The 72089-nt window shown below is 39.8% G+C and overlaps 2 protein-coding genes and 3 long non-coding RNA genes across 7 annotated transcripts in view; 3 read left to right on the forward strand and 2 right to left on the reverse strand.

Annotated features, from left to right (window-relative positions):
* Positions 1-14523: 14523 nt before the first annotated feature.
* On the reverse strand, positions 14524-16339 carry LOC126588717 (uncharacterized). Its single transcript, XR_007611586.1, has 3 exons — positions 16207-16339; positions 15404-15470; positions 14524-14575 (listed from the first exon to the last, which is right to left on the reverse strand). It is a non-coding gene; the product is annotated as an uncharacterized LOC126588717 (long non-coding RNA).
* An 8916-nt stretch (positions 16340-25255) lies between these two features.
* LOC126627882 (ribonucleoside-diphosphate reductase large subunit-like) lies at positions 25256-30161 on the forward strand. Its single transcript, XM_050297457.1, has 16 exons — positions 25256-25734; positions 26129-26190; positions 26276-26363; positions 26481-26744; positions 26856-27096; positions 27178-27254; positions 27362-27532; positions 27627-27719; positions 27826-27975; positions 28072-28323; positions 28410-28529; positions 28824-29026; positions 29151-29300; positions 29396-29543; positions 29652-29735; positions 29834-30161. The coding sequence occupies exons 1-16, from the start codon at positions 25507-25509 to the stop codon at positions 29930-29932; spliced, it is 2430 nt and encodes an 809-aa protein (XP_050153414.1). The 5' UTR covers positions 25256-25506; the 3' UTR covers positions 29933-30161.
* On the reverse strand, positions 30062-30376 carry LOC126627892 (uncharacterized). The gene is made up of 2 exons (XR_007625162.1): positions 30293-30376; positions 30062-30180 (listed from the first exon to the last, which is right to left on the reverse strand). It is a non-coding gene; the product is annotated as an uncharacterized LOC126627892 (long non-coding RNA).
* A 9412-nt stretch (positions 30377-39788) lies between these two features.
* LOC126633359 (uncharacterized) lies at positions 39789-40990 on the forward strand. Its single transcript, XR_007627038.1, has 2 exons — positions 39789-40562; positions 40748-40990. It is a non-coding gene; the product is annotated as an uncharacterized LOC126633359 (long non-coding RNA).
* Positions 40991-69685: 28695 nt separating this feature from the next.
* The window catches only part of LOC126633329 (uncharacterized), a 4210-nt gene continuing 1806 nt past the window's right edge, over positions 69686-72089 (forward strand). The window contains exons 1-3 of one of the 3 annotated variants that reach the window (XM_050303927.1): positions 69686-70232; positions 70460-71354; positions 71850-72089. The exon at positions 71850-72089 is cut by the window's right edge and continues 233 nt beyond it. In XM_050303927.1, coding sequence (XP_050159884.1) covers positions 70047-70232; positions 70460-71354; positions 71850-71920 — 1152 coding nt within the window. In that variant the 5' untranslated portion in view covers positions 69686-70046 and the 3' untranslated portion in view covers positions 71921-72089. Of the gene's footprint in view, positions 71355-71849 lie in introns of all 3 variants that reach the window. The other 2 variants (XM_050303912.1, XM_050303921.1) reach the window with 2 other exon arrangements.

Genomic DNA, 72089 nt, shown 5'->3' on the forward strand with positions numbered 1-72089 from the left:
AAGAAGTGGGCAGACTTCTTTTTGATCGAGCGGTAGGACGAATATTCCTTAGTGAAAACCAAGGAAAGTTCGTTGAAGTTCTGGATTGAACGTGGTGGCAGGGTGTGGAACCAGTCTTATGCCTCACCTTGGAGCATTATGGTAAAGATCTTGCACATGAGAGCGTCATTGTTGGCGTAGAGGGTCATGGCACTTCGATAATGCATCAAGTGCCTGTCCGAATTTTCATCTCCCCTGAACGAGGTGAAATGTGGCGGGTTGAACTTCTATGGTGGCTCGTCTGCTTGATCTCGTCTGTAAATGGTGACCTACTTAGGTTGGCCACATCTCTACAGAGGGCATCATTGGTAATGTCAATACGCTGAAATCCGTGTAGCTGCTCTGCTACTTCCCCTTAGATTTGCGCCTAGTGGGACAGCGGAGCCTCCAACTGCCCCCAGTGTTGACCTACTGGTCCATGTTGCTCTTCAGGATGTCCTACTCGCCTGTGTTGTGGTTACGGTGCATGTGGTTCACCCTGTGCTGCTCGTCGCCGCTCTGGGCGGGGGCTGCTAGTGGAACTTGAGCTAGACTGCTCACGTGCTCTTTTCTGGGCATCATGCTGCCTACTCTGTTGCCTCGTAGGAGGATCTCGTTGTGGGCCTAGCCTTGTGTGGACGTTTCTATTGGAATGTCCTGAGTGCTCGTCGAAGTACGGACCCAACCTCAAATGCACACTAACTTGTGAGCCTAGTCAGGAATGAACGCTTCTTTACGTATCTAGGCGGGAGAAGACGTTTCCCCGAGGGCCCAAATAAGAGTGCACATTACCGAACGCACGGTTCGTCGCGGGCTAAGCGACTATTTACCGGGACGTCACTGGAATGAATCACGTTTTTCCGCCCTTATTTTCTATTTCGGGATACCTCGTCTAGGGCGCGCTACATCTTGATGCGCTCGAGGAGCTGGTTCACCAAGGTGGTCTGCTACGCGATAACGTTAGTCAAATTGGAAAAGTCTGGAAAATGGGCATCTCCATGTATGGTGAAAGTATAATGGATTGCAGGTGCAAAACTTGAGCCCAAAACGGGCATTCCTGCAGAAAAGTGGGGTGTAAGTAACCCTGAATGGATCGCAGGACCTGTGGTCAGAATCTGGATCACTAGAGGTGGCCATGGAATGAATTGGGCCGCAGGGCGCATTGGACTGGAATCTGCTCGCTTTGGGCCTGCTTGGCCGTTGGCTCTCTTGGCTGTTGGGCTGCCACATCTTGGCTTGCTGGTTGGGTGGCTTTGGTTAGGCTAGTTGAGCTGCCTGGCTGGCAGCAGCTGCCATGTTCTAAGCTCGGGTTTGGGCCTGCTATGTAGTTAGGCATGCCGTTGTAATGGGTTGGGCCTCTTGGCTTGGGCCTGTTGTAACAGCTGCCAAGTTTTGGGCCTCCTGCCTATAGGCTTGGAAATGGACCTGGGCTTCCTGCCTAAGGTTTGGCCGGGTGTGGCATTGTAAGGGTAGCGACGGTGTGAGTGGTGTCGTGGCCTATTGGCCTTGCTGTGGCTATTAGGTCACGGTGGTGATGGTGGTGGGGCGGCTCCGCGATGGTGGGGCTCCTCATGTCGTCGCATTGAGCCTTGAGGACCTCCGTTATGGGGCTATCTCCTTGTCTCCACTCTCCGGTCCAAATCCTTGCACGTACGGGGTTCCATTCATCGTAGTATATGAATTTCCTACCATTGTATCCATTCTCCAGGGATTGATCAAGAAACTTTTCTAGGAAAAATTAATTGATACGACGTGTGAAAAATTCAACGTAACAGAAAATTCAAGAAACAAATACGATAGGCTTCTTTGAGTGTTTTGAATCAGCTCTTAATGAAAGCACCAATTTGTCGATGCAAATTTCCGCCATCTTCAGTCTTAACGAAAATGCACCCATAAAACAATCAACACCTTTGATCAGAGACCTAAGCTTCACGTGCCCACGAGGTGGGGGGGATTAGGTTAACGGATCTGTGATGCCTAAGTTAGTTTCTCTGTAGGCTTTTTTAGGGTTGCAAAAGCTCTGAAAATTTGGTAGAATATGGGGTATTTAGAGGGATAGGGCCGGCCATAGTGTTTAATGGAGAGATATTCTCTAAATATTCCCATGATATTAAATAGGAAATAATATATTGAGATAATGGTGTAATTATCCCTAATTGATTTAAATTAGGATTACTTACTTGATTAGAGTCAATTTTCAATTGGAAATGTATTAAAGATAGGATTTGGGTAATTAATCCTTATCTTTAATTCCTTGCCAATGGGCAGTTTGTGTTTAGCTGCGGAGTCCTCCAGGGATGTGAGCTGCGCATGGAAACATCGGAGAAACCTGCCCATTTATTGAGGGCAATCTTGTCTTTTTTAATAAAAGTCCACGTGTCGCCTCTATAATTTTTGGAATTATTTTAGGCTCCACACTATCGGTAAAGAATTAACCTTACCAACTACTATAAATAAAGGCACAATTGAGTAAAAATACACATCTTAGAATTTACCCAATTCTTTCTTTGTTTGTTGCACTCTCTCTTTCAATCTCTCCATAACAAAAATAACATTTTTTTTGGATAAATAATTTAACGAAGTTAGGATGAGATAGCAAACAAAAAAAATATGTATAGTTCATATGACATTCAAAAAATTTCAATAAACCTGTAGACATCGAAATTGCGGTGAAATAAATGTTCACCAACGCATTAAAATTTTGACATGTCAGGGCATACATGGCATATGCCACGTGTCATACAAATTGTACACATGGTGTGTGACTCGACAAAATAAGAAGAAATACCCTTGGAGGATTACACAAGTATTTTCTTCTCATTTTGGGCAATGACAAAGCATGCACATATCAAGTTTAAAATGATATTAAGTGGAAAATTAGGCCATAAAATTACCACTTCAGTTTAAAATTGTATTAAGTGGGAAATTAGGCAATGGTGCTTGGAAAAGAAAAAAATATTTTGTGGTGGTGATTCATTCTCAAAGCCTATAAATAGGCTTCTACATCAAGGTATCATTAACCAATTCACAAATACATTTCTCTACTCCCAAATTGGAAGAGAATCCCCCAAATCTTTGAAGATTTGAAACTCTAAAGCTCTCAAGCAAATCCCGAAGGATCAAGAAAGCCCTCTTCGTTTTTCATCAAATCCTCCTTCAAGATCAAGCCCTAACGGCCCTTGAAGAACTTCCACCAATTCAAGATCAAGTCTCGACCGCCCTTGAAGAAAGTGTTCATCGTCCACACATCCGTTCATCCTAAGATCAAGCCCCGACTGAAGGATTTATTTTGTAAAACATGTTCATTTGAGCAACATCATATAGCATGCAATTAACAATTAAAGGCGGAATCATGCTTACATGCACTCAAAAACAAAACATTTACCCATGAAATTCAAAGCCTAGTAGATTGGTGAACCAATAATCAACTCAAAACATAAGTGAGTTGAAATTAATACCTTTGTAGATTCCTCTTTGCATAAGCAAAGGCTAATCACCCAAAGAGATAAGGGCCTTCATTCCTTGCTTCTTAGATCCATGGATTTGGATGGAAGAATAGGTTCTCCAAGTTCCCAAAATTGAGAACCTCTAATTCTCGACACCAAGGTCCGATTGTAGAAGAAATGAGTGACCTTGGAGTAGTAGGATTGCTAGATGTACCCTCCAAGGTGTTGGCCTCTTTAGAGAGAAAATGGAGAGACAATTCTCACCCATTTCCCCCAAAATAAACCCATTTTTCACTTAATTCACTTAATGAATATTTAGGCTATAAAGTCATTTATATAGTCACTTCTTTAAGTGACCTAAACAACCAAAAACCCTAATTCATCTACATATGGCCGGCCATTCTAAGGGATTTGGGCTTTTGGGCTTTAATGAATCTTTATTCATTAAATTGTCATACAACTTAAGTTAATGGGCTTGACGTTCGAAGCCCATTGGGCCTTAAGGTCCAAAACTATCCCGAAGTCTTTAACGAACTAATTCGTTTGATTAATTAACATATTAATTAATCCTTGCCATAAATCAATGATTAAACCATTTAATCATTCTTACTCATTTCCATTTAATCTCCAATCTCCACCTTTCACGGTGTGCGATCCATTAGGTTCCTTTTAGCGAGGTAGTGGGCGATTAAAACCATTTTACATCGATTGTGAATTGAAACTATTTTCAATTCTCCCTTTAGTGATTATACACGTTTAGGGCTTCCACAAACCATGAGTGACACCTAGCAGCATATCATGGTTACCCAAGCTAATCAGAAGAGGTTAGAGAACCTATTCAGTTCGAGATTACAAATGCAATACGGTCTTTCTCTAATCTAATACTCTTGACCACATTGTTTGGTTTGATAGTTTATTTTCTCATGTCTACTATCCAATGTGTGTCTTGTGCTTATATGATTACCTTGAATGTGATTCGGAACGCATTCCCTAATCTCATTCATACTTTGGCCAAAGATTCAAATCATATCATAGAGTATTCTCCCTCAAACGGTTTGAAGGTTAGAGATCCCTTGTTGCGCATTCACTTGTCTCCATAGCTAAGCGGCTTGACCCCAACGATGCCGTGGACACCCTCCTGGTGGGATGACTTTGACATAATCAAAGATCAAGGTCTTAACCACAAGACAACTATGATGCCTCAGGTCAAAGGACTACTTTGCATTATCCCAACCATGAGTTCTTATGTGACATGGAATATGAGAACTCTTCGTTGATCGCGTTCAGTGAACTCATTCTCTATTGAGCACCTACCGTACTTGTCTTGATGTCACACACACCAATGATTCGAGACTAATCACTCTCCCTGAGAGAAGACATAGTACGTACCGATCTTGACGGACTGTCAATGCCCAATTGGCAATCCTATGATCAGGAACGTTTAGGATGTGTCTACGAAAGAATGGTCTCAAGAATCTAACTTCATTAGATTACATTCTCTCAATCACAAATTCCTTGGACTTTATCGTTTAAGCATATAACATTTATATGAGACGGCTCAAACAATAATCTATGCCCTTTATATGTTAAACTAGATTAGTTTAACATGTGAAATGTCCGTAAAGTATCATCACATGATTGGCTTTAGGGCACATTTCCAACACCGACGGCCCTTTGGATCAACAACATCAACAAATCCACACATTCGTTCATCCTAAGATCAAGCCCCAACGGTCCTTTGGATCAACAACATCAACAAATCCACACAACTGTTCATCCTAAGATCAAGCCCCAACGGCCCTTTGGATCAACAACATCAACAAATCCACACAACTGTTCATCCTAAAATAAAGCCTCAACAGGCCCTTCGATCAACAACATCCATAAATCAACACCTTATGGAGATCGAATCAGAGGATCAAGTTAAAAGAGATCGTAACCCTACAAATCCATTAACACCAAAATCTTTCTTTGTACACGTTGTTCTTGTCTCTTTCGTTTCAGGAAAATTTCGTGTTCACAAATTTGGCACACCCAGTGGGACAATCTCTACCTCTCATCTCTTTCTCCGTTCAAGAAATTCAAGCACACTTCCAAAATCAATGGCATCAAGCAAAGGACAAACCGTTCTCACCAAGGGAAGGATCCTGAGCTCTTCTGCCACAGACGGACAATCCATTAGCGCCACAACCGCTCCTTAACATGCCGCTTCAAAGTTGATGCCGCTAAGGGAGCAAATGGAGCATCAAAGACACAAGCTCGTCATCAACCTAACCTCGTTGGGGGCATCGAAGCATGTCGTTAAGGCATATCAGATGACATCCCAAAGTGGCTAACGGGGTCCTTCATCAGCACCCTGGATGCTTGAAGAGTCGCGTATGATGGTTGCACAAGTCATGACCATCGGCGTTACCTCCATTGAAGAACAACTGGCTCAAATGAATGAAGAGATCGCAAGGCTAACACAGATTGTTGAAGAAAAAGACTTGCAAATCGTTGCACTCGTCAGCCGACTGGAGCCACAAGACGGCGAGAACCCCGACCCAGAGGATGATCCACTAAAGAGAGAAGCTGGCGAAGAAGATAAGCCTCAGGTGGAGAAAATCGATATGAAGCCGGAGCCAGACCAAGCAGCGACACTCATGGGATCTCTTTCTATCCAGCAGTTGTAAGAGATGATCGCCAGCATCATTAAGGCACAGTATGAAGGGAGCTCAAACACCTCTGGGTTGTACTCAAAGCCTTATTAAAAAAAGATTGATGCCCTGAAGATGCCAAGGGGTTATCAACCACCAAAGTTCATGCAGTTTGATGGAAAAGGAAACCCAAAGCAGCACGTTGCACATTTCATCGAAACTTGCAACAACGCAGGGACCGAAGGGGACTACCTCGCCAAGCAGTTTGTGCACTCATTGAAAGGAAACGCCTTTAAGTGGTACATGGACCTAGAGCCTGAGTCCATCAACAGCTGGGAGCAATTGGAGCGGGAATTCCTCAACCGCTTCTACAGCACCCGCCGCACTGTGAGCATGCTAGAGCTGACGAGCACAAAGCAGTGGAAGGACGAGCCAGTCATTGACTACATCAACAGATGGCGCACTCTAAGCCTCGACTGTAAAGACAGGCTTTCGGAAACCTCTTCAATCGAGATGTGCATCCAAGGCATGCAATGGGGTTTGCAATACATCCTTCAAGGCATTAAACCACGGACCTTAGAGGAATTGGCCACTCGCGCCCATAACATGGAGTTAAGCATCGCCCATCATGGGAAGAAGGAACTGATCGCCGACTACAAGAACGACAAAGTTCTTGAGACAAAGGTGGAGAAGGCTGCATGGAAATCCACTAAGGAAGCAATGACGGTCAACACAGCTCTCGTCAAAATCCCTACACGAGGCAAGGCGATTCAAACCGAAGCTTTTCATGATCAAGAGATGCGTAGACCCACTTTGAAGGAGCTTGAAGAGAAGACTTATCCATTCCCCGACTCTGATGTGGCTGCCATGTTAGAAGACTTGTTGGAAAAGAAGGTGATTGGTTTGCCTGAGTGTAGACAGCCAGAAGAGATGAATCGTACTGACAGTCCAAGATACTGTAAATTCCACCGTTTCATCAGTCATCCAACGGAAAAATGCTTCGTACTGAAAGATCTCATCCTGAAGCTAGCACAACAAGGGAAAATTGAGCTTGACCTCGAAGACACGGTTGCGGCACACACTACTACTATCGTGTTTGGATCACTCGATCATGTGCCTCTCCAAAGCATGCATGACCATTCCCGTCAATGTTCAAGTCACACGGCACTTCCTACACAACCATCACCGGCGGCAAGCAACCAAGATGCATCTACCGGTAATAAGGAAGGGTGGACATCGGCGACCTACAAAAAAACAAGGAAGCCAAGACCATAAGCCACAAGGCCAAAAGAGGAGCCTAAACTCGCCCCTCGAACTTCAGTCTTCGACAGGCTAAAACATTCAAAACCTAGAAATTCGGCACTTGATCGCATCAGTGGTCGAGACCGAACTTCCGTCTTCAAAAGGCTTAAGACGCCAATACCGCAAAGATCTGTCTTTGAAAGGTTATCAAAACCCAAGAAACAAAGCGGCACAGCTCGATCTCCCCCGCAACGGTCGGCTGCGGACAGACTTGAAGAAACTAAGAAGCCTTCTAGAAACGGGAAGACAACGCCAAAGGAAGAAAAGCTCGACAGTCTAGCAGGAAAAGACGATGTTCAAAGTTCCATTCCTTCAAGGATGAAGTGCCAAGCAGCTTTGGAGGTCGACACAAAAGGACCACTGAAGGTTAGGAGGCACACCATCATCTACACCGGCCAATCTTCACGGCAACAAACCCTAGAGGACCGCACTGAAGAAGAGGCCCAAGAAGACAAAGAAGACAAAATCCCGGAAGAAGACGTCACTTCCGGCTCTGTCAACTCAAAATCTTCACCTCAATCGCTGGGGGCATGCTCCGAGTGAAGTTGAAGGATGGACTCATGTCACTCCGAAGAAACTGCATAAGAAGCATATGTCTTCTCCACAAATGCACCAATCGGAAAGGGGGCAAAACAGCTTTCGCCAACCTCCAAAGCAATGTGAAAGTGTTGAAGATGAGGAAATTTCTACACAAAGATCGACCATGCGCGATCTTTTCTTCCTCATAAAATTATTCAGCTACTCGGTCAAGGCTCCTTACTATAAAGATTGCGAGGAACGCCTCTCTAGGCAGCAACCATCTCTTCCACAAGTTCACCAATGGGAAAGGGGGCAAAACAGCTCTTGTCAACCTCCAGAACAATGTGAAAGTGTTGGAGATAATGAAACTTTGACACGAAGATCATCCATCCCCATCACGATGCGTGACATCTTCCCAGAAGACTTCTTCAACTACTCAGTCAAGGATCCTTGCTATGAAGATTGCGAGGAACAACTCTCTCAGATCACTTGACGAACCACAAATGCTCCTTATTCGCACGAGCCTAAACTGCACAAACCAAAGCTCATTGTCCACACGAGCCTAAACTGTAGGACACGAGGCTCCTCGCCTACACGAGCCTAAACTGCATCAGGCACCATCTCCAAAAAAAAAAAAAATATATATATATATATATATATATAAATTCTTTATGCTTTTGGCACTAAATATATATATATATACATACACACACACACACAAAGAATTAAATAAGGCTAATTTATTGATTTCTTTGAAAATTTACAGAAATGTATACTTTACATCAGTCAAAAAAAAAAAAAAAAGAACAAACAGGAGGGAGCCTTCACGAAGGTTGCTCGTGTGAAGCCTCACCACTCAGTGAAGCTCCAGGAAGAAGAGGTGTCGGAGGTTGACTGTTTAGCACCTCATCACTCGGCGGAACCCTAGAGGGAGGAGGCACCAAAGGTTGATCATTTGGAGCTTCATTACGCGGTACAGCCCCAGAAGACGAAGGCAAATGCTGTTGGAACAAACCCACGAACCTCTAATGATCAAGTAAAATCTGACCATCAGATTCCTGCATCTGGTCAATCTTCCTCTTCATGTTTGAGGCATAGTTATTTGCGAGCCTGTGCAACTGTTTATTCTCATGCTTGAGCTCTCTAATCTCCTGTTTGAGACTCATCACTTCAGCCGCCAATGATTCAACTTGATGGGTTCGAGTAAATAGACGTTGGGCCATATTAGACACAGAACCTGCACACTGCACACTAAAGGCCAGAGAATCCTTAACAGCCAACTCATCAGACCGTTTGGAAAGCAGTCTGTTATCTTTAGGAGTGACAAGGTTCCGGGCCACCACCGCAGCAGTCATATTATTCTTCATCATCGAATCCCCAACGGTAAGAGGACTAGTAGGGGATATGAAGGATGGGCGCCATATGTTGTCTGGAGAAGGCGGGACTGCCTCTTCACCAAGGTTCAAATCAAAACGACGGTCGGAGGGTCCAGACATTTTCAAAGGTATTGAAGAAAGAAGAGGTCGGACAAATCAAGATCTTAGAAGTGCAAGAAGGGAGTTTCTACAAGCGAAAATTCAAGTGTGCTTTGAAACGAACTGCGCGCCTCTATAAAAATCAGCACTCGACGGGATTTCAGAGATCGAAGAGGCGAGCTCAGAATTCGAAGAGGCCAATTCAAAAAATCGAAGAGGCAAGCTCAGAAATCGGATAGGCATCTTGCTTTTCCAAACGCGTTAGCACCTGTCACACACAAACTCAGCTTTGCGGAAATCACGGGCAATTTGTCGAAGCGCCGATCCCAGATATCGAAGAGGCGCCAGTCTTTTTCAGCCTCGTCAACACCTGTCACATGCACACTCATCTTGGCGGAAATTACGGACAATTTGTCGAAGATTTCTGATAAAGAAGAAAGCACGTGAAGCCATACTGATCAATCACGCATTGGTTGCCGACACGAGTGAAAGAATAGTACCTCTACCGGTATTAAAGAACTTCATATAACTGTCCACCTTCACCCTCCATAGCAAGGCAGACATACAGAACATTTCTTCATCTCCGAGAATGCCTTCCCAACGAAGCCTCTCGAGTCACTTAGTGTTCCTTATTCCTTGGGGTACCTCTGCAAACAAATGACACCAAAGCAAAAGTATCTCATATCACCAGGGTAGAAAGCAAGAGTATCTCATATCATGCGTTCTCTCTGTCCTTTCCTTTGTCCTTGTTCTTACCTGTAAAGACAAGGATAAAGAAAGCAATATGACGGAACCTCTACTCAAACTCGGGTAAGGAACCGATTGCTTGGAACCCTTCCCTGATTGCCTACCTAGCACTGCTCTGGAGTACTCATCTTCCACTGTTGCTGTACTTCCAAAGAAGCTGCCACATCTGCTTGGAGAATAGATAAGGCAAGTGAAAATGATACCTTGCAGCATGTGGAGACAACGTGTAGAAGGAACAAGCAGAGAAGAATGCGGCTTGCACAATCAACTCAGCAGAAGGAGTCTGAGTTGAGGAACTCAAGAAGCTGCCACATCTGCCTGGAGAACAGATAAGGCAAGTGAAAATGATACCTTGAAGCATGTGGAGACAACGTGCTAATGCATCTTCAAGATCAAGTCTCATTTTCCTTGCTAAGAAGTTCCCCAGCCCAGTTCAAGACTAAACCTATGGAAAGATACTTCTTCAAAAGCAAAAGTATCTCATATCATCAGAGTCAAAGGCAAAGATATCTCATGGCATGCTTTTCCTTTACCCTTGCTCTTGCCTACGAGACAAGGAGAAAGAAAGTAATCGGTCGGCACTTGGACAGATTGAACAAAGAAACCGACCATCACCTCTACCTTGTGCCTACCTGCCGTGCAGAAGAAACAAGTAGAGAAAAATGTTGCCTGCCCACTCAATCAACCCAGCAGAAGGAGTCTGAGTTGAAACCAAGAACTCGAGAAGCTACCACATCTGCTTGGAGAACAAATAAGGAAATGCGGTATGCACAATCAACTCAGCAGAAGGAGTCCGAGTTGAAGAATTAAAGAGAAGAAGAAGTCTGAGTTGAAGAACTCGATAAGCTTCAACAACATCGCCAAAGAGTAAAGCTTCACCGTACAATTCCAATCCAATTCAAGATCAAGCCCCGACGGCCCTTGAAGAAATTTCAAACAAAGTTCAAGATCAAGCCTCAACGGCCCTTGAAGAAAGCTTCCAGCCAAACTCAAAATCAAGCATCGACGGCCTTGAAAGAAATCACAAGTCCGATTTAAGATCAAGTGTCCACCACCCTTAAGTCAAATCCAGTTCAAGAATAAGCTGTGGAAAGTCAACAAGCGCAAAAACAAATACTTGCCAATTCATCCACTACCAAAGCCAAAGATCATCTACCACATGAAGCTCCTTGTGGTCCAATTTCAACCTTCAAGATCAAGCCTCGACGGCTCTTGAAGAAATCTCAAGCCCAATTCAAGATCAAGCCTCAACGGCCCTTGAAGAAATTTCCAATCCATTTCAAGATCAAGCCTTGATGGCTCTTGAATCGACGTCTACATTGAGGTACTTCAAAATGCATCTTCTACACGTGACAAGCACATGTATACGACGTACCTTGAAGTGGGGGCATTTGTAGACATCGAAATTGCGGTGAAATAAATGTTCACCAACGCATTAAAATTTTTGACGTGTCAGGGCATACATGGCATATGCCACGTGTCATACAAATTGTACACATGGTGTGTGACTCGACAAAATAAGAAGAAATACCCTTGGAGGATTACACAAGTATTTTCTTCTCATTTTGGGCAATGACAAAGCATGCACATACCAAGTTTAAAATGATATTAAGTGGAAAATTAGGCCATAAAATTACCACTTCAAGTTTAAAATTGTATTAAGTGGGAAATTAGGCAATGGTGTTTGGAAAAGAAAAAAATATTTTGTGGTGGTGATTCATTCTCAAAGCCTATAAATAGGCTTCTACATCAAGGTATCATTAACCAATTCACAAATACATTTCTCTACTCCCAAATTGGAAGAGAATCCCCCAAATCTTTGAAGATTTGAAACTCTAAAGCTCTCAAGCAAATCCCGAAGGATCAAGAAAGCCCTCTTCGTTCTTCATCAAATCCTCCTTCAAGATCAAGCCCCAACGGCCCTTCAAGAACTTCCACCAATTCAAGATCAAGTCTCGACGGCCCTTGAAGAAAGTGTTCATCGTCCACACATCCGTTCATCCTAAGATCAAGCCCCAACGGCCCTTTGGATCAACAACATCAACAAATCCACACAACTGTTCATCCTAAGATCAAGCCCCAACGACCCTTTGGATCAACAACATCAACAAATCCACACAACTGTTCATCCTAAGATCAAGCCCCGACGGCCCTTTGGATCAACAATATCAACAAATCTACACAACATTTCTTCAAGATCAAGCCCCGACGACCCTTGAAGAAGCTCTCAACCGTTCATCCAAAATTAAGCCTCAACGGCCCTTCGATCAACAACATCCATAAATCAACACCTTACGGAGATCGAATCAGAGGATCAAGTTAAAAGAGATCGTAACCCTACAAATCCATTAACACCAAAATCTTTCTTTGTACACGTTGTTCTTGTCTCTTTCGTTTCAGGAAAATTTCGTGTTCACAAAACCATATTAAGTGTACTATACAAATTAAATATTTATTTAGGAAAACTAATGAAAAAGATTTGAAAATTTTGAGTTTTAACGATAAAGACAAAATAAAGGGTAAAATGAATAGTATCATGATTGACTTTTTAGTGTAAAAATATGGTTTTTCGTTAAAATGAACAGTAGCGGGAGCTTTTCGTTAAAATTACTTATTTATTAACATGAAACTTCTTCTATACGCTATAGAAATCTTCTTCCACACACCATAAGAAAAGTCGAGAACAAGGCATCTAAATTTCATTTTAACTTGCATAATTAACAAAACTTAAAAAAATAAAAGAAAAGTCTCCCAAGTGGATGAAGTAAATGCCGAATCCTGCCCATCTTGAAGCACGATCACTAAATTCAAATTCAAAATGTGATGCTCCGTAACCCATCCAACGGTTCAAGTGATCCCAACGCAGCCCACACAAACCGCTTCAAATCCGAATGGCGCCAACCGACGGCAACCCAACCCAGAAAGTAAACTGGGAATAACTCCCAGACAAAAAAAGAATGAGGTTGTGCTATCCACACACCTCTTTTTACTTCTCACACACCTCTTGTTAATTTATATTTGTTGATCTTTTTCATTTCATCCGATCCGAATGCCAAAAATTAGAAGGGTGTGTGAGAAGTAAAAAGGAGTGTGTGGATATCACAACCCAAAAAGAAAAGAAGAAGAAAGTAAATACTAATGGGGGTGTAGTCAAACTAAAGGGGATGTAGTCAAATTTGGATTTGAAAGGATTTTAAAAGACTTTAAAATCCTAATGTAGTCAATTAAAATATTTTAAAGGATTTTAGAATCCATTCAAATCTATGTGTAGTCAATTAAAAGATTTTAGAATCCGTTCAAATCTAAGTGTAGTCAGTTAAAAGATTTTAAAGAATTTTAGAATCCATCCAAATCTAAGTGTATTTAAAAAATTAAGATTTTGGAGGATTTCAATAAGTTGTAGATTTTGTGGAATTTGAAAGCAAAAAGTATATATAACCAAAACTAAAAAGAATTCAACCTCACCCCCTAAGATTTCAAATCATTCCCCCACAATCCACCATAATCCATTCAAATTCTTTAAAATCCATATGAATTTTGTAGGAGTCTTTAATCCTCTTAAATCCTATCAAATCTATCACTTTTAAAAATCCTCTAAAATCCTTTAAAATCTTTTAATTGACTACACTAGGATTTTAAAGTCTTTTAAAATCCTTCCAAATCCGAGTTTGACTACACCCCCCCCCTAAATTGCAAAATATACAATCACTTTCCCAAGAGAAAATTTTATTTGAACTAGCTTTCTTACTTCTACACCTAATTAAATAAATTTATCTACCAAACTTCCAAATTTGTCCTTGAATAAATAAAAATGAAAAACTAATTTTATAAGCCTAAAATACAAACAACAATAATCTCTATACACCCTTTTTATTTAATCCGGTGAACTCAACCCTAAGGATGACAACTCTTCTCCGACATCGTCAGCGACCACGATCCCTCACTACTATTCTTCATATTTCTCCTCTTCTCTCTTGAATCCCTGGCTTACATCTTTGCTTTCTCTTAATTTGGTAAGCTATACACATTGGATTTTAGTGAATAAAAAAAGCAATCAAACCCCATAAGCGCAAGGCTTCTGCTCATTTTCACTCCAACAACCATTTGTTGAACATTAAATGACACACCCTAACCCGAAGACTAGGACGTGTTGGCCGTCACGTGAGCGTGACGTAACCATAAACGCAAGCGGAAACGATTAAATAGTAAAATACGAGTCAACGAAAACCACTAATTGCAGTTATTAACAACCTAGCATTCTTTGTGCATAAGAGTGTACTAAACACACATAACAGAGCATAAGCATCTAGGTGCAGTCAAGTAGGACATAGCTATTTTACAACACCCTCGGGTGAATCCTACATTTATTTAGTCTGTCAGAACGCCGAAGAAGCCCTCGTAGACCACCAACGCCTCAACTATCAACTAGAACCTGGAGGGGCGAAAAACAGAAAACGTGAGTGGGCGAAAATCAAGCTTTTCCAAATCATTTCATAAATCCACATTTATAACCCCTTTTTGGAAAACCTGTATACTTTCCCAGAAAAATAGTATATAGCATATATATATCTCAACCATCTTGATCATCAATCATATAACAGATTCAATAAAGAATGTACCATGCCAAATTCAATAGATTAGTATGAATGCATTGATATAATATAAATCAGGTAAAAGAAAGTAATCAATCGGGAGCCCTCTAATGACCCTGAACGATTGAACCTAGAGCTCAAAATATCTATCAATATCACTCTGCCGGAGTCACCTCTGTGACCTGTCCGACCTTCTGCACATAAGTCGGAACCACCTAATGTAGTCTGAACGACTCATGGTAATATTCGCTCTAGTGCTTCTCTCATCAATCATCTGTATACAATAATCTAAGGTCACCCACCAGTCATAATCTCACTAACACTCTACGACTGGCCCGTCGCACCCACTCCGCGTGGACTGTGCGACCAGCATCTACTTGGATCCAAGGCGAGCGTGCGATGCGGTGAATACTATAAGCACTAAACCATGGTGCAGGATATGAGCTCAGTATATGTCATCATCATCGTAATATTAATTAAATACTTACCTGTGCGTCCACAGCACCATCATACATATATGCATCATACGACAGTTCATAATATCCATAATATTCTATGCATGGCAATCACATCATATTTCATTTCATTTCAATATACTTTTCATTTAGATTTGATTTCTGGGGAAATCGAGTATTTAGGTATATATATAAAAACAAATGCCCACTCACTGATATGTCGCCGGGTCGTAACTCCCTTGACGCCCCTGGATGTGCTCGTCCTCGTTATAAGTTCCACCTAGAAGTGAAATAACTTAAAACAATCATTTAACGCACATTTAACGCACCTAAACCAAACTAGGTAATTAATTCTTCATACGATGCTCAAATTGGGTATATGAATATACCACAGTGACCTACACAACCTCAGGAGCATCGTAGTATTTTTAAAATAATTTTTTTGATGCTCCACGTGCCCCCACGCGCCAAATAGGGCACGGGTCTACGCGCCCCCCACGCGCAGCCACGTGCCGTGCACACTGACTGTACAGTAACGGCAGTTAGGGAATATTCTCGGAATATTCCGTTAAATACTAACGGTTCCGTTAACGGTGTTAGGAATATTCCGTTAGAACTAACGGAATATTCCTGTTTCTTCTCAGTTGGACCCCCGCCGGACTCCGGTCATCGGAAAACTGGGGAAATTTTCTATTAAGCTAATCTCACTCATTTTTGGTCCAATTTCTTCGCAATTTATACCAAAATGAAGCATTTCACATGTACAATCACGATGGAAGGGTTTTAAGGTCTAAAAACAACAAGATCATACCTTCCAAAATTCCTCAAATTCGGCCAAACTCGAACCCAACGATCCCGACGTCCATTTTGTTCAAACGAGGCACTCCGAGCCTCCTCGTGACCTCCTTAAGCTCACTGTGAGCTTTGTTTAACCTAAAACACGGCCATATTAAAGTTTGTGAACAGTGCAAATCCACGGGGTGTTTTGAAACTAGGGTTTTTGAAATAGAACTCACCTGAAACTTGTACCCCCGTGCTCGTGAAGTTCCCAAGATCACGATGGTGATCTTAGATTGGACGTTCGTGTAGAATTGTGGTTGTTCTTGGTGTTTGCCGTGAGTTCGAGAGTAAGAGAGAGAATGAGAGAGTGTTTTCTGAAGAATAAGAGAGAGAGAGAGAGAGTGACTAAGGAGAACTGAGGAAGAGAGAGACAACAAAACGGGAAATGGGGAAGGATTTCAGGAGGTGGGGTTCCCACCTAAGTCCAAATACAAATTATCACATACACATACAAATCTAACCCTAGTTTAGGATCTTAAAGTAAAACAAATGTCATACATTTACACACTTTAATTCCGTTTAAGGTCACATTGGTCATTTCACGTCCTCGGAATTAAAAGTCCGGGACGGGCTGTGACAATCTCCCCTCCTTATAGAATTTCGTCCCCGAAATTCCAGTCACCAACCAGAACATCAAAACTCATAAAATAACCTTGGATACATGTCTCTCATCCTTTCTTCTGTCTCCCAAGTAGCTTCTTCCGCTGAATGGTTCCTCCACAATACTTTTACTAAGCTCACGGTCTTATTCCTCAAAGTCTTATCTTTCCAATCCAGTATAGTCACTGGTTCCTCGTCGTACGTCAAGTCCGGGTTAATTTCCAATGGTTGGGGAGGAATCACATGTGAAGGGTCTGAAACATAATGTCGAAGCATCGAGACATGGAACACATTATGTACCTTAGACAACTCTGGAGGTAGTTCCAACCTGTAAGCAACTTCACCAATCCTCTCAGTGATCTCATAAGGTCCAATGTACCTGGGACTGAGCTTTCCTTTCTTCCCAAATCGAACCACACCTCTCCAAGGTGATAATTTCAGAAACACATAGTCGCCCCCATTATACATCCTATCTGTGGTATGTCGATCAGCTAGGCTCTTTTGCCTATCCTGGGCCACTTTCAGGTTAAACTTAATTACCTGAATATTCTGAGTAGTCTCATCCACAATCTCGGGGCCCTCAAGTATTCTTTCACCGACCTCTGACCAACATAATGGTGTACGGCAAGCTTTTCCATAAAGTGCTTCAAATGGAGGCATTCCAATACTCGAATGAAAACTATTATTGTAGGCAAACTCCATCAAATCCAAGCGATCATGCCAAGAATCACCAAATTGCATCACAGAGGATCTCAACATATCCTCGAGCGTCTGAATAGTTCTCTCTGACTGACCATCTGTCTGTGGATGATAAGCTGTACTGTAAAGCAATCTAGTACCCAAAGCTTCTTGAAAAGCTGTCCAAAACTTAGAAGTAAATCTTGGGTCTCGATCAGAAATAATATTCACTGGAACACCATGATACTTTACAACCTTCGATATAAACAACTGAGCCAACTTATTTAAAGAGTACTTCTCCCTTACTGGAATAAAATGTGCTGATTTGGTAAGTCGATCTACAACCACCCAAATGCCATCAAAACCATTTTGTGTACGTGGCAGCTTATACACAAAATCCATCGTTATATTCTCCCATTTCCACTGGGGAACGGGAAGTGGTTGCAATCTTCCAAACGGCTTCTTTCTTTCAGCCTTAACCTGCTGGCAGACAATACACCTACTTACATACTCCGCAATTTCCCTCTTCATACCCGGCCAATAGTAGAATGGTCGAATGGTATGATACATTTTAGTTCCTCCTGGGTGCATAGCATAAGCCGAACAATGTGCTTCATCCAAGATTTCTTTCTTCAGTTCCTCATTATTAGGCACATACATCCTGTTCTCTTGCATAAGCATACCATCTGATCCTCGGATCTTGAGATCTTTCTTCTTCCCTTCCTTTCTTAAACTGATCAATTCTTGAATTTCTTCATCCAACGATTGAGCTGTAAGCACCCGATCAATTAAAACTGGCTTGACTTGAAAATTGGCAAGAAAAGCTTCACTTTGTTCTTCCAATTCTAACTCTACTCCAGTAGATCTCAACTCTGCCAGAAGAGGAACACGACTGGCATACAAAGCATTAAGTCGTCCTTGAGGTTTTCTACTCAGAGCATCAGCTACCACATTTGCACGACCTGGATGGTACTCAATCGTGCAATCATAATCACTTAACAATTCTAACCATCTTCTCTGACGAAGATTAAGATCATGCTGAGTGAAAAGGTACTGAAGACTTTTATGATCGGTAAAGATCTTACATTTCTCACCATAGAGATAATGTCTCCAAATCTTCAAAGCAAACACAATAGCTGCCAACTCAAGATCGTGAGTCGGATAGTTTCTTTCATGAGTCTTCAACTGCCTAGAAGCATAGGCAATCACTCTACTATGCTGCATCAAAACACAACCCAAACCATTCAAAGAAGCATCACTGTAGATCTCGAAGTTACCATTATCATCAGGAAGTATTAACACTGGTGCATGAGTAAGACAATATTTCAACTGCTGGAAACTTTGCTCACAACTACCATCCCACTCAAACTTAACATTCTTCCTGGTTAACTTCGTTAATGGCAAGGCAATTATAGAAAAGTCTTGAACAAACCGTCGATAATAACCTGCCAAACCAAGAAAACTCCGCACCTTAGTGACGGTTCGAGGTTGTTCCCAACTCTCCACTGCTACTATCTTTTGAGGATCCACTTGAATTCCCTGAGCTGATACCACATGTCCCAAAAATGCCGCTTGATCCAGCCAAAATTGACATTTACTAAACTTAGCATATAACCGGTGTTCCCTCAATTTCCTTAACACCAAGTTAAGATGTCGAATATGGTCCGATTTCGACTTAGAATATACCAGGATATCATCAATAAAAACAATAACAAACTTGTCAAGATATTCCTGGAATACTTCATTCATCAATCTCATGAAAGCTGCAGGGGCATTAGTCAATCCAAATGGCATAACCAAAAATTCATAATGTCCATAACGAGTCCTGAAGGCTGTTTTATGAACATCCTCATCTTTAATCTTTAATTGATAATACCCAGATCTCAAATCGATCTTAGAAAACACACAGGCACCTTTGAGCTGATCAAACAAATCATCTATACGAGGCAATGGATAGCGGTTTTTAATCGTCACCCGATTCAGTTGCCTGTAATCACTGCACAATCTCAAAGTTCCATCTTTCTTTCTTACAAACAACACTGGAGCTCCCCAAGGTGAAGAACTAGGCTGAATGAAACCTTTATCAATCAACTCTTGCAATTGAATTTTCAACTCTCTTAATTCCGCTGGTGCCATTCTATAAGGAGTCAAAGAGATAGGGTTTGTACCTGGAAGCAAATCAATCGAAAACTCCACATCTCTATCTGGAGGCAATCCAGGCAAATCATCTGGAAATACATCAGGATAGTGTCTGACTACTCCGACTTCCTCCACACTACCAGAATCAACATCATTCAAAACCACATGTGCCAAGTATCCCTGACAACCCTTGGATAACAATTTCTTCGCCCTTATGGCTGAAATAACACCATGCCTCACCCCACTTCTTTCACCCACAAAAGTAACCTCAGGTAGTCCAGGACGAAGAAAAGTAACTGATTTCCCGTAACAATCTATATGGGCGCGATTATAATGTAACCAATCCGCCCCTAAAATCACATCAAAATCCACGATGTCTAACGGAATAAGATTAGCAGGCATAATGACATTATCTACCCTCACTGGACACCCAGGGTAAAAACTATCAACATAACATTTATCCCCTCTAGGCATAGCAAACTCTAAATCAAACCCTAGAGGTGAAGGATGAGGTTGTGTCATTTGAGCAAATGTATGAGAAATCACAGAGTGTGTAGCACCACAATCAATCAAAACTCTAGCAAAATGACCAAGAACATTCAACGTACCCATAATCAAGTCTGGATGGTTCTGAGCATCTTGCAGCGATATGTGGTTAACACGTCCCTGAGCTGGCTGTCGTCCTCCACGACCTCTGCCACTCTGGTTACCTCGTCCCTGATAAGTACGTCCTTGACCTGCCTGGGTAGGCGGTCTAAACGGCCCTGCACTACTAGCAGCAACTCCGCTCTGTTGGGGCTGACCTCCCTGATACCACTGAGATCCGCTAGCTGGAATAGACGGATATGAAGTATAACCTCCCTGATCCTGAGAATATCCACTCTGAAAATAAGGATCCTGGGAATAGTGATACTGTCCCGGAGCATAAGGAGCAGCATCACCCTGATAGTGATAAGCACCACCACGACCAACCTGGCCATAACTGCCTGAATTAAAGTTCTGTTGAGTCGGTGCTGGTGTTGGCATAACAGGCTGCTGGGGCCTCTGCTGATTCTGGGGACAATTCATAGCTCTATGTCCTGTCTGACCACATGTAAAGCATGCACCACTGCTTCTCCTACATTCCCCATGATGTCGGAAATTACAACAGCGACATAACGGAGGACCCGAATTACCAGTACCACCAAAGCCTCTCTGACCAGAAAATCTAGGTCCATTACTAAACCTACCACCTCCTCTCCTCGGACCTGTGGCACTAAATCCACCACTGGAAGAACTCGAACTCATTCCACTTTTCTTGAAATTCTGCATCTGACGAGGTCCTGGAATGGAAATACCCTTACCTTTATCATTTTTCTTCTGACCATTACCCTTATCCTCTTCATCCTCACTGTCCGGAAGATTATCAGAGTCTTCCATCCGGACCAGAATCTCAAAATACTCATGATAATCGGCACAGGGAAGTGCATTGGCAAACGTTCTGTACTTCTTCTTAGATCCTAACTTGAAACGACGAAGCATTTCTGCTTGATTACCCGCTAAATCAGAATCATAACGGGATAAATCAGTAAACTTCCTGTAGTACTCATGTGCAGACATACTTCTCTGCTTCAGTCTGGTGAATTCCTGTTTCTTGCGATCTATATATTCCGGAGGGACAAATCTCTTCATAAAATTTTCCTTAAATACCTCCCATTCGGCTGCCCTTTCAGGTGCCATGTGCCTCGACTGATTTATCCACCACGCCGCTGGCTCACGGCCCAAAAACCAGGTGGTGGTCTCCACCCATCTATTAGCTGGCAGGTTTCCCTGACTTTGCATCACTTGAAAGGTCTGCTCTATCCGATCCAACCACTTTTCTGCCCCCTCATAACCTTCATTTCCCTCAAAGGTTTCCAATTTCAGATTATACATCGTCTCCACGGGCGTTCTCTGAGGAGGACGGATATTAGCCTGAAAAGCCCGAGGCATTGTTTCCCCTAACTGATCTATATCGGGGAAATTAGGTTCAGCAGCACGGCGAGGATCTCTACGAGGCGGCATAATTCTGACAGAAAACATCCAAAAATCAATAGAAGAACTCATTAGTTATACAGGATTGCAACCTATGCTCTGATACCAAACTGACACACCCTAACCCGAAGACTAGGACGTGCTGGCCGACACGTGAGCGTGACGTAACCATAAACGCAAGCGGAAACGATTAAATAGTAAAATACGAGTCAACGAAAACCACTAATTGCAGTTATTAACAACCTAGCATTCTTTGTGCATAAGAGTGTACTAAACACACATAACAGAGCATAAGCATCTAGGTGCAGTCAAGTAGGACATAGCTATTTTACAACACCCTCGGGTGAATCCTACATTTATTTAGTCTGTCAGAACGCCGAAGAAGCCCTCGTAGACCACCAACGCCTCAACTATCAACTAGAACCTGGAGGGGCGAAAAACAGAAAACGTGAGTGGGCGAAAATCAAGCTTTTCCAAATCATTTCATAAATCCACATTTATAACCCCTTTTTGGAAAACCTGTATACTTTCCCAGAAAAATAGTATATAGCATATATATATCTCAACCATCTTGATCATCAATCATATAACAGATTCAATAAAGAATGTACCATGCCAAATTCAATAGATTAGTATGAATGCATTGATATAATATAAATCAGGTAAAAGAAAGTAATCAATCGGGGGCCCTCTAATGACCCTGAACGATTGAACCTAGAGCTCAAAATCTATCAATATCACTCTGCCGGAGTCACCTCTGTGACCTGTCCGACCTTCTGCACATAAGTCGGAACCACCTAATGTAGTCTGAACGACTCATGGTAATATTCGCTCTAGTGCTTCTCTCATCAATCATCTGTATACAATAATCTAAGGTCACCCACCAGTCATAATCTCACTAACACTCTACGACTGGCCCATCGCACCCACTCCGCGTGGACTGTGCGACCAGCATCTACTTGGATCCAAGGCGAGCGTGCGATGCAGTGAATACTATAAGCACTAAACCATGGTGCAGGATATGAGCTCAGTATATGTCATCATCATCATAATATTAATTAAATACTTACCTGTGCGTCCACAGCACCATCATACATATATGCATCATACGACAGTTCATAATATCCATAATATTCTATGCATGGCAATCACATCATATTTCATTTCATTTCAATATACTTTTCATTTAGATTTGATTTCTGGGGAAATCGAGTATTTAGGTATATATATAAAAACAAATGCCCACTCACTGATATGTCGCCGGGTCGTAACTCCCTTGACGCCCCTGGATGTGCTCGTCCTCGTTATAAGTTCCACCTAGAAGTGAAATAACTTAAAACAATCATTTAACGCACATTTAACGCACCTAAACCAAACTAGGTAATTAATTCTTCATACGATGCTCAAATTGGGTATATGAATATACCACAGTGACCTACACAACCTCAGGAGCATCGTAGTATTTTTAAAACTAGGGTTTTTGAAATAGAACTCACCTGAAACTTGTACCCCCGTGCTTGTGAAGTTCCCAAGATCACGATGGTGATCTTAGATTGGACGTTCGTGTAGAATTGTGGTTGTTCTTGGTGTTTTCCGTGAGTTCGAGAGTAAGAGAGAGAATGAGAGAGTGTTTTCTGAAGAATAAGAGAGAGAGAGAGAGTGACTAAGGAGAGCTGAGGAAGAGAGAGACAACAAAACGGGAAATGGGGAAGGATTTCAGGAGGTGGGGTTCCCACCTAAGTCCAAATACAAATTATCACATACACATACAAATCTAACCCTAGTTTAGGATCTTAAAGTAAAACAAATGTCATACATTTACACACTTTAATTCCGTTTAAGGTCACATTGGTCATTTCACGTCCTCGGAATTAAAATTCCGGGACGGGCTGTGACATTAAACCAAATTGAAAAAAAAGGTAGAAATTTTTAACTATTAGTGAAAAAACAGAGATCTAACGAGAAAAAAAAAAGAATTGTAAATTTCCGCTCAAAAACAATAAAACAACACCACCCAACATGTGCTTGTAAAAATAACCCAATCAAATGAAAAAAAAATAGGTACTTTCTTCATCATATAATAACAATAGAAAAAAAAAGTGTAAAGGGGTGGTGGGTGTCGATGATTTTGGAGAAGGGTTGCCGGCGTTAGGGTTAGGTTCACCGGATTAGATAAAATGGGTGTAGAGAGAGAAACTTTTTTGTTGTTTGTGTTTGGGTTTAGAAAATTGTTTCTTCTTTCTTATTTATTTAAGGGTGAATATGGAAGTTTGGTAGACAAATTTTTCCAGTTGGGTGTAAAGATAAGATAGTTGGGTTTAAATAAAATTGTACCTTTTTTATTTAGAGGGGATTCTCTCCCCTCCTATTCTCTCTCTCATTTTCTCTTCTTTTATTTAAACAGTTACAATTAAGTCATATTAGTATCTTAAATTGATTTTTTATTGAGAGATAAAGACAAAAAGGAAAGTGTGAGAGGAGAGGAGAGAAGGGGGTATAATCATGAAAATAAGAGGGGGAGAGAATCTTACTCATTTTGTTTGGATGAGAATTCTCTCCCTTCTTAATCTATCTTCCCCTTTTCTCTCCTTTTATTTTAAGTCATGTTAACATCTTATATTGATCTTTTTATTGAAAGATAAAGATAAAAAAAGAAAGTGTGGGAGAGAGAAAATGATGAGAATAGAAGGGGAGATGGTTACGCTTAAACCATATTAACATCTTATATTGAATTTTTATTAAGAGATAAAAATAAAAAATAAAGTGTGAGAGAAGGAGAGGGGTGGGCTTCTCGTAAAAACGAATTTGAATCACGTTATTATAACCCATCAATTATGTGTAGATAATATCATAAAAAATAATAAGGAAGAAGGAAGGTAAATTGCAAAAGGCTTATTATATTAACACCTCACAAATTGTTGAATAAACCCCACATACTTAATACACCCCACATTTGCTTTTTCAATTAAAAATTATCTTAACGCACCCCACATATTTCCCCATCATACCCTCACACCCTACATTCTTAATATACACATTACATTTTCTACATGCACCCCATATTTTCTATACACCCCACATTTCTCAAATCTTATGAAGTTTTTAATTTGGACAAAAAATGCCGACTAGAATTTTGACAAAAGATGCCGTATGGGATTTAAAGCATATGTGAGTTGTTTTCAATTCCACCATTAAAACCCGTGTCATCTATTTTTAATATTTGATGATAATTTTAGGTGTTTAATTCTTCATGTAATTCCTAAAAGATTAATACGAACATAGAAGCTTGAATAACACATAAAAAGCAAGATAATTATCGATGTCGTCAAAATCACTAAAACAATAAAAAATATGAAGTCTTACCTCATGTGAAGATTCCGAAACATCGATTTTATGTTTCATTCGTCAAAAATATTTTTTCTCAATCAACATGTTTGTAGTTTCATTGGTTAGGGTTTTGTTCAACAATTGAGGGTAGGAGGGGTTTGATAGTTGAAGAAGATAAATAATACATTAAAAGTGATTTGGGGTGTATATAGAATATTTTTTTTAATTTATTTTAACTTGATAAGGTCAAAATTGCCATTACATAGTAAGGTAAATAAGTTATTTAATATTAAATTTTAATGTGGGGTGCATTCAACATTTTGTGGGGTGCTAATATAAAAAACCATTGCAAAATATCCTATCACTTTCCCAATTGACCTTTTATTTATTTTCGCGGGAGGCGCGGGCTACTACAGTGGTGGGCCCCATGATCCGCCTAAACAGACAGCTTCGCAAAACACACTCGAGCCCTCACTCAGCGGTCAAACCCCCACCCCCACCCCCACCAAAAGCAAGAACCGATCTATTGGGCGGGAATTTTGACAAAAAATTTGAACATGGAGGGAAAATTAAAGTAAAAAAAATCAAAAGAAAAGTTTTTTGTCCTATATATAGATAACCCTCTCATCTTATTCGTCTCCGTCCTACTCCTTCTGGCTTGCACGCGACCTGTTCGACGAAATTCCCCATAGAGAAAGGCAAGTGAAATCCATAAGAATATGTACGTGGTTAAGAGAGATGGGCGGCAGGAGGCCGTGCATTTTGACAAGATTACGGCGCGCTTGAAGAAGCTCAGCTATGGCCTTAGCACCGACCACTGCGACCCTGTACTAGTGGCCCAGAAGGTCTGCGCTGGGGTCTACAAGGGCGTCACCACCAGCCAGCTTGATGAATTGGCCGCCGAGACTGCCGCTGCTATGACCGCCAACCACCCTGACTACGCCTGCGTCAGTCTCTTACTTTTTCCCCTTTCAACTTTTATATCTGTATTTGTTTCTGCTCCTGCCTGACGTTTTGTTTTTATTTTTTTATTATTTAATTTCGGTTTACTCAAGTATATTTCTGTTCATGTCAATTTCGTCTGATAATTTGGGGATAATTGAAATAATTGCTATCTTGTAATTTTTTTCTGTCATTTCTCTAATTTTTGCAGTTTCAATTTTTTGGTTCATATTTTCTTTTGTATTGTTCACCACTCTGAGTATATCTATAAAATTCTATGGCTTTTGGTTGATGCAATCCCTGTTTGGTAGCTGGCCTTGTGTGTTTTTTTTTTCATAGTTGACATGATGAATTGGTAGATTTCTTGAATTAATGTAAATTTGTTTAAATTCTGTGCAGTTGGCTGCTAGAATTGTAGTCTCGAATCTACACAAGAACACTATGAAATCGTTTTCTGAGACGTGAGTTTAATCATGATTCGTTGCTATCTTTTGCTGTTTATTTTAGTTTGATTTTCATGCTGATTGAAGTGGGTGGTCATTGCAGGATCAAAATGATGTACAACCATGTCAGCGAGAGATCTGGGCTCAAAGCCCCTCTGATAGCTGATGATGTATACGAAATCATCATGAAGGTAAATCACTTTAGAAAATTATGTTTATTTTGTTCGAGTATAATTATGCATGCATCTCGCTTAGAAATCTAAAGTGGCTTATGTGCTTTGTATTGTTTTTATTGAATTTTGTTTCAGAACGCGGCTTGTCTGGATAGTGAGATCATTTATGATCGGGACTTTGACTATGATTACTTTGGCTTCAAGACTCTTGAGAGGTCTTACCTGTTAAAGGTTCAAGGCAAAGTTGTAGAAAGGCCTCAACACATGCTAATGAGGGTTTCTGTTGGGATTCACAAGAACGATATTGATTCTGTTATCAGGACATATCATTTGATGTCTCAACGGTGGTTCACTCATGCTTCTCCCACCCTCTTCAATTCTGGAACCCCAAGGCCTCAAGTATGTGTAGTGTTATGCATTCTCTTGTTTATATTCTTTTTAGAAGGATTCAAAGTTGTTATTTTGTTGTTCAAATTTAGTTACTTAATTCTTCCTGATTTGATTTTGCAGTTGAGCAGCTGCTTCCTTGTTTGCTTGAAAGATGATAGCATTGAAGGCATTTATGATACCTTAAAAGAATGTGCTGTTATCAGCAAATCAGCTGGAGGAATTGGTGTCTCTGTCCACAACATTCGGGCCACAGGCAGTTATATTCGTGGAACAAATGGAACCTCCAATGGCATTGTTCCAATGTTGCGAGTTTTCAATGATACTGCTCGTTATGTTGATCAAGGAGGAGGCAAGCGGAAAGGTAGTGTTGTCATTATATTGGGTTTTATAATGTATCATTGAAGTGAGCCTTCAAGTTTAACACCGATTTTTATGCTTCTAGGTGCTTTTGCTGTGTACTTGGAGCCCTGGCATGCTGATATATTTGAATTTCTGGATTTAAGAAAAAATCATGGAAAGGTGTGTATATCCATAACTCATCTTTGAATGTGTGTACTAGTTTTGTTTTATCTTTTGGGGTATTCTCCTTTAGCTAATGTAATAATGTGGAATCTATTGTTTCACAGGAAGAACACCGAGCCCGTGATCTTTTTTATGCACTTTGGGTGCCTGATCTCTTCATGGAAAGAGTTCAAAAAGATGGAAATTGGTCATTGTTTTGTCCTAATGAGTCCCCAGGTTTGTCAGATTGCTGGGGTGAAAATTTTGAACAGCTGTACACCCGATATGAAAGAGAGGTATACAAAAAAAATTTCTTTCACTGAATTTGTTAACTTTAGATATGTTCATTATAGCCGCTGGGAATGATTACTCAATGATACTTCTGCACAGGGCAAGGCCAAAAAGGTTGTACAGGCTCAGCAACTTTGGTTTGAAATTCTTAAATCGCAGATGGAAACTGGAACACCGTATATGCTTTTTAAGGTGATTTATATACTTAGTAAAATCTGACTTCTAAGCTGTGAATTCATATGCTTTTCTTTATTTAATGTCTTAATCCTCTTTTTTTGTGTAATTGTTTTCATTTTAGGATACTTGTAATAGGAAGAGTAATCAACAAAATCTGGGAACCATAAAATCATCAAACTTGTGTACTGAGATAATTGAGTATACAAGTCCAACAGAAACTGCTGTATGTAATCTGGCATCAATTGCTTTACCGCGATATGTTAGGGAGATGGTGAGTCTTTTTGGTTTGCATTAACATTAACTTGTTATTGTTAGTTTTACCCATTTGAGCTGATGATTTGGTATTGTATACATTTTGATATTACAGGGCGTCCCTGTGGAGTCACATCCATCTAAGCTTGTTGGTAGCAGAGGTTCCAGAAATAGATATTTTGACTTTGACAAACTAGCAGAGGTCACTGCAATTGTGACTGCAAACCTCAACAAGATAATTGATGTCAATTACTATCCTGTTGATAGTGCAAAGAAATCAAATTTGCGAAATAGACCAATTGGAATTGGGGTTCAAGGTCTTGCTGATACCTTCATCTTGCTTGGCCTGCCATTTGATTCAGCTGAGGTATTTCCTCCCGTTTTCTGCTTGTTACTTTATTTAATATCTTGTATATGCTGGTTTCCATAATTTATTTATGCTTTGAACTGTAGGCTCAGCAACTGAACAAGGACATATTTGAGACAATATATTATCATGCTCTCAAGGCTTCTTCCGAGTTAGCAGCAAAAGAAGGCCCGTATGAAACATATATTGGCAGTCCTGTGAGCAAGGTACTAAATCTGAAGAGCTCTTTTTTGTAGCAAACTTCCTATAATTAAAGTCCTATTTTCCTACTCTTGTTATGCATTCTAAGACATTCTCAGGTTGAATATAGATGGTTAAGGTTTAAGGAAATTTTGTGCTGAATTTTCATTTCGTTGATGCCATCGGAGTTGATGATTAACCTTTGCATGCATGTCTATCTGTTCGATATCAGGCAGTTATGGTTTTATAGGCTCGAAAGTTGACCTTTCATACCAAACAAATACTAGCTATAAGATCTTAACTAGTTATTTATTTTTCAGGGAATTGTTCAGCCAGACATGTGGGGTGTGACACCTTCGGATCGATGGGATTGGGGAGCACTTAGGCAGATGATATCAAAGAATGGAGTCAGAAATTCACTTCTTGTAGCCCCAATGCCTACTGCTTCAACTAGCCAAATTTTGGGGAACAATGAGTGTTTTGAACCTTATACTTCGAATATCTACAGTCGCAGGGTTTTGAGGTTTGTTTTTATTCTCATTTTGTTTCCATTTGTAAACACTTATTTATTTTTTATAGATATGTTTTCTTTGATTCTTTCCGTTTTGACTGTATATGGATTCTGAACTCTCTCCCTTTTTTCTTAGTGGCGAGTTTGTTGTGGTGAATAAACATCTTCTTCATGACTTAACTGAGATGGATCTTTGGTCTCCTGCAATTAAGAATAATATCATCTATGAGGATGGCTCGGTTCAGAAAATTCCCGAAATCCCAGATGATCTGAAAGTCATTTACAGGTATGAACTTGTCATATCCCTAATTTCCTTCTCCATTAATTCATTTCTATATATTTTCAAAGAATAAAATGCTAATATAATTTTTCTGGAATCAGAACTGTTTGGGAGATCAAGCAAAGGACTTTGGTTGACATGGCTGTTGATAGGGGATGTTACATAGACCAGAGTCAAAGTCTTAATATACATATGGACCAACCCAACTTTGGGAAGCTTACTTCATTACACTTCTATGCTTGGACAAAGGTACACACACGCCCAAGCAGACACTCACACACAAGCTCTATTTTTCGTTGTTACAGTATCTAGTACCTTGTAATCACATGCTAATTTCTTTTCTATCAAATACATTAGGGTCTGAAAACAGGGATGTATTATCTGCGGTCTCGTGCAGCAGCTGATGCCATCAAGTTTACTGTTGATACTACAATTCTCAAAGTAATCAGCGTTCAATATCTTGTATTTTACTAATTGATTCTTAAAATTGAATTGTGCATATTACTAACGCTGTTGCTGGGATGGTGAATGAAATACAGGAAAAGCCAGAGGTAGCAGAAGATGATGTTGGTACACAAAAAGCACAGATGGTATGCTCTCTGACAAACCGGGAAGATTGCATGGCCTGCGGAAGTTAGAGCTGATATTTACGGAGTATGAAGAGACGAGGATTTTGAAAAATCCGGTGACGAAGTATCCTAGTTTGAGAATCAAGTTTAAACGAAGTGAAGATGTATGTGTGTATAGTTGCAATACTGCTCTGCTACTTGTTATAATGTCTTATGTATTCTGTAAAATTGGAGCTCTGGTTCTCGTGAACGATTATTAGTTATTATATATGGCAGAAATTACCCTTTTCACTGCTAATGATTTAGTACCTCCTCACCTCACCAACAAGAGAAATGATCTGCAACCTGCACCAACCGCATCTCCTCTTCCAAATTGCAATGGTATTCCAATACCGTGATGCAATGCGAGAAAATCTAGGGCCTCCTCACCTCACCAACAAGAGGATTGACCTCTCATCTTAACCTTGTTTGTTGATTATGGGTTCTGGAGACCTGAGATTTTCTCATCTTTTGTTTATGGTGTTGCAAGTTTGGTGGCGATCCATGACAAGTAACACAATGTTTTATTTCTCTAATATTCTCACATCTGGTATTTAGAGTTTTCACATAATCTTACCTTCTGTTATAACAATTCTTAACAATAACGTTAACATAAAACATTCACATAATTTAGTTAGTTGCTTTTCTTGGGTCTTTTGAAAAGACCCCCTGTTTTACTAACAACAAAAAAAATTCACAGCTCCTAATGTTTCTAATGTTGGGTGCATAATATGCACTTATGATTTCATTCTATGATCTATTTTGATGTACAGCCGACTCTACTTAGTTGGATAAAGCCTTGTTGTATGTATTTCCATGTAGCTTCTGGTGATCAGGTCTAGTGTACAAACAATCTCCATGGAAAATTAACACAACTCTTTGGTTGATTTTATACGCATTTTTTATACCTCTTTTGCTTATTATTTAGTCATGGTTCTTTGTTATGTCGTTGGTTTTAATGTGTTTTGTGAGTTAGATATTATATCTTTGAGAACGAAACATAGATTTTACGGTGGAAATATGAGCAAACCCGAAGAATTGTTGAGTTGGGCTGCATGAGCTGTGTTCTGACTGGTGCAAATTTAGATGACTTGGGCTTGTTGAGTCGACCCATTGGTTTTTTCAAATTTACTTGGTCTGATGCAATTCAGCCCAGTCGGTGATGTCAGCCCAATGAGTGCTTTTCCCAATCTATTTGGTGGATTAGGTTTCCCATAACAATTTGGATTAACCTCTTTTTGGCATGTGGAGTAAAAAAAAAAAAAAAAAAAAACATGAAAATTTAAGGGGAGAGAACGGCCTAATAAGAGGGTAAAGAACATGTGATTTTTTAGGTTCACTGTTACAATGGTATTTCGTCTTAGTAGTACAAGGATATGTGGAAAAAAACTAGCCCATGTCATATTATTGGCAAAGAGTCTGAATTTAGCAATGTCTTTGTGCCATGCAAGTCCTCTTCAATAATAACATGGGAAGATACATAGACCTGCACATCTACACACACAAACAGAATGCACAAATCATGTGTAGAGAGAGAAGCTGAGAGCTCAAGGAGGAGAAATTGGAGGATTCAAGTCGGTTCTTTTTATGCTTTCAAATTCAATCATTTTGTTATTCAAGTTTATGATGAACTTAATTTCTTTTGCTTGGGCTGGGCTACAATCTAATTTAGCTATGAATACCCAATATTTTGAAGTTATTAATTCAATCCACCTTTGCATGTTACCATTTAGTATTATGGTCTAGTGACATTTCTCTTTATTTCTAAGTAAGAGGTTTTAGGTTCGATTCTTGTCAAAGACGAATTTGAACCACATTACCTTTGCATGTTGAGTGTTTGTTATTATTATTATTAATGTATCCAATTAATCGACCATTAATTGTTTGATTAAAGTGGGTTGTTAGTAAGGAACGCAACTAATATAACACAGGAGAGTATTAGTGAGATTAGGGAAAATTACTATCAACATGCTAGGTGAAATCGCTGGCCTAGCGTTTTATTAATTTTGTGCTTCTTAATTGGTTTATTTACTTGTCTTCAATTCACTCTTCAATTCAATCTTTTTTTTTTGTTTGCTTTTAAATTTCGTTAATAAATAGGTTAACTCGATTCTTGTCGGAACAATGCTCTACTACTATTGTATTACTTGAACGATATTGTGTGTTTGCAACTATCTTAACAAGTTTTTGGCTTGCCACCTCATATCTTGTTTAATTTATTTATTTTTCGTGATTTTTATCTCATTTTTTTTCATTGTTCCTTGAAGGTGAATATGTGGTACGCCATCATTGGATTGCGAAGTAGTTGAATTTGAACCTGAAATTGAGCACAAGCTTTGTGCAATCCGAAGGAAACGAAGAGAAGAATGCGAGAAGAAGGATCGGCAATGAGGAAACGATGATTGTGTTGATGTATAATGAAACAATGCGAGACCTTGATGTCACGACTACTTCAACTCAACGTCAAGTATTGTCTTCCACGATGCTGCCCGAAATTATGAATGGAAGAATATGCACTTTAATATGGTGCCATTTTTTATGGTTTGAGTACTGAAGATCTATTAATTTTCAACATATAATGTCCGACGTGACATTGGCACAAGGAGTAATGTTAGACACCGTGCTGAAAATATATCTAATATGTGCCCAGGAATCTTTACTCCTCAAACCATACAAAGATCGAATCATATTAAAGTGAATATTCTTCAACTCATAATTTCAGCCAACATTGAGGAGGACAATGCTTGATGGTGATGTTGGAACAGTCAAGATATCAAGGTCTCTCATTGTTTCATTCTGTATCAACGCAATCTTCTCTTCCTCTTGCCGACCCTTCCTCTTTCTTTCTTCTCTTTGTTTCCTTCGGGTTGCATGAAGCTTTTGCTCAATTTCGAGTTTAAGTTCAACTAGTTCGGATTTGATGATTGCGTGCCAGAAATTAGAAAATGTTGTTCATATACCTTCTAGGAGAAGGAGTTTAATTATGGATAAGCCTTCATAAAAGCAATCGCTTTTGTTACTTATTGATATTGCTTTTTGCATAGGAATTGATATCAAAGTGAAGAAGGATCATGGAATATATACGATCAAATGAGTAGCAACTAGCAAGTTAATGGATCATAAGCAAAATCCTCTCTCAAGTTTTTTATTTTTTATTTTTATTTATTTATTTAATTTAATTTTTTTAAAGGAGGACAACTAGTGGCAAGTTACGGTTATCCACCATTTCCGGGGGCCGGGAAAACTCACGGTTATCCTCTCTCAACTTTTGATATATGAATTAATTAATATACATGCACGTACGCAGTGCATTGCATTGAGAATATGTAGTTGCTTTGCTGGCTTGCCCCATTTACAGCGTTTTCTCTTCTTTTTTTCTTTGGTCCGACCCCATGCTCCATCGTTTGTGCATGTCTCGTCCATCGTCATTGCGCACGTTTATGCTATAGTTTTCATTAACACACACACACACACATGTATTATTGATAGATATTTAGTGTTGGGACAATGGATTTGAATCTCATATTAAGCCAATATGATTAATATAAACTCGAAGTCTGACAATATACGTATATCTTACATAACTTGCATGGTAGACGAACACGATCATAGATTCTGTTTGGGCTTGAAATAATAGCTTGGGTCGAGAATGGACTAACCCCACAATCCTTAGCCCAGTAAAGATCCCTCAGGCCAATGAATTTTTAGCCCAAGAAATGGTAGTCCTTATGAAAATAGGACTGTGTGAGGACTAAGATCAGATGTGGCTTGGTCAAGTCCTATGTAAATTGAAATTGCCAAGAATCAGAATAAAGCTTTGATTAAATGCGAACTATCCCAAGGATTAGATTAATTCTTGATCAAATAAGAATGAATTAATCACATAATAGGGTGAAGTTCAGAATCCCAGATGGAATCAAAGAAGCCAAGAATGGATGAAGATGAAGTCTTGGCTAAGAAAGGAATTAAAGAGATACAGGGAATATTCAAGTAAATGCCGAGTAAACACAGTCCCATCAGGACTTTACCTTGGTAGACTTGTTTATCACAAATGCTATCCCTATAAATAGAAGAGGTTCTGCCATGTGAAAAGCCCCTTCCACTCAACAAACAACTGATACGCTCAACACAAAAACCTTTCCCACACCCTGAGAAAATGCTAATTATTCTAACCCTCTCGTCAACACATATTTAGTTTGGATTAACAATACAATGTTGGCAACTTGTGACTTCTTCAGTTTTTATTAACACCACTGGAGTCGTAGAATCAAGCAATTTATGAGCAGCTTTAGGTGAATTAACAACATTGCTTATGTTGGTTGATTATCTATCCAAGTCTTAGCCAGCAAAGAATTCTTAATTCTTTAGAGGTCACTTCATTAGTTTCCTGTGAAGTGAAGTGTTCTATAATTGGCTACTTTCATGTGCATTTTGTAGTTCGGCATTTAGACGGGGCTGAACCATGTTCACCGTAAAAACGCTCATCTCCTTTGAATACCTATGCCCTTACAACCTGATCCCGATTCGGTGCACCTATATTTTTATAAATATAGTTAAGCCAGTTGAACCTAGTGGAGGAGATCTTGAACTTCACAGTGAATTAGGTAACCTCGTCTTAAGGTTCTAGAACCCTAGGTTGAGAGGTGTTTGTAGATACTTAGGGCCTCCGTATTTATACCTTGTATAAATACTCGGGGGACTCAAATGTAATTATGTAATAAATGAATGGGCAAATATGTAATAAGTGAGGAGCCCTTATTCTATAAAAGGGACTCCTCACCCTCACAATGAGGAGGACTCATTCTCACATTACAAAGCTCTCACCCTCATAATCCTCTCACAAAACAGAGAAATACAATATCAATGTGGACGTAGCCCAAACATTGGGGTGAACCACGATACATCTTGTGTTCTTTACTTTCTTTCAGATTCACGGTCGGATTTACGTTGTTCCAAGACCCCTTCGGTTTTGTGCATCAACATTTGGCGCTATCTGTGGGAAACGACACGAAAAGCTATGTCGGTTCTCTCTCAATTTTTCACCTCCGTCGTGAATCTGCAAGAAAACCCAGGAAACCAAATACTCTATCTCTCACTCTACTATCCTCTTACAAAAAAAAAAAAAAAAATCACAAAAAACCAAGAACACCAATCTCTCTCTCTAAAAATCCTAAGATTCTCTATCTAAATACCCACAAAAACCCATATCCTTCTCTTTCTTCTCTGCCTCCGGCCCTGTGGCCTCTCTGTTTCTAGAAACTTGTACAATCCATCGTCCTCTAGCATTCCTCATTTCTGGTTTAATCTTCCTGCTCACCCACAAGTCCAAATCCAAGCACCCCAATCTCCCTCCTGGTCCGCCGAGATGGCTGATTGTCGGTAATCTCTTCCAGTTTGCCCGCTTTGGAAAACCATTCTTCCAGTACGCCGATGATCTCCAGCTAAAGTATGGCCCCATTTTCACTCTTAAAATGGGTACTCGAACCATGATCATCCTGAACGACGCCAAGCTCGTCCACGAAGCGTTGATCGAGAAGGGCACGGCAAACCAGGTGGCAACCATCATGCATGTTGAAATGTATGTATGGGGAGACCGGGACTGTGAGCCTAGAAAGCTACTCCTGCTCGGTCAGTTCTGCCAGTGATGACGTTGTTTCGCACCGGCAAGCAGCGTTGAGATTTCCCAAGTCGGTAAACTCTACAGAAAGTCAGGTGGATTTGCAGAAACCAGTCTACGTACAAAGATCAATTCTTGCCTTACTGTGCTTTTGGTTGCGACATGAAAACACCATTTGCAGGAACTCTATTCCGTTTCCCTCTAAGGAATGCAAACCAGCCGGTAACCAGTAAGCTTTCTAGACCGGGACTGTGAGCCCAAGAGGCTTTACTCCTGCTTGGTCAGTTCTGCCAGTGATGATGTTATTTCACACCGGCAAGCAGCGTTGAGATTTCCCAAGTCGGTAAACTCTACAAAGAGTCAGGTGGATCTGCTCTTGCACTCAATCTTCTGCACTTCCTCAATGCTCAGCTTTTCGACGCCCAGAATCACCAAACACTCGTCCAAAGCGTCGCGTTTGACGCTGTTATACACCTGCACACACTCATTTTCGTAGCCGGACCGAATCATACGATCTGCAATCTCCTTCAATTTCACGACGACATCAGGATGTATCAGGGTGTAAAGGGAAAAATTTTACATTTACGAGATTTTGCTCTGCGATAGCACATGGGAAACAAAAACAAAAGCAACAAAGGTGCAGAGGAAAGGCAAAAGCAATCAAGTGAGCTGCGGGAAACAAAAGCAAAAGCAAGGAATAAAAAGAGAAAAGAAAAAGCAAAAGGATGTCTGGAAATGGAGTGGGAAACAAAAGCAGAAAGCAGAAAGTAAAAGCAGAAAGCAAAAGCAGAAAGAAAAAGAAGATAAAAAAGAAGCAGAGATAATTGCGGTGATGATGGCATGCAGAAAAGAGAATTATGGGCGTGACCCATTGAGCGAGGGTTGGATTTATTTTTGAATGATGTAATTTATTTTTCCTATCTTTCGGAGAAATATGTATAACCCCATCAGAGGGTAAAACAAAAAAAAAAAAAACCGGCAAGCCCAAAATAATGGGCTGGAATGTTATGTGGGGGGGGGGAGGGGAAGGCCCATATGCCCAAAAGAGCCAGGTCCTATGGCTTCAAGTTTATTCGGCACCCTGCCACTATTATCACCAACTAGGTGATCAAAAGTACGTCCAGTACTCCAAATTTATTCAGCACCCAGCCGCTATTATCACCAACTAGGTGATCAAAAGTACGCCTAGTACTCCAAAATAATTCGGCAGCCTGCCGTTATTATCACCAACCAGGTGATCAAAAATACGCCCAGTACTTTAAAATTATCCGGCAGCCTGCTGCTATTATCACCAACCAGATGATTAAAAGTACGTCCAGTACTCCAAAATTATACATGAGCATCACTCATGTCAATCATACATAAACATTCATGAGCATCACTCATGTCAATCATACATAAACATTCATGAACATCATTCATGTCAATATTCATGAGCATCACTCATGTCAACATTCATAAACATCACTCATGTCAACATCCATGAGCATCACTCATGTCAATCGACATAAACATTCATGAGCATCACTCATGTCAATCAGCTTCGAAAGCTTCATTTACAGAGCTCCAGCTTCGAAGCAGCTTTGAAAGCTTCATTTATAGAGCTCCAGCTTCAAAGCTTCACTTTAAAAATTTCACCTACAAAGCTTCAGTGCATGGTATACAAAGACCGTCTCCGAACAACCGCCACTTCGGCCCATACATGGATTAAAGTTGAAGTCTCCAGCCAACAGCCTCTATTGACTGAAGACTTGGGGGACTACACTATGTACCATATATTGGGCTTTCACAACTGGGCTTCATGAAAAATACTTGGGGGACTCTAGCCCATTATTTATGTACTGAGGAACGAACCCTTATTCTATAAAAGGGACTCCCTCACTTTCATTAGAGAGCACTCATTGTTCATGTACTAAGGAACGAGCCCTTATTATATAAAAGGGACTCCCTCACCTTCATTAGAAAGCATCGCCACCTGCTGAGCAACCGCCTCGCCGTGAGCATCAACTCTTAGCCCATCACTTATGGATTGAGGAGCGAGCCCCTTATTCTATAAAAGGGACTCCCTCACCATCATTAGAGAGCATTGCCGCCTGTTGAGCAACCGCTTCGCCGCGAGCATCAACTCTTAGCCCATCACTTATGTATTGAGGAGCGAGCCCTTATTCTATAAAAGGGACTCCCTTACCATCATTAGAGAGCATCGCCACCTGCTGAGCAACCGCCTCGCCGCGAGCATCAACTTTAGCCCATCATTTATGTATTGAGGAGCGAGCCCTTATTTTATAAAAGGGACTCCCTCACCATCATTAGAGAGCATTGCCGCCTGTTGAGCAATCGCCTCGCCGCGAGCATCAACTCTTAGCCCATCACTTATGTATTGAGGAGCGAGCCCCTTATTCTATAAATGGGACTCCCTCACTATCATTAGAGAGCATCGCCGCTTGCTGAGCAACTGCCTCGCCGCGAGCATAAACTCTTAGCCCATTATTTATGTATTGAGGAGCGAACCCTTATTCTATAAAAGGGACTCCCTCACCATCATTAGAGAGCATCGCCGCCTGCTGAGCAACCGCCTCGCCGCGATCATCAACTCTAGCCCATCATTTATGTATTGAGGAGCGAGCCTTTATTCTATAAAAGGGATTCCCTCACCATCATTAGAGAGCATTGCCGCCTGCTGAGCAACTGCCTCGCCACAAGCATCAACTCTAGCCCATCATTTATGTATTGAGGAGCGAACCCTTATTCTATAAAAGGGATTCCCTCACCTTTAATGCCACAAGTCGAGCCAACCAAGGCAACATAAGCCACAAGTAGAGCAACCTCGCAACATGTGCTACTTCTAGTTGAGCTTCATTTCAGATCGAGCATCGCCTCATATCGAGTATCGGTTCAAGACGACATCTAGTTACTTCGGCCCACACATGGACTGAATTTTAAGTCTCCAGCCAAAAGACTCTCTTGACTGAAGACTTGGGGAACTACTGTTTGTACCATACTTAGGGCCTCCGTATTTAGACCTCGTATAAATACTCGGGGGACTCAAATGTAATTATGTAATAAATGAATGGGCAAATATGTAATAAGTGAGGAGCCCTTATTCTATAAAAGGGACTCCTCACCCTCACAATGAGGAGGACTCACTCTCACATTACAAAGCTCTCACCCTCACAATCCTCTCACAAAATAGAGAAATACAATATCAGTGTGGACGTAGCCCAAACATTGGGGTGAATTACGATACATCTTGTGTTCTTTACTTTCTTGTAGATTCACGGTCGGATTTACGTTGTTCCAAGACCCCTCCGGTTTTGTGCATCAACAAGAGGTGTTCCTTTGTTAGCCATAGTCGCTCAAGTGCAGAAGTCAGCAACGCATTCGATACCACTACTGCATCTATTCTACTCGCCTGACCAAACTCGGTTGCAAGTTGGCACGTCCACATTCACAAAAAACAACGTAATTAACTCATAATTACTCAGCATGCATGCCAATGTAACCTAACCACTGGTCTTGATCGTTAGGTGTGGTGGTTTTGAAGTTTTGCTGGCACTATGCCGTGCGAGAAAGACACGACCATGCACGACCCCATAAAGCTATATAGATTTATAAAGATTAAGTTTTTTTTAACCTACTGTTGATGCAGAATGCACAGTGACGTATAGTAGTAGAGAAGAATTATTGCAGTCCCCTTAATTAGGGGAATGGGCCAAGACTCAAAGCTGTACTCGATCGATCACAGTCGCATCGCATATATATATATATATATACGTGTACAAAATTCAAGAAATTAAGAAAGATATATTGAGGGAGGGAAAGACAGATAGCACCAAAATAAAGCCTAGAAAGGTGCTGAGGCAAAGGGACAAGATTTCCTGTTATGGGGGGTCTCTCTAAACTCTAAAGACGAAAACAACACATAGTACTAGCTGCTGATGAGGTAGGACCAAAACAGGCTCCCACCTAATTAACCATTTTCTAATGGAAGCCATGACTTAATCCCTAACTTCCCTTTTTTCTTTACTTTCGTTCTTTTCTTTTAACCCTCGTAAGTTTGTTACTAAATAAAATAAAAAATGTCACATCAATCATCTCCCAAATTAAATAATAATTTATATTAAATTATTTTATTATTAGATGCATCCACGCGTTTTTTTTAATTAAAATTTCACATCTATTAATTGCATGTGTAATTAAATAGAAACAATGTCAATATAATTAGTGGTGAATTCCGGCCTTACCTCAGAAACTTTAGCACATCGATCCTTTCCTTTCCCTTAGTTGGTCAAGTGTTCCCATCTTTTCTTCGCGTTTGATTTGACAAAAATTAAGAGAGCAAGCTAATATATAACCTTTTTCATGGTCCACTTCTTTTTTCTTAGCTTTTTAATAAGAACATCCAGGCTCCAACCCTTGAATAAGACCATTTTTTTGAAATTAACAAGCTGGCATTCTTTTCTTTCTCAAAGCTTTTCAACTTTCTATTGCCTTCGAACATTACTTTTACTTGTAGAAGCATCTGATTTCTAGCTCTCATCTCTCTCTCCCTCTTTCTCTCTCCACACCACATATTTCAAATTAACAATCCCCTACACACACAATTGCGCATTGAATTGCCCATGTTTCCTGCTCTCACCACCTTTTGGTCACCAATTGCCTCAAAACCAAACTTCACCAAACCATCTTTCACCATCTGATCTCTCTCCATTCTAGCAATCTAGTTTACTTAATTTGGAACAAGCGAACTTAGCATGGCTTCAAGTAGACGGCCTCTAGTTGTACTCGTATCGGTATGGCTTTTTGTGACGTTCATCTTCATTCCTCTCGGAAATTGCCATGCCTCACCCACAACCGCCGCCCAAGTCTTCAGGTTCAAACCCAAGTACATGCAGAATTCTGGCCACTTTTTGGGCTTCTTTCCGAGAAGGATACCTATACCGGCTTCTGGCCCCTCAAGGAAGCACAATGGTATCGGCTTAAGAAGTTGGAGATCACCCTGATCAACATATCTATAGCTACACAAGTTTAATTTTTGACAAGGTGATCGCCTGTTTTTTTTTCTTTTTTTCTTTTTTCCTTTTGTTTCATTTTTGTTTTAGTATTTTCTTTAATTTTCTTCACCAGAAACATGAAGATTTGGTTGACGGGCAATGTATATATAGAACTGCGAAAGGATAATTCATATTTTTGGTTGTTTAATATGACAATGTTTTTAGTTTGTCCAGGTACAGTAATGCGTATTGGTTTCTGAGATTTCCTACAGATGTATACTAGGAGAAAGACTGGTTGGTTTTATCTTAATTCTGTGTTTTGGTGTGCTTCAGCAGTAGATAATAACAGCTTCACAGACTCTAATTACTGAATCACTGATATGATAATGACTTCAATGTATTATTGTTTTCCATTTCAATGTCGTTCTGTATATTATAGTAAATACTATACGTGCAATTAATACGTATATTTCAACATGCAGAAGCGTTCTACATCTTTTTCCACTTTTACACTCTAATTATTTACAAGCGCTTTGGCCGAATGATTAAAGTAATCGAAAAATAATTATTTTGATTTCTATAGTGGAGTGTACTATAATTGTAATTGTGTGGGTACATATATATATATATATATATATATACCAAACAGAATCATGTAACTATGAGATTTTAACTATCATGAAAGTATATTGTATGATTAAAGAAACAACTACTATTTAAGAGAGGACACCGAGTTGTATTTATAATGCACGTTAATATTTGAAGCATGATTTTATAATGTAATTAATCCATGTATAATTAACAATCATGATGGGTAAAGTTATAAAAAAGGTAAACATAAGATAATACAGAGAATCACATTGTTTATTTAAACTAACTCAAAGTAAATAACAATATTGGTTAGTTTCATCACGTTCATTAATAATTTTTTTTTTTTTCAAAGGATACAACAAAATTTCCCAAAAGAGAAATGAAATAAGTGTGATTTTCATTATTGAGTAATTTCCAATGGGTATTTCAATAATAAACGTCAATTAAGGTCAAAACTTTTATAACAAAATAACAAACTCTAACGTTTACCTGACTAATTTTAATCAGCTACACGTAGGCGCAGGTGTACGTACGCTGTCTAAACTTCAATAGCCTTTACATTCCTTTGATCAAGATCATGTGCACTACCAACAATGATGTGATTCTCTTCGCCGTGAGATCCCCTTGAATCACCACCACCACTGTTGCAACACCCTGTATGAATGATCCCGGAGCCGCGCCTGCCTAAACCTTGCGTACGAATTTCTAAAATGCGACGATTCCACAAAATTTCTTTTGACTTTACATAGACAATGAAAATAACTCCATTTTTTCATCAAGAAAAAAAAAAAAGAAAAAGAAAAAAACTCCACCGGAGTGCAATTTCTTGATTGTTTTTGTTGGCGTCATAGTTCTCCTTGCAATCATGGTAGACAGTGTCAGTTTAAGGTGGCCTTTGAGGGGCCTTCATAGGCCTTGATGATATCTTAAATGAGTGTGTAATGTTTTAGGCATGCCATTGTTCGCCTTACCAACAAGTTGATTAATTGATTCGTTTGTTTTGGATAACTTGCTTACGCCACAAGAGATTCGACTTCTTTATCAAGTGATTGTGCCATAGAAGGGTTAAATCTATGTTAAGTTCTTTATCATACCTTGGTGACAAGTACTTTTTAATCGTGTTGTTTACCAAGAGAGGACCACGGACTGGTTGAACCATGTCGAGTCAGTTTGCAATCGTCGTGCAAATGTAAATACAAAAAAAGAAAAAAAACTTGACTTGGAATATAAAGTATTAAAAGCGATGAAGCATAAAGACATGCAAAATCTATTTAACAAAATAGAAAGTACTTGCATTGAAATGTACAAGCAATAAATACAGACATTTGGACACGAATTAAAATTATTCGAGCAAGATTGCTCACCAGACGAGCAAATTCTTGCTAGCACAGAGTGTGCTTGAGAAAGGGATTCTTAAATATAGGAAATTGATACTGCAAAGAGAGTAGTAGAGCAATTAATATAAAGAGTGTTTGAAATAGAAAAGGAATTTAGAAAGTAGATTTTGCAGAGCATTAAAGTCTATTTGTATGTTGAGTTGAGTGTCATTTTTTTCTTCCTTTATGATGCCTTTTATAGAACTGCTTCTTACTTCAAGAGCAAGCCTTTCCTTTTTAGTTCATTCTCTCTGATCCAAGTGGCCGATGTTATTGTTGTATGAGGATGAGTTTTTACCTAGATACTTGAGCTTTTATCCTCTCAAACTACAATTTGCCACTAGAAAGTGCTTTTCCTTTGTAAAACTCGACTAAACACTCCTTCCTTTGTGTGAACGACGATTTTTGCTACCCACTATTGCCACGTCATAAAGTAATTTTCATTTTGGCCACAAAATGTTCATTTGCTAAACAAATTAAATGCCCTTTAAGCTTTCAAACAAATTTCTACATTGTGTGCCTTGGGCAGACCAAACAGTATATTTTTAGTCCAAACAGTGCCCCTTTAAACATAATTAAGCCATTAACTTCAGCTTTGAGCATATTTAAAGCTTTCACCTTCTTTGTCCGAACTGGGTTTAGCGCCACTAAGTAACTGTTGTGAGCAAAACTCTTCCACTAATCATGAAGTCTAACGAAACTCTTAACCGTCATATTTAAAGGAGACAAGTTCATAACACTTTCCTTTTTAACTTCAACCTTTGACTTGATTGCCAGAGAAACTTAGCTTTCAAGGAACTCCAAGCTTTCTACAACTTTTCTTTCTAATTTTCTAAGGTTTCCAACCTTCAATTTATTTCCACTATGTCTTGGTAGGGAATTCCTTGTCCTAAGTCTAGTGAAGGACTGACTAGTGTTATACATGAGATGGTTTGCTCCACCAACCTTAACCTGGTTTGGAGTTTTCCACCTACTTCCAACATGACGAAGCTTTTTCCTCAGGACTTGCATGGGTCCAAGAAGTCCCAGACGTGGTGGAAAACAACCTGCACTCAACGACATGGTCACACCTAATCCCTACTCTGCCTTGCAGGGAATTTGTCTGACTGAGTGGAGTTAGGCCACCAAAGGTTTCCCTATCGCCTCTAAGCAAGATTGGAAAAATTGGATAAATATCCTAGAACTGATTATGGAGCTAAGTGGTGCTCAAATGTTATCTATGACTTGATCATGATGTTGAAGCATGCAATGACCCTGAAGCCCAAACTTCTCAGTGTGGTGCTTTAGTTTTTTTGGGATAATAGCACCAATACTTTTAACTTTAGGATGTGGCTCATCTATCCCACCATTTTAGACATGGTGTAGTTGTTCGATCTCAGGCCCTCGGGTAATAGTATGGTCGCTTCTAATGATTGGGCAGCTCCCTAGGATTTGAACAAGAAAAATGAAGGGGAAGATGAAGCCACCTTGCCCCCAAGGAAGCTCAAACATAATGCGGTAGAGTTCAAAGCTTACACCACATCTTATTTGGTCTTTTTGAGATAATTTAGGAGCAGTTATGGTCCCTCTTCAACTTCTCCTGATAGGGATCAAGACCATAAGTACTTTTTGTTCTACTGGCTCAACAAATTCATTTTCCTAACCCTTCTAAAGGGATGAAACTGGAGTGGGTTAGTGGAGACTCTTCATGCATACGATGATGTGGCAACATGTCCCTTCATCCTTGCTCACATCTATGCCATGTTGGACAAGATGACATTGAAGGAAATATTTGTGAAAACTAGTTCATTCGAGCAACATCTATGCATGCTATTAACAATTAAAAGGCGGAATCATGCTTGTATGCACTCAAAAACAAAACTTAACCCATGAAATTCAAAGCCTAGTAGTTATGGTGAACCAAGACTCAACTCAAGAACAAAGTGAGTTGAGAAATATTATACCTTTGTTGATTCCTCTGTGCATAAGCAAAGGCTAATTACCCAAGAGAGAGGGCCTTCATTCCTTCTTAGCTCCATGGATTTCTTGGAGGAGGATGGATGAATGGATTCTCCAAGTTCCCAAAATAGAGAACCTTTAAGTCTCCACACCAAGGAGGCATTGATGAAGAGATAAGTGACCAAGAGGAAGGAAGATTGCTATATATGTTCCTCTAGGGTGGCCGGCCTTTTAGAGAGTCAAGAGAGCTTTTGTTCTCATCTTTTCTCCAAAGAAAAAACCCTTAGGATGAAATGGTTATAAAGTTGCCTTTATACCACCTCACAATGGAGTGGCAAACTTGCAATTAAGCCAAGTTCACTACCCCTCACTCTTATGGCTGGCCATATTGGGTTCTTTGGGCTTTGAGGCCCTTTGTGTTTCAAGTTGTCATATAATTTGAGTTATTGGACTTGACATTCAAATCCCATTGGACCTTGCGGCCCAAAACTAACCCGAGGTCTATAACGAACTTAGTCGGTGTATAATCCATTTAATTATCCTTGCTCATCTCCATTATTTCTTCAATCTCTACCTTACTCGGTGTACGATCCATTAGGTTCTTTTTAGCGAGGCAGTGGGCGATTAGAAAAAGGAAATATTTGTGAATACAAGTTCATTTGAGCAACATCTACAACATGCAATTAACAATTAAAGGCGGAATCATGCTTGTATGCACTCAAAAACAAAACTTTACCCATGAAATTCAAGGCCTAGTGAGTGTGGTGAACCAAGACTCAATTCAAGAACAAAGTGAGTTGAGAAATATTATACCATTATTGATTCCTCTTTGCATAAGCAAAGACTAATCACCCAAGAGATAGGGCCTTCATTCCTTACTTCTTAGCTCCATGGATTTCTTGGATGAGGATGGTAGAATGGATTCTCCAAGTTCCCAAAATAGAGAACCTCTAAGTCTCCACACCAAGGAGAGACTAGAAGAAGAGATGAGTAACCTTGGAGGAGGGAAGATTGCTAGCTAATCTCCTCCAAGGGGCCGGCCTCCTAGAGAGAAAGGGAGAGACTTGTTCTATCCAATTTCCTCTAAAAGAACCTTAAATGAATTTTGGCTATAAAGTTCTTTATATAGTCACTTCACTTAAGTGACAAAAAGAACCAAAACCCTATTTCATCAATATGGCCAGCTCTTGAATCTTTATTCATTAAGTTGTCATACAACTTAAGTCAATGAGCTTGACATTTGAAGCCTATTGGGCCTTGAGGCCCAAAACTAACCCGACGTCTAAAACAAACTTATTCGTTCGATTAATTAACATATTAATTAATCCTAGCCATAAACAATTAAACCATTTAATTGTTCTTACTCAACTCCGTTGTTTCTTTAATCTCTACCGTACATGGTGTACGATCCATTAGGTTCCTTTTAGTGAGGTAGTGGGCTATTGTTACTTTTAATGATCGATTGTGAATTGAAAAAACATTTCAATTCTCCCTTTGATGAAGATTACCAGGGATTCCACAAACCATGAGTGACACCTAGCAGTATGTCATGGCAACCCAAGCTAATCAGAAAAGGGGGAGAACCTATTCAGTTTAGGATTACAATGCAATACGATCTTTCTCTAATACAATACTCTTGACCACATTGTTTGGTTTGATAGTTTATTCATGTCTACTATCCAATGTGATTCTTTTACTTATATGATTACCTTGAATGTGATTTGGAACGACTTCCTAAATCTCATTCATGCTCTGGCCAGAGATTCTTAATCATATCATTGAGTATTCTCCCTCAAATGGTTTGAAGGTTAGAGATCCCTTGTTGTGCATTCACTTGCCTCCATGGCTAAGTGGCTTAACCCCAACAATGCTATGGACACCCTCTGATAGAGTGACTTTGATATAGTCAAACATCAAGGACCTAACCACAAAACAACTATGATGCCTCAGGTCAAATGACTATTTTGCATTATCCCAACCATGAGTTTTCATGTGACATGAATATGAGAACTCCTTGTTGATCGTGTTTAGTGGACTAATTCTCTATTGAGCACCTACATGCTTGTCTTTGTGTCAGTCACACCAATGACTTGAGACTAGTCACTCTCTTTAAGAGAAGACATAATACGTACTGATCTTAATGGACTGTCAATGCCTAATCAGCAATCTTATGATCAGGAACGTTTATGATATGTATACGAAAAAGAATGGTCTTATGAATGTAACAGCTTTAGATCACATTCTCCCAATTGCACATTCCTTGGACTTACTGTTTAAGCATATAACATTTATATAAGATAGCTTAAAACAATAATCGTTGCCCTTTATATTAAACTAGATTAGTTTAACATGTGAAATGTCCGTAAAGTATCATCATATGATTGGTTTTAGGACACATTTCCAACATAGAACTCTTCAAATCGATTGTGAATTGAAACTTACTTTCAATTCTCCCTTTAGTGATTGTACACCTTTAGGGCTTCCACATACCATGAGTGACACCTAGCAGTATGTCATGGCTACCCAAGCTAAACAGAAGAGGTGTAGAATCTATTCAGTTTAGGATTACAATGCAATACGGTCTTTCTCTAATACGATACTCTTGAGCACATTGTTTGGTTTGATAGTTTATTCATGTCTACTATCCAATGTGATTCTTTTACTTCTATGATTACCTTGAATGTGATTTGGAACGACTTCCTAAATCTCATTTATACTCTGGCCAAAGATTCTTAATCATATCATAGAGTATTCTCTCTCAAACGGTTTTAAGGCTAGAGATCCCTTGTTGTACATTCACTTGCTTCTGTGGCTAAGTGGCTTAACCCCAACTATGTTGTGGACACCCTCTGATGGAGTGATATTGACATAGTCAAAGATCAAGGACCTAACCACAAGATAACCATGATGCCTCAAGTTAAAAGACTACTTTGCATTATCCCAACCATGAGTTCTCATGTGACATGAGAATGAGAACTCCTTATTGATCGTGTTCCGTGGACTCATTCTTTATTGAGCATCTACATGCTTGTCTTGGTGTCAATCACACCAATGACTCGAGACCAGTCACTCTCCTTAAGAGAAGACATAGCACGTACTGATCTTAATGGACTGTCAATGCCCAATTGGCAATCCTATGATCAGGAACGTTTTGGGTATGTATACGAAAGAGAATGGTCTCATGAATCTAACTTCTTTGGATCACATTCTCCCAATTACATATTCCTTGGACTTATCATTTAAGCATATGACATTTATATGAGACGGCTTTAAATAATAATCTTTGCCTTTTATGTTAAACTAGATTAGTTTAACATGTGAAATGTTCGTAAAGTATCATCATATGATTGGCTTTAGGGCACATTTCCAACAGACATGGCATTAGCCTTTCAAAATAATTCAAATTTGGCTTCAATGGTATTTCTCTGAGCATAGGAGCTCAGGTACTCATACCACTATGAAATGCCTACATCTTTTTAGAGAGTGTCAGTCAAGGTCGGTGGAGAAATTTGAGGGGGCGTTGTGGTCTCAGTTTTCATGACTTATGCTTCAAGGAGGACACCTCTTGGTGAAGCTCCAAGGATTTGATGACAAATGGGGCATGAAGAAGAATTTTAGTTGCATTCAACATAGGAACCTATCCTGGGGAGTGAGGATTGACTGCAATTATGAGCATGAGATTGAAGCCTATGTTGGAAGTATGCCCACAAAGCCACTCATTTGATGTAAAAGCTTTTGGAATACTTATTGTGTTAAACTATTATATGTTTAATGAAGGGCAAAGCTTATTGTTAATCACTATTTATTGTATTATGTGTCTAAGCAATAAGGGAATCCAAGGAATGTATTTAATCTAAGAGAGAAGTGATCTAAGTAAGTTAGATTAATGAGACCTTTCTCTTATGTTCATTCCTAAAACGTTCCTAGCCATAGGATTGCCAATTGGGCATTGATAATCCGCTAAGGTTAGTATGTGTTATGTTAACTCAAGCCTGAGTATGACTAGTCTCAAGTTATTTAGTGTTGGACAATGAGACAAACACATAGGTTCTAAAAAGGTAATCGAGTACACTGAACTACGATCAAAAGAGAGTTCGAACATACATGTCATGTAAGAACTCTTAAGTTGCAATATGCAAAGTAGTCCTTTGACATGAAGCATCATAAATGTCTAATGGTTAGGTCCTTGATCTTTGATCAAGTCAAAGGCATTCCATCGAGAGTGTCCACGACATTGTTGGGGTTAAGCTATCTAGTCATGTAGGCATATGAATGCACAACAAGGGATCTCTAACCTTCCATGGTGGAGGGAGAATACGCTGAGATATGATTCGGGAGTCTTTGGCCAAAGCATACAAATATGACTTAGGAAATTGGTCCCAAATCATATTCAATTGAATCATATAGAGAAGTATCACATTGGATAGTAGACATGTAACAAACTATCACTCAAACAATGTGATTAAGAGTATTGTATTAGAGAAGGACCGTATTGCATTGTAATTGTAATTGGATAGGTTCTCCAACCACTTCTACTTAGCTTGGGTAGCCATGACATATTGCTAGGTGTCACTCATGGTTTGTGGAAGCCCTAAAGATTAGCAAACACTAATCTTCACTAAAGGGACAATTGAAATGTAGTTTCAATTCACAATTGATCGTTAAGAGTAATAATCACCCACTGCCTCGCTAATTGAAACCTAATGGATCTTACACCAAGTAAGGATGAAAGTGAAGAAATATAAATGAGATGGATAAGAAATTAAATGGTTTAATTCAGAATGGTTAAGATTAATTAAATAGTTAATCAATTATACGAAAGGTTCGTATTAGGCTTTCAAGTTAGTTTCGGGTCTCGGGGCCCAAAAGGGTTTTGGTCCACAAAGCCCATTATGTTTAAGTTGTATGACAACTAAAATAAAATGGGAAATTAGCCTAATAACTAAAGGGAACCAGCCATAGGGTGAGTGGTAGGAAACTTGGGTTAATTGCAAGTTTGCCACTTATATGTGAGGTGGTATAAAGGCATCTTTATAGCCATTATCTCACTAAGGGTTTTCTTTGAGGCAAAGGAGCAAAGCTCTTCCTCTCTTTGTCTTCCAAAGAGGCCGGCCATACTTAGAGGAAAAAAGCTAGCAATCTTCCTTCCTCTAAGTCATCCATTTCATCTTCACACCTCATCCTTGGTGTGGAGACTTAGAGACACTAAACTTTTGGTGTTCTTGGAGTTCCTCTCCTCAAATCCTCAAGGAGCAAAGGAGAAGCAAAGAAGCAACCATCCAAGGAGAAAAGGAGGTGACTTGAAGGCCCTCCACTAGGGTGAATCCCTTGTGTAAACAAGGATGAGCTTTAAGGGTAATGAAACTCAAACTCTCTCTTCTCTTTAATTTGTTAAAGAGTCTTTTGGTTCACCATTCACTAGGCTTTGAAAGTCATGGGTTTTAGAATTATTTTTGAATGCATGCCTACTTTAAAGTGTTATTAGCTTGCTTATGTGTTCAAATGTTCTCACATATTCTTAGCTAGGACAAACTTTTTACTTCAACCTAGAACCCCAATTATTGTTGTAGGCAATTGGGATTCAAGCAGTGCATCCCAATTTTTTTTTTACAACAACATGAACTGTGCCGCTTTAGGATACCTTCCCTTGGCTTGGAAGTTGTTTGAAGCATTTAGATAAGGCACTAGTAGTGTCAAGACAAACATCATGAATTTCAAAATGCATTCTAGAGTTTGTGGAATGGTGGGATGAAAAATTCACGGATAGGTACAAAGATAACGCTCTTAGACTTATGATAGGCTTTTTTTATGAGGATGCCTTTCAAATCTCGCCCTTAAAACGAAATTCTCAAGCAATGGTAGGATATGGTGATGGGGAAGAATGACCATCTCCTCATAGGTGTGGAAGCATATTCCTTATTGGTTCTTCCTTTCTTGTTGTAATATTTATGCCTTGCCTGAATCTCACTTACTTCCTCCTTTTACTTTAGCTTCTCTAAGAATAATTAAAGGTATCATTGAAGAGGCGTTTGGCACTAATGATGATGATATAGAAGACAACACCATTCCAGAACCCTCAGTTGGTCTACCTATGATATCCTCTCCCATTCGGGCAACTCCCCTTCAAGTGGTTCTTACTCAAGTAATTCTTGCCTCAGAAAGTCCCGTTCGGGCAGCTTATGGCACTTCTTCTCTTCCTCAGAAGCTGCCCAAGAAAGGAGGACCAAGGCCACACATAGCACTCATGTCCTAGAGATTCTAGAGCCTTTATCTAAAAAGAAGTTTAGGCAACATATGGGTGAACCATCTGGTGCTAGGAAGAAACAAAAAACTGTTGGTAAGTCACTACTTCGGTTTTCCTTTGACATTATGTTTACCTGTGGCAAGTTCTTAGCATTTCTGATGCCTCTATCTCATTTTGACCCCGCTGTGTTTTTTGTATATGTATAGGAGTGCCAAGGCAAGGCCCAACACCTCAGAGAACATTGAAGCACCAGACACTACTACTACTCTTTCTCCTTCCAAGATAGTGAGTTCTACTCAAACTTACTAGAGAAGAACTCCTATCAAGAAAATTAATGTAAGTTTTGAGATGTCAAGCCTATCTTGCATGTGACTTTTCAATCTTTTCCTTGATTATGCCATTTACTCTATAATGGCCTCTAATTTGCTTTGGTAGACTCAAGCTACAAATGAGCCTTCCCAGAATATTCCTAAAACAAAAACCCTTATCGGGCAAGATGTAGCCACCAAGGATCAGTCACAGATATACCAATTCCTTACTTTGTCAGAGTGGTATAACCATTTGCTTTTTACTGTATGTATTGCTCATGGTTTTTAGAGAAGGGCAACCTCTTCTCTATATACCTTTATTCCAGGAGAGGCTACCCCTATCTTGCCTGAGGTTGGTGACTACGCTTTAAAGAGGTCAACAAAGGGAGACTTTCGATATGAACTTCGTCATCATGTCCAAATGCCCCAAATCAACCTCCTTCCTTGGCCTTTATTCAGCCCAATGCCACCATTTCTTGTATGACCTGGAATTCAAACCTAAAAAAGAAGAAGAAGAATGATCCTTAAGTCATAAAGTTAAAGCTCAACAAGTAAATGAACTTAAGGGTAAATTCATTATGTGGCAATGAGCAATTTTACTACCAATTTCGACCTCAAACAACTCCAACAAACTGAGTAAGTGGTCACAAAGCTTTACAAACTAAGTTAAATGTCAAAGGAGCAACATGGAACTTTCCACTCATTCTTTGATCATCTCAAGCTCATCCGAGAGCAACATCAGAAAGCTACTAGGGATGCAGGAGGTTCAAGCAAGGTCTGAGCAACACACTCAATCTTGCAACTCAGTTGAGGGAACTTATGAGGGAGATGACTCTTATGCAGGAAAGGCTCTTGGTGGTGGATTAGGAGGTACAAGGACTTGAGAGAGAGCTGGCAGCCAAGAAGTCTGAGAAAATGAGCTTATCTAGCCAGTTATTTCAAAAAGTCTCTAGGGCCAAAATGGTGAGTCAATCAATAGAGGTAGCAGAAGGTCATCTAGAAAATAACATTATTGTTGGGGGAGAGCCTGATCGATTATCTGCTGTAATGCATACCTTTCACTATGAGATTGTTGCGTTAGCCTAGAATGCCAATTTGTAACTTTGTAATGCCACTTGCAGGCTAACTTCCATTTAAATTAACAAAAAGAATTTAACTTTTGGCAATCTTCATTGTGTTAATTTTTTGTATTTCAGTTTTGCAATAAGCACTTTACTAGGCATTCCTTTTGGTTAAACAAGACCTTTTATGAAGACAAGAATGCCTTTGGCAGAGAGGCTTTTCTTCACCAAAAAAATTTCAAACACAAGTAATAAATAAAGGCTTTAGAATATGCTTCTTTGTTTTACAGGTCTTCAAAATGAACAAAAGGAAGAAAAAGATAAGCCTCTCACCATTTGCGTACAAAATGTTTGAAGGGATTGCTCAATATAGTAATCTCTAACATCCCACAAAGTAGGGTGATATATCTTTAAATACTTGCCATTGAGAGGATTTTTCTGAAAATTTCCCTCCAAGTTAGTGAGGTAGTCCAATATTTGTGAGATGGTTAATTGACCTTCCCAAGTAGGACTATATTTCCCAAAACCTCTAACTTGTGCTATGAGCGGTAGAATTTCTTTCCAAACCAAGTCACCTTCCATGAAAGACTTGTGTTTCACCTTCTTGTTGTATGCTCTGGCCATAACTTCCTTTCCTGGTTGAATCTTGTTCAAAGCTTTCACTTCGGCAACATCTACATATTCTAGTCCTTGACACATAGCTTCCATGTACTAATCACTTTGTAGCCTAAACTGGTAACCTTATAGAGGTCATGTTGATCTCCATTTGAAAAATTGCATCTTCCCCGAATAGTAGAGAATAAGGTGTTGTACGAGTTCTTGATCTCGTAGAAGTCTTATAAGCCAATAGAGTATCTCCTAACTTCTCAAGCCACTTCTCAAGATTATCCTCCACCATCTCCTTGATAATATTGACTAAGATTTTGTTGCTAGCTTTAGCTTGACCATTTGATTGAGGATAATAGAGACTGGCTCATACCATTTTTATCTTGAATTTTTCTGCAATTCCACAACTTTTCTTGAGATGAAATAAGCGCCTCTATGTATGAAAATCGACTCAGGTATATTATATTTGTGTAAGATCTCAGTCTCTATAAATTTCTTCACTGTTGGTGAAGTTATGATCTTCCAACAAAACCCTCTACTGATTTTGTGAAGTAATCTTTTGCCACAATTAAAATGTGTGTCCTTTACAGGAAGCCGGATAAACTTGCCTGATGACGTCCATGGTTTATCCTCTGAAAGGCCAAGGCTTTACAATTGGACTCGAGGGCACTGAAGGAAGATGTTGAACACATGTCTTTAACACTCTTCACATCCTTTGGAATAGGCCTTGCAATCATTCTCTATATGTGGCCAGAAATAGCCATATCTCCCTAATAACCATCTCATCTTATTTCAGGTTTTATGAGCTCAACATATCCCTTTATAATCTTTAGCCATTACACTCATTGATTCTTCCAAACCCATACATCTTAGTTGTAACAACCCGTCCCCAATTATTATGATTTTTATAATTTTAAAAAGTGAATTCACGAAAATGCTCATTCGAGACAAAGTGTTGACTTTTGTTGACTACCGTGTCGTGTCACGTAAGGTTCATTTTCTTGGTGTATCCTCGTAGTACTTGTTGCTACGCGTGGGTGTAAATGGATCATGATTTGGAGTTATAACAAAGAAGATATTAACGAATGAAGTCGAGGGAAAAATTGTAAATTTATTTATTTCTAGAATGCTCCAGATTTTTGGAGCAAAATCTGGTAGAGCCACGTGTGTGGCCCAGATTAAAAGAAAGAAAGATGGTTAGTAGAAATGGAGGATAAATGAGAGAAAGAAGGAAGGAACCAGACCAATGAGGAAGGGAGAAAATGAGGAGAACCAATGGGAAAAGAGGAAATGAGGGAAAATGAGGGAAGAAGACAAGGAGGGGAACATAATCGGTTTCCGCTTGACCCGTGACCCGGCGGTGACCCGTGAGTTTCTCCGATGAAATTCATTGTTTTTCCGACGAATTGAGCTAATCTACTACTCCTTGTTGGAAGTATGCCCACAAAGCCACTCATTTGATGTAATAGCTTTTTGGAATACTTAAATGTATTAAACTTTTATATGTTTAATGAAGGGCAAATCTTATTGTTAATCACTATTTATTGTATCATGTGTTTAAGCAATAAGAGAATCCAAGGAATGTATTTGTTCTAAGAGCAAAGTGATCTAAGTAAGTTAGATTATCGAGACCTTTCTCTTATGTTCATTCCTAAAACGTTCCTAGCCATAGGATTGCCAATTGGGCATTGACAATCCGCTAAGGTTAGTATGTGTTGTGTTGACTCAAGCGTGAGTATGACTAGTCTCAAGTCATTTGGTGTTGGACACTAAGACAAACACATAGGTGCTCGAAAGAGTAATCGAGTACACTGAACTACGATCAAAAGAGAGTTCGAACATACATGTCATGTATGAACTCTAAAGTTGCAATATGCAAAGTAGTCCTTTGACCTGAGGCATCATCGATGTCTAATGGTTAGGTCCTTGATCTTTGATCCTGTCAACGGCATTCCTTTGGAGTGTCCACGGCATTGTTGGGGTCAAGCTATCTAGTCATGTAGGCATATGAATGCACAACAAGGGATCTCTAACCTTCCATGGTGGAGGGAGAATACTCTAAGATATGATTCTAAAGTCTTTGGCCAAAGCAAATGAATATGACTTAGGAAGTTTGTTCCAAATCATATTCAAGGGAATCATATAGGAAAGTATCACATTGGATAGTAGACATGAAACAAACTATCACTTAAACAATGTGATTAAGAGTATTGTATTAGAGAAGGACCGTATTGCATTGTAGTTGTAACTGGATAGGTTCTCCAACCAATTCTACTTAGCTTGGGTAACCATGATATGCTGCTAGGCGTCACTCATGGTTTGTGGAAGCCCTAATGGTTAGCAAACACTAATCAACAAAAGGGAGAATTGAAATGTGGTTTCAATTCACAATCGATCGTTAAGAGTAACATCGCCCACTGCCTCGCTAATTGGAACCTAATGGATCGTACACCGAGTAAGGATGTATGTGAAGAAATCAAATGAAATGGATATGCAATTAAATGGTTTAATTGAAGAATGGTCAAGATTAATTAATTAGTTAATTAATTATACGAAAGGTTCGTATTGGGCTTATATGTTGGTTTTGGGTTTCGGGGCCCAAAAGCGTTTTGGTCCACAAGGCCCATTATGTTTAAGTTGCATGACAACTAAAACAAAATGGGCAAATTAGCCCAATGACAAAGGATGGCCGGCCATTAGGGTGGATGGGCAAAGTTTGCTTAATTACAAGTTTGCCACTCACCAAAGAAAAGGTTATAAAAGCAACTTTATAGCTATTTTCTAATTAGGGTTCTTCTTGTTGAAATTGGGTGAAACATTTTCTCCATTTTCTTCTAAGGAGGCCGGCCACTAAGGGGAGAGACATCTAGCAATCTCTTCTTTCCTTAGTCATCCATATCATCTTCACAATATACAACCTTGGTGAAGAGACTTAGAGACATCAAGCTTTTGGTGTTTTGGAGAACAAATCCTTTTTCCTCAAATCATCAAAGGAGCACTAAAGGGAGGAAAACACAAGGAGGATTCAAGGAGCTTGGAGGTGACTTGAAGGCCCTCCACTTGGGTGAATCCCTTGTGTAAACAAGGATGAGCTTCAAGGGTAAAGAATCACTTAATCTTTACTTCTCTTTAATATTGTTAAAGAGTTTATTTTGGTTCACCATATACTAGGCTTTGAAAGTCATGGGTTTCATGAATTGTTTTTGGATGCATGCCTACTTTAAAGTGTTAATAGCTTGCATGTGTATTCAAATGTTCATACTTGTTCTTAGCTAGGACAACATTTTTCCTTCAAGTGGTATCAGAGCCTAGGCCTAGTGTATGGTGAATCCTTTTGGGTTTTGTGTTGTTCATATTTTGTGATTTAAATGTTGTAAATGTTACAAGCTTTGTTCTTGCTTTTGAATATATAAATTTTGCTAGAAAATTTAGCATCTCAAATGTTGTAGATGTATTTCATTTAAGCATGAATATTGGAACTAAAATTTGGTGCCATGAGTTTTGGGAAATTCGGCCAAATCCCTAGGGTGATTTTTTGGGTTCATGTTTGTCTTGTTAAAATGGTTTTAAGGTGACTTTTGGAACCCCTAAGTACCCTAGGATATTAGCCCTCTTTTGAGAGGTGAAAAATTGAGTTTTGGTGAATGAAAACATCCATGGAGCTATTATGAGTTTTCATGGTGTTCTTCAAATGTTCTTGAAGTTCTTGCCAAGAACAAAAAGGTTTGAAGTTTTGATTCAAAAGTTTTATGTTTTTCATAAAGTTTTGGTTTAATTTTGATGGGTGATGGATATTGGTGAAGCATTAAAATTGGCTTTAATGTTTGTCTAAACTAATTAATGTTTTACAAAACATTTTCTTACAAACCATCAACTTCACCTTTACCTCACCCACCAAAATCAACTTGCATTTTGCACATGCATGCACAACTTGCATAAAACCCTTTCACACTACTTTACCTCTCTAAAAACCGGCCACCCCCTAGTGGGGGTACTTTTGGGGTCTTTTATGCAATTACATAAAGTTTTGATACTTTTGTGTATTTGCACTTTGGCCCAAAAGTTTACGTTTTTACGTTAAGGCCCTAAAACGCTAAAGGACGAATTGTTTTGATCCTTTAATGATGTTATTACATTAATAAAATTTTGGGATCTAGTTGTAATTACATGAAGTTGTGGACTATTGTGTTTTTACAAAGTGACCCCAAAAGTTTTTGTATTTGCATTATGGCCCAATTGTTGTGGTCATAGTTTCCTTTTGGCCCAAATAAAATGAGAACAAAATTGTTTTGTCTCTTTAATGAGAATTGGATTTTCATTTCATTTAGTTCCATTTAAATCAATTCTATGGATCCAAAAACCAATTGTTTAAGTTGCTTTCTTAGTTAATGTGATTAATTGAGAAAAGGGTGATTATGAACCAAAGGCCACGATAATTGAGCTATGTGATTGGCCGATATACATTATGAATGTTTGGGTTTTAGTAGAGTAGATTTGAATGTAATTTGATTAATTCAATTTGTTGTAAATGGACATAAGTCCATCATTTGATTTGTGTTGTAAAAGGGCATAAGCCCTTATTATTATTTCATGTATTCCTTTTTGTTTATATGTATGCAAAATGGAATAGTTGGGTCCAACGCCCAATAGGAAATAACGGTTTAATTAGATTAAACGCGTAACTAAAATCAACAACTATCTACCTTAAACCCAAGGTCCAACACAAGGCTCGTGTTGGATCAAATCAATCGGTTCATAATCATCCTAAAACCTAATATGACTATATAGTCCATATGAGGATGCAATGCATTCGTTAGTAGTTCCATATATTCTCGCTTGTTTCAACGAAACAGTGGGAGTATTATATGCTACTAATTCATATTGACTTGGACCAATAGTTGTGATAGGCCCAAGTTCTTTTAATATGATTAAAATGTTTTGATGTAGCCCAAAACTACTCCCTCAAAACGAATATTAAGTTGATAAGCGAGAGATGCTTTGAACATCTCTTCGTAGGCCTTCCACCGTGGTGGGAACCAATCGTTTGTGACTCATGCACCGGCTTCACCCTATAATGGGGAAGTACAAAGTATGTGCTTACATCCAGGAGGAACCCATAAACATATGATGAGGTGAGTGTAGACAACGAGTATGACCAACATGATATAATTCTGAGGTTATGCTTGAACCTCTACATAAACTAAGCATGGTGGGAATGACTTAACTAAGTGCAATGGTGCCAACATGATATAATTCTGAGGTAATCATTCTCTAGAGGCCAAACAAGATGGGTAATTACAAGAGTTGTAAATGAATAATACGTTATTCTCTCATCATTATTTTTGCTAACCAACATGATATAATTCTGAGGTGGGCTTGGTAATGGTGAGTCTCCCATAACCCGCTAAGAGTTCAATATAACTCTCGAATTCTATTGAGGGATGTGGAATTTGCCAAAAATAGTGGGTGGTACTATTTGATTCAAAGACCCAATCAAATAGTTTTAAACAAACAATCTAATACGATTTCTGTTATGTTATGTAGTGAACGACATGCCTAAAATTATACCCACCATTATACTTGACAAAAGTGGCCTTAAGGGCCAACGTTTCCTTGCTTGGTATCGCCATATTGAGAATGTCTCAAAGGTGAAAGACATATTGTATGTGCTTAAGCAATCCCCTCCTCATGTACCTCCTACGAAACTAGCTTCAAATGAGGAGTGTCAAAATTATGTTAGATACTATGAGGATGACTTACAAGCCAAATGCTTAATCCTTACTTCACTTAGTGAGGAGCTTATGAAGCTACATAAGCACATGGACACTTCTTGTGCCATGGTTGAAAGTTTGCATAAGATGCATGACATTGAGACTAGTAATGTACGATTCTCAAATGTTTGTAGTCTAATGAATGCCAAGATGGCAAAGGGGGCATCGGTCCATAAACATGGACAAAAGATGGAAAAGATATTTAAAGATCTTAAAAGTTTAGGAACTTCCATCGATGGGAAAATGGCCCAAGACTTTTTCCTTGCATCTCTCTCGGATGATTTCACTAAGTTTATTATAAACTATAAAGTGAATAGATTCGATCATTCTTTGAAAGAGATGATTGACATGTGCTGTAGATTTGAAAAAAGTTTCAAAATGGACAGTGGGAGTGAGAATGCAAACATAAGGAAAAGGTTGCATAAGAAGAAGGCAAAGAAATCCAAAGGAACATGCTTTCATTGTGGAAAGGATGAACGTTGGAAAAAGAAATACAGGGTGCGCATTGCGAGCCTTACGACACGAACTTTTGAAGAGACTATTTCTGTCATAGAGAGTGCTTTTACAGTGAGCTCCAATTCCTGGATATTTGATTCAGGCGCTAGTCAACATATCTGCAATACGTTGTAGGGACTAGCAGGGAGCAGGTCACTGCGCAATGGGGAGATGGTTGTGCGAGTTGGGAACGGGACTAAAATCTCTGCAAAAGCAATAGGCACCTACATGCTTAACCTACCCTCTGGGGAAGTCCTGGAACTTAAAAATTGTTTATATTTTCCTTCATGTATAAAGAATTTGATTTCTATCTCTAAGCTTTTACGAGATGGGCACTCAGTATTGTTTGACAAAATGAGTTGCACTTTATACTTGAACGGTCGTATTATCTCTCATGGTAATATGATAGAGGGACTTTTTCACCTAGAGACGAATAGTGGGACGCACTGTATTGAAAGCGGGAATACCTCAAAACCCAAAAGGGCTAGAAAAGAAGTTAACCAAGAAAAGATGTGGCATCTTAAACTTGGACATGTGAACCTTGATAAGATTCGCAAGATGTCGAAAGACGGATATATCCGCCCATTAGGTAATGACCGGATGGGTACTTGTGAATGTTGCTTAAAAGGGAAGATGACCAAATCTCCATTTACTGGAAAAGGAGAGCGTGCCACTGAAATTCTAGGGTTAATCCACACTGACGTTTGTGGACCTATGTCTACTACGTCGAGAGGAGGCTTCTCTTACTATATCACATTCACCGACGATCACTCTTGGTTTGGCTATGTGTATCTTATGAAGTACAAGTCAGAATCCTTTGAAAGGTTCAAAGAATTCAAGAATGAAGTTGAGAAGCAAACTGGGAAACAGATAAAGACCCTAAGATCGGATCGAGGCGGTGAATATCTGAGTAACGAGTTCCTAGATTATCTCAAAGAGTGTGGAATTGTATCACAGTGGACTCCACCAGGAACTCCTCAACATAACGGAGTTTCTGAGAGGAGAAACCGAACCTTAATGAACATGGTTCGTTCTATGATGAGTTCCGCTGATCTACCAATATCATTCTGGGGATATGCACTACACACAGCAGCTTATTTGCTAAATGCAGTGCCCTCTAAATCTGTTCCACAAACACCATATGAGATATGGTATGGGAAGAAGCCAAGTCTTAAACATCTTAAGATTTGGGGTTGTCCAGCATATGTTAAGAAACAAGATGCTGGAAAGCTTGAAGCGAGATCCGTTAAATGCTATTTTGTGGGGTATCCTAAACAGACGTATGGATACGAATTCTATCACCCTGACGACCAGAAAGTCTTTGTCGCCAGAACTGCTATATTCATGGAAGATGAATTCGTTCTTAAAGGAACTAGCAAGATAGAATTGAAAGAAATTAATGAGATTAATGATGAACCACAAACAAGCACTCGACAAGTTGACAACCCTGTTCCTGAACCCCTAGCTCCACGTAGATCTGAAAGGGTTAGTAAGCCACCTAAGAGGTATGGCTTAGACAATGACTTTGATTAATTGTACCTTCTAGGTGACAATGAAACAAAGGAGGACCCTAGAGACTACACTGAAGCAATGTCCGACATTGATTCAAAGAGATGGCAAGAGGCCATGAAATCTGAGATGGATTCCATGTATCAAAATCAGGTCTAGACTCTTGTAGACCTTCCAGAAGGTATTGTACCTGTTGGAAACAAATGGGTCTTCGAGAGGAAGATAGGCGTTGATGGGAACGTGGAGACTTATAAGGCTAGACTAGTAGCCAAGGGTTACAGGCAAAGAGAAGGGATTGACTATGAAGAAACCTTCTCTCCTGTAGCCATGATTAAGTCCATTCGGATTTTGCTTGCGATAGCTGCGTACCATGATTATGAGATATGGCAAATGGACGTGAAGACGGCCTTTCTGAACGGCTACCTAGAGGAAGAGCTCTATATGACTCAACCCGAGGGTTTCGTGTCCAAGTCTGAAAAGACTAAGGTATGCAAGCTTCAAAGGTCCATTTATGGACTTAAGCAAGCCTCCAGGAGCTGGAACATTCGTTTCGACAATGAGATCAAAACGTTTGGTTTTACTCAAAACGAAGATGACAATTGTGTTTATCAAAAGGTCGTTGGGGATGCAGTTGTATTCCTAGTGTTATATGTAGATGACATATTACTATTCGGGAATGACACTGCAGTACTTTCTTCTGTAAAAGTGTGGTTGTCCAAAACCTTCCACATGAAAGATTTGGGAGATGCATCTTATGTACTTGGGATAAAGCTCTATCGTGATAGATCCAGAAAATTAATTGGATTATCCCAATCTATGTACATTGATAAGGTGCTAAGTAGGTTCCAGATGGAACAATCTAAGAAAGGTTTTCTTCCTGTTGGACATGGAATTCACCTTTCTAAATCCATGGAACCTAAAACTCCTGAAGAGATACGGCAAATGAGTTGTATTCCTTATGCTTCAGCCATAGGAAGTCTCATGTATGCCATGATATGCACAATGCCAGATATTGCATATGCTGTGAGCATTACTAGTCGATATCAATCTAACCCAGGATCAGAACACTGGGGAGCTGTCAAGACGGTCCTTAAGTACTTAAGAAGAACTAAGGACATGTTCCTCGTGTATGGAGGAGCATCAGAGTTGCGAGTGGAAGGCTATACAGACGCAGATTTCCAATCTGACGTCGATGATAGAAGTTCCAACTCCGGATATGTATTCACTCTGAATGGTGGGGCTGTCAGTTGGAAAAGCAAGAAGCAAAGTGTAATTGCTGATTCCACGACAGAGGCTGAATATGTCGCTGCAGCTGAAGCCGGCAAAGAAGCGTTCTGGATGAAGAAGTTCATCACTGAACTTGGGGTGGTTCCAACCATTACATCACCAGTAACTTTGTACTGTGATAATAGTAGGGCGATAACTCAAGCCAAGGAATCCAGGGCACATCAAAAGAACAAGCATATTGACAGACGCTTTAATATCATTAGAAGATATGCTGCCGAGGGGAAAATCAACATCCTCAAAGTTGCTTCAGCCGATAACGTAGCAGATCCACTGACAAAGCCAATGTCTCAGATCCAGCTTGACCGTCATATGGAAAAGATGGGTATTAGATACATGGGAAGGTGGCTTTGAGTGCAAGTGGGAGATTGTTGGAAGTATGCCCACAAAGCCACTCATTTGATGTAATAGCTTTTTGGAATACTTAAATGTATTAAACTTTTATATGTTTAATGAAGGGCAAATCTTATTGTTAATCACTATTTATTGTATCATGTGTTTAAGCAATAAGAGAATCCAAGGAATGTATTTGTTCTAAGAGCAAAGTGATCTAAGTAAGTTAGATTATCGAGACCTTTCTCTTATGTTCATTCCTAAAACGTTCCTAGCCATAGGATTGCCAATTGGGCATTGACAATCCGCTAAGGTTAGTATGTGTTGTGTTGACTCAAGCGTGAGTATGACTAGTCTCAAGTCATTTGGTGTTGGACACTAAGACAAACACATAGGTGCTCGAAAGAGTAATCGAGTACACTGAACTACGATTAAAAGAGAGTTCGAACATACATGTCATGTATGAACTCTAAAGTTGCAATATGCAAAGTAGTCCTTTGACCTGAGGCATCATCGATGTCTAATGGTTAGGTCCTTGATCTTTGATCCTGTCAACGGCATTCCTTTGGAGTGTCCACGGCATTGTTGGGGTCAAGCTATCTAGTCATGTAGGCATATGAATGCACAACAAGGCATCTCTAACCTTCCATGGTGGAGGGAGAATACTCTAAGATATGATTCTAAAGTCTTTGGCCAAAGCAAATGAATATGACTTAGGAAGTTTGTTCCAAATCATATTCAAGGGAATCATATAGGAAAGTATCACATTGGATAGTAGACATGAAACAAACTATCACTTAAACAATGTGATTAAGAGTATTGTATTAGAGAAGGACCGTATTGCATTGTAGTTGTAACTGGATAGGTTCTCCAACCAATTCTACTTAGCTTGGGTAACCATGATATGCTGCTAGGCGTCACTCATGGTTTGTGGAAGCCCTAATGGTTAGCAAACACTAATCAACAAAAGGGAGAATTGAAATGTGGTTTCAATTCACAATCGATCGTTAAGAGTAACATCGCCCACTGCCTCGCTAATTGGAACCTAATGGATCGTACACCGAGTAAGGATGTATGTGAAGAAATCAAATGAAATGGATATGCAATTAAATGGTTTAATTGAAGAATGGTCAAGATTAATTAATTAGTTAATTAATTATACGAAAGGTTCGTATTGGGCTTATATGTTGGTTTTGGGTTTCGGGGCCCAAAAGCGTTTTGGTCCACAAGGCCCATTATGTTTAAGTTGCATGACAACTAAAACAAAATGGGCAAATTAGCCCAATGACAAAGGATGGCCGGCCATTAGGGTGGATGGGCAAAGTTTGCTTAATTACAAGTTTGCCACTCACCAAAGAAAAGGTTATAAAAGCAACTTTATAGCTATTTTCTAATTAGGGTTCTTCTTGTTGAAATTGGGTGAAACATTTTCTCCATTTTCTTCTAAGGAGGCCGGCCACTAAGGGGAGGGACATCTAGCAATCTCTTCTTTCCTTAGTCATCCATATCATCTTCACAATATACAACCTTGGTGAAGAGACTTAGAGACATCAAGCTTTTGGTGTTTTGGAGAACAAATCCTTTTTCCTCAAATCATCAAAGGAGCACTAAAGGGAGGAAAACACAAGGAGGATTCAAGGAGCTTGGAGGTGACTTGAAGGCCCTCCACTTGGGTGAATCCCTTGTGTAAACAAGGATGAGCTTCAAGGGTAAAGAATCACTTAATCTTTACTTCTCTTTAATATTGTTAAAGAGTTTATTTTGGTTCACCATATACTAGGCTTTGAAAGTCATGGGTTTCATGAATTGTTTTTGGATGCATGCCTACTTTAAAGTGTTAATAGCTTGCATGTGTATTCAAATGTTCATACTTGTTCTTAGCTAGGACAAAATTTTTCCTTCACTCCTAACCATCATATCTACCTTTCCTCTACCATTTCCCCACCAAATTTCAGGAGATTAGGTTCGGAATTGGGAACAAATACACAAGCCCAAAAGCCTTTGAAGATTCGTTCATCCGTTGGTCAAGATTAAGCCCAACCGCCCCCTTGAAGAAACCATTCGTACACCACTGTTCGTCCTAAAGATCAAGCCCTGACAGTCCTTTGGATCAGCAGCCCATCCACAAATCAACACCTTACGAAGATGGAATCAGAGGATCAAATTGTAAAAGAGATTGTAACCCCAAAATTAATACAAAATATTATTTTGTACAAATGTTCTTGTCTCATTCATCGTAGAAATATTTGTGTTTACAAATTTGGCATGCCTGGTGGGATAATCTCTACCTCTCATCTCTTTCTTCGTTAAGGAATTCGAACACACCTCAAAATCAATGGCATCAAGCAAGGGACAAGCCATTCTTGTAACCACCAAGGGAAGGATCCTGAGCACTTCCGACGGGAATGGACAATCTATTGGCTCCATAACCGCTCCTCAAGATGTCACTTCAAAGTTTGTGCCACTAAGGGAGCAAGTGGAACATCGAAGGCGCGAGTCCATCATCAACCTGACCTCACTAGGGGCACCGAAGCATGCTGCTGAGGTGCAAAAGATAACATCCCAAAACGGCCAACGGGGTTCTTCGTCAGCACCCTGGATGTCTGAAGGAAAATCGTGTCTATTGGTTGCACAAGTCATGACCATTGGCGTTACCTCCATTGAACAATTGGCTCAAATAGGTGAAGCAATTGCAAGGTTCACAAAGACCGCGAAGGAGAAAGACCTGCAAATCACCGCACTCATCAACTGATTGGAGGCCCAGGATGATGAAAAGGTTAACCGCGACCCAAAGGTTGATCCACTAAAAAAAGAAGCCGACGAAGAAGAGGAGCTTCTGGTGGAGAAAGTCGAGGAGAAGCCAGACTAAGCAACGACACTCATAGGCTCTTTTTCCATACAACATATCCAGGACATGATTGCTAACACCGTCAGAACACAGGTGGAAGGCACTTCGCATGATGCACTGTTGTACTCAAAGCCATACACCAAGAGGATTGATAGCTTGCGGATGCTGACGGGGTACCAACCACCAAAGTTTATGTAGTTTGATGGAAAGGGAAACCGAAAGCAACATGTCGTTCATTTTGTTGAGACTTGCAACAATGCAGGGACTGAAGGAGACTACCTCACAAAGCAGTTTGTTCGCTCTCTGAATGGGAATGCGTTCGACTGGTACATGGACCTAGAGCCTGAGTCCATCAACATCTGGGAGCAGTTGGAGCATGAATTCCTTAACTGCTTCTACAACACCTGCCACACTGTAAGCATGTTGGAGCTCACAAATACAAAACAGTGGAAGGATGAACAGTTGTTGACTACATCAACCGATGGCGCACTCTAAATCTTAACTGCAAAGACAAACTCTCGGAGACCTCCTCGATTAAGATGTGTTTTCAAGGCATACAGTGGGGATTACACTACATCCTTCAAGGCATCAAACCATAGACCTTCGAGAAGTTAGCCACCTGCGCCCATGACATGGAGTTAAGCATCGCCTATCATGAGAAGAAAGAACTGATCGTTGACTACAAGAACGACAAATTTTTTGGGCCAAAGGTGGATAAGGCTACATGGAAACCCACCAAGGAAGCAATGACAGTCAACACAACTCCCGTCAAAATATCTACATGAGGCAAGGCGATTCAAACCGAAGCTTTTTGTGATCAAGAGATGTGTAGAGGATGATGAAATTACAACACAAAGATCATCTGTTGCCATCACGATGCGTGATTTCTTCCCGATTTCTTCAATCACTCGGTCAAGACTCCTTGCTATGAAGATTGCAAGGAATGCCTCTCCAAGATCGTTTGACAAATTCACGAAGCTCCTCGTTCGCACGAGCCTAAAAGGTGACAACCAAAACTCCTTGTCCGCACGAGCATAAAAGGCGACAACAAATGCTCCTTGCCTACATGAGTTGAAACTGCAAATGGCACCAAAACACTCCTTGCCTGCACAAGCTGAAACTGCAAACAACACCAAATCCACAACAAATGTCCTGGCCTGCAAAAGCATAAATTGCGTACGACACAAAAAGAAAAAAAAAGTATTTGAACTACGTTATGACTTGATCTCTTATTTGAAGGGTATGTAGGCAGCTCGAACATTCAATTTCGAGTTCAGACACATCAAAAGAAAAAAAAAAGGGTTTTATTAAAGGCGACTAATGAAAGTCAATTTCATTACAAAAATAAAAATAAAAATTACAGTTTCTTAAAAATATATATATATATATATATGTAAATATTTTCCTTTTCGGCCCAAACAACTGGGATGGCCTCTTGGATCCCCTAGAGCTCAATCTCCTAACTTGCGGTGCTCAGTTCTGGATGCCTTGGTCCACGTCCTCAATCGTGCCATATTCAATCTGTAGAGCCCAACAAGCATATTTGTAGGCCCACTATGCGGTCACCAATTTGCGAGCCCAAAACCAGCCCCCTTGTCAACTCCGAAACCGAATTCAAAATGCTCCAGCACCAGCTCTGCTGATCGTTTCAGATAATCAATGATTGCTTCTTCAAGGTCTCCGATTTCGACATGCTCCACGGTTCTGACGTCCACTACCGCTGCTGGCCTCGATTTTACTAATTTGACCACTGGCTTCGTCGTCTCCATCAGAAGCTCAATGAGATGTACAAAAGCAACAACTTTATCATGCGCTTGAAGGACAGTGTCACTTGGGATTAGATCTAAGTCATCGCCGTGTGAGACCTCCCCACCGCCTCTGTTTATTCTCTCTCTGAAGCTCAAGAATAAAAAAAATGGCGCATTTCTCTCTGCTGGGTATAAGTTTCTACCCTGTTGCTGGGTTACCGGGTACGGTAATAGGAGCAGAAGAGACCACCTCGCACGCGAGGGAGCTCAACTGTACACCCATCTGGGCCCATTGCTACTGAAGGTTTGAATAATGGTTTTAATTTGGATGACTTCCTTCTTTGCAAAGTGGGAGTTGGAATGCTTTTATACAATCTGCAGTGATGGCAAGTTTGAGCTGCTTTGCCTCTGGAACACCTCCAATTTCTTCATCTTCGTCTTCGGAGGTGGAAACTTCACCCTGCTCTACTTTTGGAACGTCTCTGATTTGTTTATCTTTGGCTTTTGCCACACCTACATCCGCCGTGATCCCTTCGATGGCTTCGATCAGTTTGGCACAGGCTTCAGCAACGACGCCGACTTCTTGAACCACTTATGGCAATGCGACAAGGATTTTGATCCACCAGCGACAAATCTACCAAACCCCGTGCCGTCTCCGTTTTCATGGAGCTCTTCATCCATGTTTTCCATTCTACCCTTATCATCTAGTGAGATCTTCATGGGCAGCTTGTTTCTCTCTAAGATTGAGCAGCGCTGCCTTCTCCTTCTCTCCTCCAACTTCTTTTTCTGTCTCCTTGCCTTCTTCTTCAACAGCGAAAACCTCTTTACGGCTATGCCATATTCAAGCTCGGTCACTGGACTTGAAGGTTGTGACTTGGATTGGTGTCGCTGACTTGGCTTGAAGTTGTGACTTGGGTTGGTGTCGCTTCGCCGCATCTTGGATGCCTGGGGACTTCCTTCCATTATTGTTGCCTAAGACAAAGAAGTAGGCTGCGGTTACTAGAATCACGGATGGCGCTCTCAACTCTTTGGCCTTCATTCGATCATCAACCTCCTCACAGATGTGCTCCATCTTCAAGCTCTCCAAACTCCACTACTCCAGCTCTCCAAACTCCACAGCTATAGCAGCAGCATCCACCAACTACCTCAAGCTTGTCACTCTAGCCACCATGGTCAAAATCAGCGAGGAACTTCAGTGACTGCTGTCAAACAACTAGTCGGTTGTGAAACTCAACGCTTTGCACTAGCTCAGGCTCGTCATTCTGGCCACCATGATCAAAATTAGTGAAGAGCTTTAGTGACTATCGTCAAACAACTAGCCGGTCGTGAATCTCGACGCTTGATGATCGGATCATATTTATATATATTTTTACTTCAAATTCACTCGTCTTTTCTTGGTTAGTTCCTTATATTTTTGAGCTATTTACGTTATTTTTGTGTTTATAGGATCTGTTATGCAAAGAAATTAAAAATAGCACAAATGAGTTTTAAATAATAAACAGAAAAGAGAAGAACATGGGGTGCCCACTATGAAGTGGGGTTTGGCAGGTGGAAGAATAAAAGACAAGAGCAGACACGGGCAGAAGATGGAAAGAAAAACAGAAAATAAAGAAATGGGAAGGAAGTGGAGTGCAATTGGGACGGAAAGGAAGACTCACAGCACAAACAGAAAAGAAAAGAATAAGAGAAGAGACGGAGCCAGTGCGCAAGGAGCAGCGGGTACAGAAGGATAGAAAGAAAAGAAAACAAATAAAATAAAGTGAGTGGAGAGGTGAGAGCGCGCAGGGAGAGACAGTGGGAGCTGACGTGAAGACAGACTGGCGGGGGGGAAAATTGAGCAGAAAAAGAAATAAGGAGGAAGAAACGGGGAGAGATTGACGCGGGGAGAGAGGGAACGCGGAAAGGAAAGAAAAGGGGGTTGTCAGGGAGCACAACGCCAGGAGGTCAGAGGGCAGATAGAAAAAGAATAGAGAGAGAAGCAGTAGTCCACACTCGGACTGGCGAGCAGCTGGAGGTCAGCGAGAAAGAACGAAGAAAAGGCACAGAAAAACAGAAGGCAGCAAGCTGCCTTCTCTCTCGGTTAAATCTTTCCAAACTTATATTTTATTTCTATTTCAATAATGTGTAACTAAATTTATTTTGGCTAGAGGTTAATTCAAAGCCATGAATATATTTGTAATATGAATTGATTACCTTCAGTTGTGATTTCTGAGTTGTGATTTAATTTTCTTAACTGCTTGATTGATAACTTATTTTTGTATGTCGATTAAGAATGCATACTTAATTTACATGCATGAATTTGATGCTAGAATATAAGTGAATTTCACCTAATCGTTATGAACTTATATTCACAAGTAGTGAAGGTTGTTATCCACAATCGTGTTAAGTGAATTCTAGGTTGGATTAACATGCGTATTCCATAGTTATGAATGCCTAGTCAATGTTTATGATTTCCGTTGAACTTAATGATCTTTGTTGAATGTCTCTATCATGCGTATTCCATAGTTAGGGACTTTGATGAGGAATAATTTGGTTGTAATGCGTATTCCATTCAATCCAACGAATCTAGGGAAATCTAAGAGTTAATTTAAGCGGACCTAATTAACTTGGAACATTGTCATTCACAATTTATTGAAAGAACAACTGAAAATCAATTTAGGTTGCATATGTGTCATGTGTGGAGAAGAACCCTCTAGCTAGTCCGTCACCTATCCTTTCACCTTAATTTCATGCTTTTGTCAACTCTGTAATTTATTTAAGTTTAATTTACTTCTCGTCAAAACCAAACCCCCCCCATTATTAAATTATATTATTTAGTTAGTTTTCATTGTTGTTAGTCTTTTAATTCAATTTCCGTCCATTTCAGTGCCTAGTGTCTAATTTGATTGTTTTCATTATTTTGAGTCATTCTAAGTGTGTTTCGAGTTATTAGAGTTTTTAGCCTAGTTTTGTGTCCTTGAGTCTTGTTTAATATTTTTAAATTAATTTAGAATAGATTAGCAATCCCTCCTAATCCCCGGCCTAGAACGATACCCTACTTACATCTATACTACAATTGTCAAAAAGAGGGTTTAATTTGTTTGTCAAGTAATTCTCACATCAAATTTTGGCGCCGTTGCCGGGGATTAGGAACTTTGCTAATCCCTTGGTTCTTTTCTTTTTGTTTAGTTTGTTTTTGTTTTAGTTTCTGACTTAGTTTTGTTTTCCTTGTTTTGTGTTACTTTTGATATTTGATTTAGTTTTCTTTGATTTCAGGGTCTAGAGAAGTAAGACATGGATTTTGCTAACATTCAAGCTCAATTGGCGAATCTTACTTCTCAATTGTCACAGATTGCCGGAAGGACCACAATGCCAAGTGTCCCTACATTTGATGTGCCCTATGGGCAAGGATATCAACATCCTCAATTCACTGTGAACGAAGATGCTTGGGGTTATCAAGGCTATGATTAACCAAGCAACAACATGTTTTCCAACGCTTACAATTCGGCTTGGAGAGATCATTCAAATTATATGTGGGGGGAACCTCAACAATTCCAACAAGATGGATATTGTCAGCAAGAGGAGGAGTTCTATTCAAAACCTATGCAATATGCTCAATCAAACTCAGGTTCGTCAATAAATTATAATCAAATTCTTAATGAATTAAATTGTTTGGTGCAGGGCTCACAAAATCAAGCCAAGGAGGCTCAACAAGATGCATATTGGCAGCCATATGACGAGTTCTATTCAAGACCTATGCAGCCACCACAACATCCCCCACAACAATTCCAATCAAATCAAAGTATGCCCGTGAATTATAATGAAATTCTTGAAGGACTAATTTCTTTGGCCCAGGGTTCACAAAAAGAAGAACAATTGCCGCCATCGGAAGAGTTCTATCAGTGGCCATATGAACCGTCACAGCCACCACAACAATCAACCCAATTCAATTCAGGTATGTCCTTGGATAATGATACACTTAATAAGTTACTCACCTCTTTGAATCAGGGAGTAGAAAATCAAAACCAGGAGATGCAAGACCGAGTCAAAAGAGTGGACGAATTGGAGATGCAAGTTGGGCAGATTGTGGAATTCATGGCACAGATTCGAGATCAAAGTGAACTTTCCAACTCAAACATTGCAAATTCAAAAGCAGAAAGTGAAATCGATGAAGCCATCACTTTGGAAGGTGACATGAAGGATGAAGCTGTCCCAGAACCATCCAAACACAGCCCGAACATGGATGAATTGCTGCTGCAAGCAAAAGAGGAGGAGGACGACCTGGGCAGTTTAGAAGAATTCTTGCTGCAAGCTCCTCAAATCCCTATGTCATCCAACTCAGGTGAGGAAGTTCTAAATTCACTTCATTCTAACATTATTCCACCGAATGTCCTTTGTCCTTGCAGGTTTTTGATTCCAAATATCAAAGAGAGTGAAAAAGACATTGTGGAAGCTCTTCCAAAGGTGCAAAGTGATATCCCAATTCTTGGTGCACCAAAACAAGTTTCCGATGGTATTGAAACGTTCAAAGAACCTTGCACACCAAGAAAAGGGATTCAAGAAAATGAAGTGGTTGAAGCATATCAAGAATACATCCAAGAGGCTGTGCATGAGACAATCAAGCCCAAAGCAGTTGAGTTTGATGACACGGGACAAGCCACAACCATCATAGTAAACCTGGCCAAGTTCAAAGTCCCGGAAATGTTCAAAGATGTGGTGTTTGTCATTGAGTTTGTGTCGGAAAAAGAAAGTAAGCCATCTTCTCCAATTTTAATTTAAATTTATACTAACATGTTTCTGATTTTGATGATTCAGGCACCCACTCTTGAATTTAAACCATTGCCGAATCATTTCAAGTATCACCTCCCATTAAAAGATAAATTCCATGCTTTGGAGCCGAGGGGAGTTTAAAGGAAAGATTCGTCCGGCTAAAGACGTTAAATCAAGCGCTTCTTGGGAGGCAACCCAAGCATTCAACGAAGGGAGACTTTGGAATCGCTAACCAAATCAGATTTGCATTCTTACACCCTTATCTTTACTGCTTTCGTTTTGTTTTGATTAGTTAGTTGTGTTATTTGGTTGATTTCTGTGAGTTTGTGTTATTTAGCTTAAGTGTGGGGGCAGGTTAAACAAAGTCTTTTTACATTAATTTACATATTAAAAAAAAAAAAAGAAAAAAAAAAAGAAAACATAAAAGTAAAAATATTTTACAATGATGTGTAACCTAATAGCATTCATTGGTCAGGTAGTGCTTCAGTAGTCGGCGGAGCTTCAGCAGTCGGCGGGGCCACAGAAGGAGGAGGCAACAGAGGTTGATCAGTTGGAGCTTCGCTACGCGATGCCGCTCCAGAAGACGAAGGCAGATGCTGTTGGAACAAACCCACAAACCTCCGATGATCAAGTAAAATTTGACCATCAGTGTCTTGCAGCTGGTCAATTTTCCTCTTCATGTTTATGGCATAACTGTGTGCAAGCTTGTGCAATT

This window comes from Malus sylvestris, chromosome 1 (assembly GCF_916048215.2).
Source record: "Malus sylvestris chromosome 1, drMalSylv7.2, whole genome shotgun sequence".
Classification (NCBI taxonomy): domain Eukaryota; kingdom Viridiplantae; phylum Streptophyta; class Magnoliopsida; order Rosales; family Rosaceae; genus Malus; species Malus sylvestris.

Excerpts from the sequence above, each read along its gene's own strand:
- LOC126627882 (XM_050297457.1), top strand. The coding sequence starts at position 25,507 with ATGTACGTGGTTAAGAGAGATGGGCGGCAGGAGGCCGTGCATTTTGAC. Across the intron at positions 25,735-26,128 it reads ACCACCCTGACTACGCCTGC|TTGGCTGCTAGAATTGTAGT; the intron begins GTCAGTCTCTTA and ends AATTCTGTGCAG. Across the intron at positions 27,533-27,626 it reads ACACCCGATATGAAAGAGAG|GGCAAGGCCAAAAAGGTTGT; the intron begins GTATACAAAAAA and ends ACTTCTGCACAG.